At 36.0% G+C, this 70,764-nt stretch overlaps 7 protein-coding genes across 10 annotated transcripts in view; 5 read left to right on the top strand and 2 right to left on the bottom strand.

The window, feature by feature from the left end:
- LOC147559715 (uncharacterized) overlaps positions 1 to 791 on the bottom strand; it is a 1,347-nt gene extending 556 nt beyond the window's left edge. The window contains exons 1-2 of the mRNA XM_086661613.1: positions 270 to 791; positions 1 to 229 (exon numbers count right to left, since the gene is read on the bottom strand). The exon at positions 1 to 229 is cut by the window's left edge and continues 556 nt beyond it. Of these exons, the coding sequence (XP_086517739.1) occupies positions 1 to 229; positions 270 to 674 (634 nt within the window). The 5' untranslated portion in view covers positions 675 to 791. The remainder of the gene's footprint in view (positions 230 to 269) is intronic.
- Position 792: 1 nt separating this feature from the next.
- LOC147559714 (transcription factor MYB61-like) lies at positions 793 to 2,921 on the bottom strand. The gene is made up of 3 exons (XM_086661612.1): positions 2,602 to 2,921; positions 2,347 to 2,476; positions 793 to 2,158 (listed from the first exon to the last, which is right to left on the bottom strand). The coding sequence occupies exons 1-3, from the start codon at positions 2,732 to 2,734 to the stop codon at positions 1,159 to 1,161; spliced, it is 1,263 nt and encodes a 420-aa protein (XP_086517738.1). The 5' UTR covers positions 2,735 to 2,921; the 3' UTR covers positions 793 to 1,158.
- A 30,161-nt stretch (positions 2,922 to 33,082) lies between these two features.
- LOC147559713 (uncharacterized) lies at positions 33,083 to 36,678 on the top strand. The gene is made up of 2 exons (XM_086661605.1): positions 33,083 to 34,037; positions 34,816 to 36,678. Exons 1-2 carry the CDS (start codon positions 33,978 to 33,980, stop codon positions 36,361 to 36,363), a joined length of 1,608 nt encoding a protein of 535 aa, XP_086517731.1. The 5' UTR covers positions 33,083 to 33,977; the 3' UTR covers positions 36,364 to 36,678.
- Positions 36,679 to 36,930: 252 nt separating this feature from the next.
- LOC147559712 (SNF7 family protein) lies at positions 36,931 to 42,034 on the top strand. 3 transcript variants are annotated; one of them, XM_086661608.1, is made up of 9 exons: positions 36,931 to 36,980; positions 38,707 to 38,876; positions 39,104 to 39,163; positions 39,418 to 39,585; positions 40,067 to 40,249; positions 40,433 to 40,563; positions 40,885 to 41,053; positions 41,245 to 41,374; positions 41,576 to 42,034. In XM_086661608.1, the coding sequence occupies exons 4-9, from the start codon at positions 39,424 to 39,426 to the stop codon at positions 41,830 to 41,832; spliced, it is 1,032 nt and encodes a 343-aa protein (XP_086517734.1). In that variant the 5' UTR covers positions 36,931 to 36,980; positions 38,707 to 38,876; positions 39,104 to 39,163; positions 39,418 to 39,423; the 3' UTR covers positions 41,833 to 42,034. The 3 variants fall into 3 exon arrangements, with proteins under 3 accessions (XP_086517734.1, XP_086517733.1, XP_086517735.1); XM_086661607.1 differs by lacking the exon at positions 36,931 to 36,980 and having other exon boundaries at positions 38,325 to 38,876; XM_086661609.1 differs by lacking the exon at positions 36,931 to 36,980 and having other exon boundaries at positions 38,412 to 39,010; positions 39,061 to 39,163.
- A 21-nt stretch (positions 42,035 to 42,055) lies between these two features.
- On the top strand, positions 42,056 to 45,144 carry LOC147559711 (putative pentatricopeptide repeat-containing protein At3g01580). The gene has a single exon (XM_086661604.1). The coding sequence runs from the start codon at positions 42,219 to 42,221 to the stop codon at positions 44,508 to 44,510; it is 2,292 nt and encodes a 763-aa protein (XP_086517730.1). The 5' UTR covers positions 42,056 to 42,218; the 3' UTR covers positions 44,511 to 45,144.
- Positions 45,145 to 47,191: 2,047 nt separating this feature from the next.
- LOC147559710 (auxin-responsive protein IAA31-like) lies at positions 47,192 to 48,544 on the top strand. The gene is made up of 4 exons (XM_086661610.1): positions 47,192 to 47,419; positions 47,569 to 47,777; positions 47,869 to 47,962; positions 48,041 to 48,544. The coding sequence occupies exons 1-4, from the start codon at positions 47,262 to 47,264 to the stop codon at positions 48,093 to 48,095; spliced, it is 516 nt and encodes a 171-aa protein (XP_086517736.1). The 5' UTR covers positions 47,192 to 47,261; the 3' UTR covers positions 48,096 to 48,544.
- A 5,396-nt stretch (positions 48,545 to 53,940) lies between these two features.
- On the top strand, positions 53,941 to 57,692 carry BSH (transcription regulatory protein SNF5, putative (BSH)). 2 transcript variants are annotated; one of them, XM_086661602.1, is made up of 11 exons: positions 53,941 to 54,400; positions 54,557 to 54,645; positions 55,643 to 55,737; positions 55,987 to 56,058; positions 56,157 to 56,204; positions 56,288 to 56,371; positions 56,707 to 56,745; positions 56,846 to 56,928; positions 57,112 to 57,174; positions 57,264 to 57,359; positions 57,454 to 57,692. In XM_086661602.1, the coding sequence occupies exons 1-11, from the start codon at positions 54,348 to 54,350 to the stop codon at positions 57,512 to 57,514; spliced, it is 783 nt and encodes a 260-aa protein (XP_086517728.1). In that variant the 5' UTR covers positions 53,941 to 54,347; the 3' UTR covers positions 57,515 to 57,692. The 2 variants fall into 2 exon arrangements, with proteins under 2 accessions (XP_086517728.1, XP_086517729.1); XM_086661603.1 differs by lacking the exon at positions 57,454 to 57,692 and having other exon boundaries at positions 54,048 to 54,400; positions 57,264 to 57,363.
- The last annotated feature ends 13,072 nt before the right edge of the window (positions 57,693 to 70,764 follow it).

Below are 70,764 nucleotides of genomic sequence, written 5' to 3'. Positions count from 1 at the left end.
ATTGAACTGTTTGTGGTAAACTGTTCCTGTTTACCTCAGTTGTCTTCTTCGCCACTAATTCCTTGTTGGACGTACCCTCGTCGGAATTGATGCAACCAACATTATTCACTTGACAATTACCGATGATCCCTTTCCTTCTATAGGTAAAAACTTCAGTTGTAACCTTAAGTCCTTCGCGAATTACATCTAAATTAAGTAGAAGAGGAATTTTATGTAAAGGGCCTTTCACCTTTTTTTTTTTTTTTTTTTTTTGTTGAAAGGCCTTTCACCTTGATAATCACATAATTCAAAATCCCAAAAGAACTAGAAGCCTGATCTATTGCGATGAAACCCCCGCATAAGTCTCCAATTTTCTCGAAGATCTCTGGAGTCCACAAGTCGAAAGATAAGCCCCGAATTTTAATCCATTGTGCCTCGTCGTGATTAAAGTCCTCAATCGCATTACAAGCAGGATGCCATTTGGTAAAAGATATATTGTAGCCTTTTAGATGGATAATTGGGGATGAGATAAACACCTCTGTTTCGGCTTCCGTAGGGAAAAGCAACGCCTTCAAAGGAGAAAAAGATCGTATCCCGAGCTGACGAGAAATGTTGAAATGACGTTTGATCTCGATAGTAACTTTTTGCCACCCTGGGTTCCTAGGGGAAACTGTAACCAAAATTGCCTCTTTCATAATAATTCTCCTGTAATTATCAGACCTTGACACAAAATTGCCTCTTTCATAATAATTCTTAACGTGAATAGGTCAGAGAGATGAGAAGAGCATAAGAAACAAGTATAATGCTAGCAAATTAAGCACAAACCAAGATAAAGATTTGTAATTGTTTACAGATAGATTTACACCCTTCTAATAATCCCAAAACAAATGAAATAAAGAAAGAAAATTAAAAAAGATAATATGGAATAAGTCCTTGTTCTTGAAACTCAATCTCACCCTCTAAAGAAGAAATAGCTTTGTATGAAAATGGGGGTGTTGATCTCTTTTTCTGTATCAGGCCTATTTACATAATCACAAATACAAAACTATCTCACACAAACAAACCTCTAATCTCAAGAACCCTTTTTTCTTTTTTCTCTTTCCAAACTGAAATCAAATTCTGTTGTATTTTTTTTTGTTTGATGATGAATGATGATCTTCTCCACCACTTTTTTTAAACCTAAATCTGTCCCAACGCGGCGAGTCTCTGAAAATCTTTACCATATACATCTGAAGCTTGTAATTGTTGTTGATTTTGATGCCAATTAGAATTCGACCCATCATTCATAAACTGATTTTCTGATTTAATATCATTATTACTATTATTGTATAATTGTTGAGGATGATTTTGATTTTGTGTCATCAAGAAAGGGCTATGGAGAAATTCAGACCATTTGATTTCTTCAGTGTCACCTTCAATTGATTGAATTCTTGTTTCTTTTTCTGATGTACTACAATCTGTTCCTCCCAAACCCCATGAGAAAACACTATTCTCAAAGAAAGAACTGTTACTATTTAATTGATCAATACTGCTATTTCCACTGCTTATACTACTTCCATTAGTACTTGAGCTTCCAGCTTCCCAATATTGAACTCCATTTAGGTTAAAAGAGTCAACTTGAAGATTATCAGTTGATGGAAGATTATTGATTGATGGTTTTAAACCTAATTGGGTAGGAAGAATTGAAGAAGTAGAAACAGATGGAATAAGAGTTGATATTGAACTTGAATTGTATTGATCAGAGTTCATTTCATAAGGTCTAGTTTCATGGGTATTAAACCAGAGAGATGGGTTTGGGTTATTGGAACTTGAATAATTCAATTGGTGAAGGGGGAAATTATAACCCATGGTATCAGAAGGCCTATCCAAGAAGAAGTCTTTGGTGGGTATACCTCTAATGGAGTTTGTGTTCATACTTGTTTCTGATAAACCTAACCCACAACCACCATGTAGCTTTAAATTCTCAACTTTGAGGAATAATTCATTTGATTCACCAAGAGCTTTCGGAGTAACGTTGTTAAGAACATTATTTTCTTCTCCATTCTCGACTTCGGAAAGAAGCTTGTGGGTGGTTGGGTCAATGCCTCTCTGCCTTAGTTTTTTCTTAATGCAAGAGTTCCATAGATTTTTGATCTCGTTGTCTGTTCTTCCTGGTAATTGTACTGCAATTTGGGACCACCTAAAATGAAATTCATGATAAAAAGTTTTAACTTTAGAAATAAGCACGAAAAAGGAGTCTTCTTGATTATATATCTACATCATCGTATCGTCACAGTCACAAATGGTATCAGAGCCCTAGGTTTGAATGACATTAGGTCTATATGGATATCGGATATCGAGAGTAAGTTATGTAGATAGAAAATAGACCTGTTGCCAAGAACAGCATGAAGTTCAATAATGAGGTTTTCTTCTTGCTCAGAAAATGTGCCTCTTTTCAAATCAGGTCTCAAGTAATTTATCCATCTCAATCTGCAACTCTTCCCACACCTTTGTAAACCTGTCAAATTAAACACCCAATTTAGTCTATCAAGAGAAGAGAGAGATATAGAGGGAGGTCCTAGATAAAGAGGTTTAATGGTTCAATGATAGTATAATGGTGCATTATAGGAAGAGGAAGATTACCAGCTTGTTTAGGGACAGAGCTCCAACAGCCATGACCATACTTGGTGATATGCCTCAAAAGTTTCTCATCTTCTTCAGGAGACCAGAGGCCTTTCCTCAACTTCTGTTTGTAACAACATGAATGTCTGCCCATTTGGAGTTAAACCCAATTCACAACCTGCCTATCTATGCCCTTTGAAAATACTTTCACAAGTGAGAGACAGAGAGAGAGAGAGAGAGGAAATGAAGTAGAAGCAGAGAAAGTGAATGGGAATTAATAGAAGAGGAGGCTGAAAAGAGAAAAGTCACATTCAAGAGGGTGATTGGAGTTTGAGGTTATTATAATTTTTATTTCATTTTTTTTTGTTTACAATTTCCAGTAGGATCTATTGAGCATTAAAAGGTGTGTGAGATAAAGAGAGAGAGAGAGAGAGGTGTTGGGGGTTAATAATCATATGTCTCATCAGGGCCTCAGAATTTATTTATTTTTTTGCAGGATACAATTGGTGGGCCTTTCTTCCTCTTATTCATTTTTCTTGTTTCTTTTATTTACAGGAAGACAAATTAAATTAAATTTAAATAAAGAGAACAAGTTGACATTTTATGACTAAACAACACTACCCCTCCTCTCAACAAAAAAAAAAAAACAACACTACCCCATTCCATGCTTAAAACCCAAGTAAATAATAATAATTAATAATAAATAATACTAATAGTTATTAATAATAAGGGCTAGTTTCCAAAAGAACTCCTAGTTTATATGACCAACTTCACTTGGCTGATAAAAGGCTCATATTTTTCCCAAACTCAAATTATGGACCCATCCTTCGCTTTGTTTATCTCTTTTTTCTCCCATTACTATATTATCTTCTCTCTTATCTTCATCTTCTTTTTCTCTCCATTTCGATTCGGAACGACTGAAGAAGGGTTTTGCATTATTTGTCAAAAGGAATCTGGCAAATGGACCTTTTGACTAATATCCTGACAAGGGGATCCAGAAACCTTAAAATAGAGGGAGGAGAAAGAGCGGGAAAAAAACCTCCCCTCATCTTAATCAGATAAAAAAGGACCTCTATTTGTGGAAATCCACCGATTATCAGGATGAAAATAAAGACGAAGATAAGTGAAGTAACAAGATTGAAGCAGAAAGTAGATTGGAAAATGTAAGAAGGCAGTTTCTAAATTTAGAAAGAAGATGGCTGTGGCGGTTTTGTGTACAAAGGCGGTTTCAATTGGTTTCAATTTAGATGGGCAGTTTCCAAAAAATGGTATAGGCGGTTTAGATGACAATTTTGGTTCAATGGGATCGAGAAGTGGTACGGTCAAAGCAGGGAAATATGAGATAGAGAAGTTCAATGGGAAAAACGATTTTTCTTATTGGCGGATGCAGATGAAGAATCTGTTAATCTCGCAGAAATTACACAAGACGTTGACGGGAAAGAAACCAGGAGATATGTCAGATGAGGATTGGGAAGAGTTAGATCTCGAAGCACGGGCTACCATTATGTTGTGTCTTGAGAGGAACGTGGCGTTCCTAGTAGACGGAGAAACAACGGCGGTGGGTGTGTGGTTAAAGCTAGAAAGCAGTTTCATGACGAAAACTTTAACAAATCGGGTCTACTTAAAATCCAAATTATTCACATGTAGAATGGAAGAGGGTTCTTCTATTCAGGAATATGTGAATAGGTTTGACAGGATTATCTCAGATTTGAAGGATATCGATGTTAAGGTTGAGGATGAGGACCAAGCCCTCATATTGTTACTTTCATTGCCTAAATCCTATGAGAACCTTGTCCAAACTTTGATGCTTGTTGGTGATAGTCTAAGCATGGAAGAGACGAGAAATTCGCTATTAGCGGATGACCTTCGTAAGGTTGCTACTAGCAGTATGGCGTCGGGTGGAGTAGACAAGGATCAAGCACAAGGGTTGTTTGTAACGAGGGGGAGGAGTAATGAAAGGGGAAAGGGAAAGGGCGGGAAATCTAGATCCAAATCTAGAGGCTCTTTCAAGAAAACGTGCTTTAGTTGTGGTGAGCTTGGCCACTTTGAAGCGGCTTGTCCAAAGAGAAAGTTGAAGCAAAAGAACGAAGGCTACAAGGAGAAACAAGAGATGCAAGAGGCGGGATATGTGTCAGAAGAGGCGGATGAATGTTTCTCGGTGACAGAGGTTTCTGAGAAAATCTTCGATAAGTGGATGCTTGATTCAGGGGCGTCACACCATATGTGTCCAAATAGGGAGTTGTTTACTACCTATAGGAGTATAGATGGTGGTACAGTTATACTGGGTGATGATAGTATATGTAAAACTGTGGGACTCGGAACAATACGGATCAAGATGCACGATGGAGTGGTGAGAACATTGACAGACGTAAGACACATACCCGATTTGCGGAAAAATCTAATTTCCCTTGGTGTGTTGGAGCGGAACGGCTGTAAGATAATTATAGAGAATGGCTCCATAAAAGTCGTTAAGGGTTCTTTGGTGGTAATGAGAGGTACTCGTTACGGAAATTTATACAAACTTTTGGGGACAACAATTACTGGAGATGTAGCAGTAGGAATCAGTGGAAGGGATCCAACGGCTAGTACGAGGCTTTGGCATATGCGCCTTGGGCATATGTCAGAAAAAGGTCTATCTTTGATGTGCGGGAAAGGCTTGTTGAAGGACATGAAGAAGCCTTGCATGGAGTTTTGTGAGCATTGTGTGTTCGGGAAGGCACACAGGGTGACGTTCTCTACAAGCAAGCACAGGAGCAAAGAGGTGTTAGACTACGTACACACCGATGTCTGGGGACCGGCAAAGTTACCTTCCAAGGGTGGTTCCAGGTATTTTGTTACATTCGTTGATGATCATTCGAGATTTGTCTGGCTTTATTTTCTGAAGCATAAGAATGAGGTATTCAACACATTCCTGGTGTGGAAAGCAATGGTTGAGAACAAAACTGGTCGAAAGCTGAAGACGTTAAGATCGGATAATGGGACCGAGTACACGGATGGGGCATTCAAGGAGTTTTGTAATCAGGAAGGCATTGTGAGGCACTGGACAGTAGTAAACACACCTCAACAGAATGGAGTCGCAGAGAGACTGAACCGTACACTACTTGAGAAGGCTAGATGTATGCGCTCCAATTCGGGATTAGGCGTAGAATGGTGGGCAGAATCTGTTGCTACAGCTTGTTATATTGTGAACAGGTCTCCACATTCTTCTTTAGATGGCGGCATACCTTACGAGGTGTGGTCAGGTGAACATGCAGATTACGGGAGACTTAAGGTTTTCGGTTGTACGGCCTATTACCATGTTAAAGGTAACAAACTTGACAATAGAGCAAAGAAGGCAATTTTCTTAGGATATGCTACAGGAGTCAAGGGTTATCGGCTATGGTGTACGGAAGACAAGAAGTTTGTAATCAGCAGAGATGTGGTGTTTGATGAGTCATCTATTGTAGCTATGGCGAAAGCTACGGTGCCTAGTTGTGGTGATGTTGGGTCTACTAAAGCTCAAGTAGTGGAAGTAGAAATCGAAGACCAACGGGTTTCTAGGAATCATGATCAGGTGGAGCATCAGGATAATACTCAGGATGAGGAAATTGATGAACCCGATCATGAGGAGGTTCAAGGGGAAGGTACACAAGTTTTACAACAACAACAGCAGGATGTTTCGGTACACACTAGGCCGAAACGGTTATATAAGCCGGTACAGAGGTTAGGGTCAGACAAACCTCTTAGGCATTACGGGCAGGCAAATCTGGTTGAATATGCACTCTCGGTGGAAGACGACGAGCCGGTCACCTTCAAACAAGCTATTACCGCGGCGGAAAGAGAGAGTTGGTTGGTTGCTATGCAAGAAGAGATGGAGTCTCTTCACAAGAATCAGACATGGGAGGTTGTCCCATTTCCCGAAGGTAAGTCTGTTATTGGTTGTAAATGGGTGTACAAGAAGAAAGAGGATTCTTCCGAAATCAAAGGTACAAGGTATAAGGCAAGACTAGTGGCCAAGGGTTATGCACAGAAAGAAGGGGTCGACTACAATGAGATTTTCTCACCGGTCGTGAAACATACTTCTATTCGGGTGCTATTGAGTATTGTTGCTCACAGGGATCTTGAGCTGGAACAACTCGATGTTAAAACCGCCTTCTTGCACGGTGATTTGGAAGAAGAAATTTATATGGCTCAACCTGAGGGATACAAGGTTGAGGGCAAAGAAAATCAAGTATGTCGTTTGAGGAAATCTCTTTACGGATTGAAACAATCCCCTCGCCAATGGTACAAACGATTTGATTTTTTCATGCTAAAGCATGGTTTTCGCAGAAGTGACTATGATTGTTGTGTATACATCAAAAAGCTTCGCGAAGGTGACTTTATTTATCTCCTTTTGTATGTGGATGACATGCTTATTGCTTCTCGGAGCATGGTGGAGATAAATAAGTTGAAATCTCAACTCAGTCAAGAGTTTGAGATGAAAGACATGGGCGCTGCAAAGAAAATACTGGGAATGGAGATTAAAAGAGAGCGGTCAAGTAAGAAACTGTACTTGAATCAGAAAGGTTACATCGAACGAGTAGTTTCTCGGTTCGGGATGCAGAATGCGAAGGCGGTGTCAACACCTTTGGCACCACACTTCAGGCTCTCGGGAAAACAATCTCCCACTACTACGGTGGAGAAGGATCATATGGATCGTGTACCGTATGCTAGTGCAGTTGGCAGTTTGATGTACGCTATGGTGTGTACTCGTCCAGATATTTCACAGGCGGTCAGTGTGGTTAGCAGGTTTATGGCAAACCCTGGGAAGACACATTGGGAAGCTGTGAAGTGGGTCTTGAGGTACTTGAAGGGTACTGTTGATACGAGTTTGTGCTTTGGTGGAGACACCTGTCAGGTAAGCGGTTATGTTGACTCAGATTATGCTGGCGATCTAGATAGAAGACGATCTACTACTGGTTATGTATTTAGGGTACATGGTGCTCCAGTTAGTTGGCGATCGATGTTACAATCTACAGTTGCGTTATCTACTACGGAGGCCGAGTATATGGCTATGGCCGAGGGTGTGAAGGAAGCATTGTGGTTGTGGGGTCTTCTGGATGATCTAGGGATTAAGCAGGAGTGCGTGGATGTATGGTGTGATAGTCAAAGTGCGATCCACTTGGCGAAGAATCAGGTCCATCATGCTCGTACTAAGCATATCGATGTCAGGTATCACTTTGTACGAGATGTCATAGAGGAAGGTGATGTTTCTCTCATGAAGGTACACACAGATGAGAATCCCGCAGACATGTTGACTAAAGTGGTGACATGTAGCAAGTTTCAGCATTGCCTGGAATTGCTACAAATCGGCTCGTGTTAAGTTGCCCGAAAGGGCGTAATGGCGACAAGGTAATCTTTATATGAAGGGTTGGTAGAACTACGGTAGGCTTGATCCTGTAAAAGGGTACGTAGGCAGCCATGGTCATATGGTGCAGTCGGATGAAGTTACAAGAAGCAGATATATCTTACAAGGAGTATCCTGGTGTTCGTCCAAAATTTGAAGAGTATCAAATTGTGTACGAGGTGGAGAATTGTAAGAAGGCAGTTTCTAAATTTAGAAAGAAGATGGCTGTGGCGGTTTTGTGTACAAAGGCGGTTTCAATTGGTTTCAATTTAGATGGGCAGTTTCCAAAAAATGGTATAGGCGGTTTAGATGACAATTTTGGTTCAAATTGGTTACTAAATTCTCGGCTTATATTATTATATAAATAGGGGGTCTTAGAGTGCTTCAAAAAAAACCAACACAAGCAACAACAACTCTTCTTTAGAGAGCTAGAGAGAGAGCAAGAGTGAGAGAAATTTTTCATAGTTTTTGAGCGGTGTTAAATTTCTCGGTCGTCGAAGATCTAGTATAGAAGGTTAATTTCTATGCGGTACCATCTTGGGACGAACTTGCGGGTTGTGTTAGTCGTCTTCATCTATCCTTCAATAAAGATTTCTTGTTCGCCCGAGGACGTAGGCTTTAAAGCCGAACCTCGTTAAATTCTGTTCGTATATTTGATTTTGGCTTAGCTTTTCGATTAATCTTCATAATCGGATCAATTTCTGGATAGGTTCGATAGCTTCCGCGACTTTTAGTTATAACAGAAAACAAATTCAAAGTAAGGGTAAAAGTGCAAGAGAAAGATCTCAACTATAGTAATGAAATCTCTCAAAGGGAGCTAAATTTGGTTACGGTGGAATGTAAGGGCTAAACAGTAAAGTGGTCATAAATGAGTAGGCCATTTGATAATTTGTCCTTTATACTAATAATAATTTTTGCCTTTCGAGGCTAAATTGTAATAGGATAGAATTGCATGAAAAAAAAGTAAGAAATTCCAAAACAAGTAAAGCTTATAGCTAGAAATTTATTATTGGGTTGCAAGCAAAACTCCTTTTCCAACTAAGTTCTATGGCTTTCTTAAAAAAAACTAAGTTCTATGGCAAGATTCCATTATACATCCGGCCACAAGATTTGAGAAAAAAAAATAGAGAAAGGGGTAGGGGGACAAGAAATACCCATGCTTAGTTAGGTTTTACTCTCTTTATGGGAAATACCACTCTACACAAACACATTTTTTTCCAATAAACCTTTTATTTACTTATAAACAATAGTATAATACGACAAAACTATTATTTTTTATTTTAAATTTAGTTAATCATCGATTGGAGGCGACGTAACTCACTCCATATTTCTTTGTAAGCTGTACAAAAAGTTGGTGAAAGTATAACTAGAATAATTTATTTGAGCAATAAAAAACTTTGTATCTCTCATCTTAAAAGTTCAAGACCAAATAGGAAAGATAGAGAAGGAGAGACACAAATTGCCCTACCTTTCATCTTTTAGCTTTTGGGGAAATTTTTCAAAATGATGATCACTTTGAAAAGTTTTCATCATTAATTTGGAGATAATGAAAAAGTTTAGACCTCCTCTGAAAATAAAAAATAAAAGCAATAGTCTTTTTTCTTGAAAAAAAAAACTACATTAGAAAGGTAACTCTTTCACAATAGTCTTTTTTCTTGAGAAAAACCTACTAAAATATTTATTAGAAAGGTAACTTTTTCACAAGGAAGACTACTTTCTTTTTTGTTGAAATACAAGGAAGACTACTAAGTATAGATAATTGTTGGAAATATTCACCCGAAGACTTTCTTGAGAAAGATTCTAACTTCTAGCCCTTAACGCGACTAGGAATCTCCTGCTTCAGTACTGGTTCCTAAGAAAACAAAATATATTTTTTCAAGAGACTTCCATTAACCGATAGCACATCACAAAGAGATAAAAGGGGAGAAATAAAATCCTTTTTTTGTTCCTAAGACAATAAGATTCAATCAACCCGTGTCTGATGAAAAAACACACATGCTACAATTCACCAAAAAATAGACTTCATAAAACCACAACAAAATTCTTTTAAATTCCGGGAGGGTGTTTGGAAACTTCTCTGCATGGCAAAAGTTGTTTTCGTATTTTCTAAACTGCTTTTTCGTAAAATTAATGACTACGCAAAACTAATCAGAGAAATTACTTTCACATCTTTATAAATAAAATAGTAAGTAAATAAACATAGTCAGGTCAGGCTAGAGCCCAACATGTTCAAGCCACGTCATGGCTTATTGGCCAAGCTTGGACATTTGTTTAGAGATATAACAATATTCTTGTAATCCCATTGTCATTAAAGTATAATCGTGGATATGACTGAAATTAACAAGACCATAGCGGCTATGTCGTGGTTTTAAATTTTGTTTCCTCCACTCAATTATTAGAAGTGAACAGGTCATAATCATAAGAGATTTAATATTCATCAAAAATCAAAATTATATACTTTTAGACGAAAGAGTTTATGATAATTTCAACAAAAAAAAAAAAAAAAAGAGTTTTATGACAAATTTTAATTGTTTTATGGCTAAGTTCGCACAAAAGAAATAATAAATAGGTTTTAGGGCAGCCTTGGCCTTGTGAAAGATGCTCTATTTCCAGCTTCATTGGAGGCCCCACAATCTTAAACCCAACCAAGTAACAAATTTAAACAAAGCCAAAGAAAATCAAAACACCTTCTGTGACATGCATTAAAATAAGGAAAAATCCAGTTCGAGAATCGTTCCTTATAATTGAACCAAAAATCAATAAATATTATATTATTTGTTATTCAACCCCTTATCTCAATTAATTTATGATAATAATTATTAATGTGTGTATATTTATAGTATAGTAAATATTAGTTGTCGTGTCTGTCGGCGCGCTTTAAACTGCGAGAACCTCTATTCTTCTCGAATGTCGTTTCTAAATTCTTTACCACAAAATAAACAAGTTTTAAGTGAGAATCATTTGTTTATTTAAATGAGAACAACTTACTTTCTTATTTTATAAACACACATAAATATCAAGTGAATGATTTTGGTTAAGATATTGTATTGTCATTTCGGTATGCATGTGTCATCTTGTTGACGTATAATATGGTTATGCTCATACAGACACCACACAATTAAACGGTTGAAGTTAAAAAGGAAGAATATTAATTCAACACTCTTCATTATTTCTTTAGTTTAGGATTTCTAAATTTTGTTTACGATATGTAAATTGGAAAATTTGATTAGAACTCCTTATATACAAATTTTTGCTTTGGTGAAAAACAACCACTCATCTTTTTATAGTCTTCAACTCCTTATATATTTTCGTAATTTACAACCATTTGCAAGTTTACAAATGCTTGCAATTGGGTTGCAAATGTTTGCAAAAGGGTTGCAAATGGTTGTGAAAGTGTTGAAAAGAAATATTGAGTTTTTAACTGAACAAGATACAAATTAATGAATTTTTGAATAAACAAAATAAAAATATTGAAATTTCTAATCGAACCAAATACAAATTGTTTTTTTTTTCTTCAAATTGGATCTTTTTTTTTGTTGACAAAAAATTGGGTCTTTATACCAACTTCTTGTTTTATACTTGTCAATATTTCTTTCTGTAAAATTTAAATTACATGCTTAAGAATTATAATAATGGATCAACCCACAACCTAAAAGGTCCGAGACTAATCAACATCTCATATCCATATCTGTCACCTACCAAAATTGTGACAGTCCTCCTCTCCGACACTTACTAGCTAGTGATGACCATGCGGTGTGGGCGTGTGACAGGATCACGAAGTTAAGAAAAAACTACGGTTTATTAATGAAGCACTTCCTCAACTGAGGATCCCATTGCAGTTCATGCTTGACCCGTCGTGACGTCATGATTCTAAGTTGGATCTTCAACTCAGACTAGTCAAGCCCTACACATTCGTGTTCGACCTTTGAGATTTGAAAAAAATATGAAGGATCGTTGTGCACAGTTTAATTTTCCCCGTATGTGTATATTTATTTTCGGTAATGAAGGTCTGTTTGGGACAAATTGGACACTATTATCACTCCTTAGGTTTATGTGTGTGCATGGTGCCAGACATTAGTTCATACGAGCTATGAACCTTTTGTTGGGTCTTATTGATGGTGGAGTCCACCATCTCTTTTGTGCACATGGTGGGGACCAATACTTGTGAGGGAGATAGTTCTCAAAATCAATATTCACTTGTCACCCAATAGTCCCACATTACCGAAGAAGTAATTATAATAAGTTGTTGTAGACACCTAAAAGTAGAGAATGCTTCTCGCACGTGCGCACACACACACCTGTGCGGGGACAGGCTTTGGACTTGAGGACATATTCTAGTTTTCTGGTTTATAGTTTTTCGTTGATCCAACTCTTATATTTTCAACGCCCTTTACAATGATTCCAAGATCACTTTTCTCCAATTGGGGATCATATCTTGCACATACACGTATTTGTAATCAAACACGGGTTTAGAATACATACTTGTCCGCAGCTGCTAATGGTATATAGGTTAACTTGCTAGCTTTATGCAATGTTATTACTCTTGTGTGTCTCTAATGATTATTGTACGTACGTAATTTTCTTGGACTTATATTTCGGACGATCAACTCTGATGAATGATAAATGTATAATTTACCAACCCAAATTATTAGTTCTTCCAAACAAAGTTTGCTTTCTTTGATCGCGGATAATTAGTGATATTTAGTTTACGAAAGTAATCCATAATGTTCAATGCAAGTAATGAGGAGGTAAGTCTAAACAGACCAGGCCCCTACTTTATGATTAAAGTGGAGAGGGTAAGTAAACTTAGTAATTTCTTTAATCTTTTCAGTAATCAAGTATAGGGTCCTGGTTTGATTTGATGGTTTAGCTTGTCTTTAAATAGTAATTGTCGGCAACAAACCCTAAAAGGTATAGAAATTAAATATCGTATGTCATTAATAAAGGGGAGATTTGCTGTTTGGACCCCCTTTCTTATAATTGACTTGCTGTTTGGACTCCCTTTTTCCAGTGTTGCACTTTGGACTCCCTTTTGGCGGAATCATTCGAGAATATTCCGTTTCTAAAGTTATACTTAAAAAAATTCCTACTTTACCCTTACATAGTCAATATTGCAGTTTGGACCCCCTAATTTATTTAACAAAAGTAGTTTGGATTCATCTTCTTCTTCTATTTAACTCATGTTCTTCCTCCATTTGAGCAAAATCAAGATAAATTTGCATCCCATGAAAAAACAGGATGAAGAAACATGAATCCCTAAAATCAAAGGGTTACCACCCAAAATCCCATTATATCTTCCTAACCCTAGTTGAAGTAATGAAAGTAAACTAGTTCAAACTTCTAATGGATCAACAAAACCTGAAAATAACTCATGAATTCATGGAAGAAGACTGGTTTTTATAATCAATAGTTTACTTGTTGACTTAATAAACCACCTATTAATTCATGAGTTTGAATTTTAATTTGTGGATCAGTCCAATTCTTACTAATAACCCTCTTTCATATTCTCTGCAAATTCCATTTTCAAATCTTTCTGGTAACCATTCTGATTTAAATTCATCATTTACATCAAACCTAGTTGGATTTCTAAATCCCCATATGAAAAATTTATCACTGACTTCAGATCCCTGGGTATGAATTTGCAGATTTAACCATATTATGAAAGTTGGGTATGGAAAATTTTGATTTTGGATGGAAGATACGATAAAGTAATAACATCATCATCGTTATCACCGACGGTTAGTCTGTGAGGAAGATGAGTCCAGATTGAGTTATAGATAGAAATGGTGTATATCCACACACATATATATATATATATATATATATATATATATATATATATATATAAATTCGTGAGGAAGACGAGATCCGAATGAATAACCGACGTCAACGGCGAACACAAGAACATATCGGATATGATACGATTGGTGGACGGCCATTGTTGGATTCAGTGATGATTTCCATTCTTCCTCCAACTTTTGTTCCTCTTCCTCCTAATTCATTAACAAAACCATCCATGGATTTGAAGATGATAAAGTTGTAAAGACTAAGAACAGTAACAAAGTAACCCAAAAATGATGCCATGAGTACTATTGTTAATTCTAGAGAGAGAGAAGGGTAAAATAGTCCCGTGTGTTTTGGAGCAGTTATATTTAACATTTTTTTCGAAAAAGGAAGTCCAAAGTGGAACACTGGAAAAAGAGAGTCCAAACGGCAAGTCAATTATAAGAAAGGGGGTCCAAACAGCAAATCACCCTTAATAAAGCAATACTGTTACTTTGCTCCACTGACCGTCGTAAGGTTAAGTTGATTGACCAGAATGGGTCTGGTAACTTTCTATCTTTGGATACTCAATCCATCCTAGTCGACCAACTCAGTCTGTCATCGACCAAGTGTTTCGACATCGTATCATCGTTTGGTGTTAAGTTGATCTTTCTGAATATTTATTTAATCCTTCCAAATAGAAATGAGGGCCAAGGAAAATGAGAAACTGACTTTCACCTATTCAAATTTCTCCAAGAAAGAAGATTCTTGCTGGGTTGGGCCCGGCCCACCATTCCTTTCAAATCTTTGTCTATATTTTGTCAGTGCACATGTGTCTTATTTTGGTTGATCCTTCTTTGTGCCGAGCATCTTATATTGACCATAAGCTGCCAATTGCACACGTGACAACAGAAAAAGCAGATAATGTTTATGGGCCTAAATCCAACCAATCAGACTGGGCCGGACCAACTAAGCTTGTTGAGAGGTCAAAATGTTTAACCAAAAATAGATTAGTGTTGTAAGATCACAAATACCATTAGGAAATAGCATTGGGGAGGGGCAATTAATTATACTCAAATAGCTACTTAGGACTATAGATTAGAATTGGTTTTAATTCAAATGATGAAGAGATAAAAATGGGATTAAGATTGAGAAGAGATGATTTTTGGGTGTGGGTCTCATAATAATGTCTATCTTAATTACTAGTTTGTGAAGTGCAACAATAATTTTGAGCTTGAAATATAAGCATAAACGAATGGTTAGTAATTGTGCACTTGTGTTTATTAACTATCTTTTGTTATTAAGGGAAGAAACACTAAATATAATTTGTGAACCTAAAGGAAGATTGATGAAGAAGATGGAATATGATGGGACTTGTTTCATATTATGATGAAAGATTATTGATTTTGAGAATCCTAATCAAATTCTTGTTTGAAACATTTATCATCTTATTAGTAAGAGATGCTTTAGCTCTCTCTCTCTCTCTCTCTCTCTCCTCTCTCTCTCTCTCTCTCTCTCTCTCTCTCCTCTCTCTCTCTCTCTCTCTCTCTCTCTCTCTCTCTCTCTCTCTCTCTCTCTCTCTCTCTCTCTCTCTCTCTCTCTCTCTCTCTCTCTCTCTCTCTCTCTCTCTCTCTCTCTCTCTCTCTCTCTCTCTCTCTCTCTCTCTCTCTCTCTCTCTCTCTCTCTCTCTCTCTCTCTCTCTCTCTCTCTCAAAGACATACAACTAATTGACAAGAAAGAAGATAATAATCACTTCAAGATAACATTATGGGCTTACATACTTCTATTTAACTCCTCATTACATTTATATTCACTAACACTAGTTCTTCCCCTTATTTCCTTTCTCAATCCTATACCCTTTTATTTTCTGTCAACAACAAAAAAATAAATCCTATTTGTCCATCAAAATCGGCTAGAGCTTCTATATCTAGAACCTTAATCTTTTTTATTAATGGTTACATCAATTTTTGAGCACTTGGAAGTATTCAAGACTTCGAAATTAATCGGTCATATTCAAATCTCTACACCCCTTATAGAGATTTCTAATGAAATGTGCACAACTTTAACCTCCTAACAAACAAGCAAATGATGCTACTCTTTGACCCCTCTCTCAACTCAAATACATGACAAGTTGGAGAGAAGAAAGAAAAATGATAATAATCCTTTGACGTAACAGAATTGACTTACGATTAGTTCTCATTACACATATCTTTAACTAACCCTACTTTCTCCACAACCTTCTTTTTCCATCCAAATCCTGTTACCTTTCTAAGCGCATCTCTAATGCTAGGGTTTATTCCAAAACCCTTCAAACTTTAAACCCTAAAACAGCAAGTTTAGTTGGAGATTGTATGATTTGTTACTTTTTGGTTTTTCACTTTATAAATTTCAATCAATTTGTGTGTATTTAAGAGAAAGAATTTCCTCTTGTTAATAGAAAGAAAGAATCACACAAGTTAATATACTAATGTCATGTTTGATGTCCACTACTTCTTGGTGCAGTGGTTGAACATCCACCCCGCAAGTCGGAGGTCCCACGTTTGATCTCATAAAAGTGCAAATCCAGAATTTATTGCACTTGTGTATAAACAACCTAAAAGGTAGATCCGATGGGCTTTAGGCCTCTTAAGAAGGCCATTGGGACGCAAATCAGACTGTTATAGTACTTATTCAATTCATGAATATTGATATATCTTTGTTTTATCTCTTCATGATGTAGCAATGTCTTGTAATGACGACTCTTGTAGTTAATATCCAAAAAAATGGCATGTTTATCACACATAAAATGAATCAAATTTTACATCCTGATGGAGAATACAATTCTGCATAGATTACAAGCAATCACAAAATGGGGATGACATGGTTTGTGATTTCTTTACCCTTTGATCGTCTACAAACAAGACCTATCTCTGCCAATCAAGTTTCCCACCGAAGCAAGTAATAGTATTGAGACCAAAAGTTAAAATGAATCGAATGCCGGAGGTCAACACCAAATAGTTCACGGAATGAGTGTAACAATAAAGAGCTTTAGCTAGGTTGAAATGTAATGACGCGAATGCAGGAGGCCAACACCAAATAGTTCCCGGAATGAGAGTAAAAAAAGAAAGCTTTAGCTAGGTACAGGACACGAACTTGTGACCTTTTGTGCGCTCGTCTTGTTGGCGAACCACTCTGGCTACCTTTAGTTTTGAGTAGATAAATGCTAAGGTTTGTTTGATATTCTTTTTGCCCCTGACTAGAGCCAGGGGTCGCCCCACCATGGCTCCGACCTTGACCACCAACATCTCTATTATTCTCTCTTTGTCATTTAGAAATTTCTGGGGACCCACTTGCTGATTTCAAAAATTGTCAATCTGGTATCAATCAGAAGAGTGAATCCACCACGTTGGATCCAGTCTTGATTGATGAATCTTCTTCGTTGAATCCTGCTTCCGCTCCTTTGAACATGGGGCAAAACCTGTAAGGAGTTCGGAAATCTATTTGACGCTCAAGGCAACCAGAATGTCCTTTTAGTTAAAAGAATTGAGCATTGATTGAATCGTGGAATTCGTACCTCGTTCAAGGTGATATGATGACCTTTTATGGGCTGCTTTGGCTGACTGTTGATACGCGGTGCAATTGAGGTGGTTGAGATCCGTCGTTTGGGATTGAAACTACTATTTCGTAGTTTGAAGATATTAGGGTTTCTTTTTAGGGTTATCCCGTATCTTTGATGTTTAGGAGTTCCTCTGTTTTAGGACCTTTGATAGATATCTTTGCGAGTTAATAGATCTTCTAGGAGATGTTTCCACCTTCGATGATTCTTGAAGTCCAAGTTAGTTAAATACTTAAGATCCTCACTGACTGGGATCTTTGATTAGATTGGAGATTAAGTCGGTAAGCATGAGATACGCTTCTACCTCCCCATATCTTGGGATATTAAGGTATCGATCCTACTTACGTGGACCCCCTAGCCTTCTCGTAAATTCCAGGACAGACATGGTTGTATTTCATTCAGGACATGCCTTAAGGTGCATAGGACAATCGTAAATCGTAGTGACCCCCCCCTCCATTTCTGGGCTTGAGTGGTAAAAGTCCATCAGATTCGATCTCCCTGTTGTCTTGACGCGGGTTAACGCACGAGCTTTCAGTCTTTTCTTGACTCATTGACTTAGATCATCACAACTGTTGAGAAAGAAAGAAAAATAGTAAAAAAGAGAAGAGATGCCATGGTGAAAGAGCGTAGTGGTAGACTAGTCTTTGTTCTTCATTTCTGATGGAAGATTTTTGCCAGGTGATCGGTAGACGGTCTACAAAAGACCCCTTCTACAAGGAAGATTGGGAGTACATGATGTGAAGGGAATTACTTCTAAAAAAAATAGAAAAATCTTACGTTGGCTAATTATAACCATTGGAATTGATGCTTTTAAGGGTCACTATTGTTTTCTTTTGGGTTGTTTGACTTTACCCCCGTAATACTAATTAAAAATTGAGTTTACCCCCTTCAGTAATTGGTAATTGAGTTTACCCACTTGGACTTACCACTTTATTTAAGAACACTAAGATAATGTTTGACGTGTGGAAAAATAATATGATTAAGAAGAGTAACATGTAATTTTAGTATTTATAATACATTATTTTAGTATGGGGTTTAATCAAGAATATAATTCATAGAAACTTATTGAGGAGAAAGGTTATTTAGAATATGACCCCCAGTTATTTAGCGATATTAGGACTACTCCTCCAAAATGAAAATACGATGGTGTTGACCCCCATTCTCGTTTTTTTTGTTAAATACCAGGTACGTGGTTCAGGTGCCAACCACATGCGTGACTTATGACAAAATATCCTTCACTGGATATTTAGGTTTACTTAGACATTAACTCTCAGTTATTTAACAATTTTAGGACTACACCCCCAAAACGAAAATATGTCTACAGTTCACTCCCATTCTCAATTTTCCGTCAAACATTGATAAAGTGGGTCACGTCCCAACCACATGCATGAGTTTTTTTATATTATAAGCAACAAATCTAAAACTGACTAGGCTCTGTATCTAACGATTATATATATACTAGGTATGACCCGTGCCTCCGGCACGGACGTTGATGTTAAACGAAAATATAAAACTAAAAAATTATAATTTATAACAGGTTTGTTCTTAAAAATTTGAATTAGAAAAATGAAATTGAAACAAAAAAAATAATTATTACAAAGTGTTGAAAAGAGTATCCAGATCATGCTCGGTTTTTTTGCTCATATATCATGGACATCATCTCTTCTTTATCCTTTGCACTAAAATACATCCCACGAAGACATCAATAAAATCCCCCATAATGCATACATACTAACCACACGTTCACGCAGTTCGAGTGCTTATTATTGAAGTGAAGTCTTCGATGTTGTCGAGAACATTCACTTCCTAAACATATTGAAGGAAACCATGCTTATATTTCTTAGAAATATGAAGCAACGATAACGTTCACTTCCTAAACATATTGAAGAAAACCATGCTTATATTTCTTAGAAATATTACAATGCACTACATATATTGTATTTAACAGGCCCTTAATTTTGGTAAAACTACATAATATTCACTAACTAACAAACTGGATTTAGATGGATAGATGTCGTTTTACGAGAATACATAGATAGATAAATCTATGCACTTCAATTTCACTTCGAAAAGCTTATTACAACAGTGAGCATCTTCACAAAAAGCCGGGTAGAATATAGAATCTAACGTGGGCTGCCGGATTTGTTAGACCTTATTCGATCTTCATTAAATGTGAACAAATCAATTTGGATTCTTAATATTCCCAGAGACATTTTCCATTCTATGGATTTTTTAACTCCACATACCAAAATAGAAAAAGATTAAAACAAACAACCCAAACCAAGTGTATGTAACAGACACTCAAGAAAAAGATTAAAACAAACAACCCAAACCAAGTGTATGTAACAGACACTCAAGATACAAATCAGCATATAATATGAAGATCGAATAAGTACATATACTGCAATATATATATATACCATAATTATAAATTTTTTAGTTTATTATAATACATCCTTGGCGTGGGATGTTATCGAGCCATCCTTGAAGTGGGATGTATTTCAGTGCAATGTCCATGAGCACATATCATGTATCTTTTCTGACTGGATAACTTATGGTTGGCATGAACATTTCAACATCAACAAACAGAAGGAAATTGATGGGTTAAAAATGATTTATTCACAAATAAATCTAACTAAAATCTATCAATCCAAAAAGGAGAAAGAAACACCATAAAATTGTTATTGAGAAGAACAATTGAGTTCTAACCTTGGCTTAATGATGGAGCTGGGAATCAAAACAATTGTTAGAAAGAAAGGGAAAATTGAAATCTCCACTACCCACTTCCGAATTAAAAAGCCAAAAGAATATTGAAAATCAAAACAATTAAATTGAATGAATATTAGGATTTTGAATTTACCAAATTAGGGTTGTTAAATTGGATGAGTCTGTAGCATACTGAAGGTGATAATCAACCAAAGTCGTGGGACGGAGAACATATAACATCAAAAGAAGAACAATAAACCACTATCAAATCTTTTACAAAAAGTTCAAAACAACATGAACCTTGATTCAGGGATTTATTAGAAGGGTGCAAAATCATGGTGAACAGCTCTGGTTTTGTACAGAGGTAAAGTAACTGAAGTTACTCCATTGATGAAGATTAATGGATGAATGATGACAGGTAGGAGAGAGATACAGGGAATATTGAAGTGGTGAAGAAAAAAGTAACGGAAGACATGGAGGAGACCGTTGGAATATTGAAGTGGTGAAGGGAAAGGTAACGGAAGAGAAAGCAGATTGTTTAATGGGAGAGAAAGACTAAAGGTTTGTTATAAAAGCAACTGCTACAGGCGCCATCCCACATTTAAAAAAGTCTGGGGCACCTAGAGCTTAATTGCTATAATTTGAGGCGCCTAGAAAATTTCCTAGGTTTGATTCCAGGGCACCCAAAGTAAGAGCCAATTCTTTCAACAAAAAAAAAAAAAAAAGTAAGAGCCAATTAAATTAGAGCAATTAATGAATCCCCAACTCTTATCATAACGGAAATGATCAAACGGTTCAAATTAGTGATGATCTTGGATGGACGGCTTGATTTATCTTTTTGTTTGTCCTAGTCATCACTTTTCAACCTATTTTATTATATAGATATGAAACCTTCTCTAATCTATTTCATTAATCAAATTTATTGGACGACTAGATAGTATAGAGGTAAGCCTTTTTATATGTTTCCAATCGGTAGCCTATCTAAAATATTTACCCAGATGGGTTGAACCCGTCTCGGACTTCAAGTAGCTTATCTTCCTTAATAGTTCTTGCTTATTTGGATCGGGTTCTCGGACTAACTTCGAGTTCATGGACTGATCACTTTTTGTAGATAATGCAATTTGAGATCTTAGATTCTTATGCTGTTAGATTACGATGAATTTTTTATCATATCTGAAAACCAAAAAAATAAGAAAAATACGAAACCGCACGCGAACTACTTAATTGGTATTTGACGGAAAAACCGAGAATGATAGTCAACCCTAAACATACTTTGTTTTGGAGTTTAATCCTAATATTAGTAAATAGTTGGTGGTCAATATCTAAATAACCTAATTTATGAGAGATATTTTTGTTATAAGTCACGCATGCGGGTGACACGTGAACCACTTAACTGATATTGAACGAAAAAATCGAGAATGGGGGCAAACGCCATACATATTTTCATTTTGGAAATATAGTCCACCTAATATCGCTAACTAACTGGAGGTTAGTATCTAAATAGCCCGCGATGAAAACTCAATTACTAATTAAGGTTGAGGGGGTAATTGTTACCTTTCTCAAATTTACTTTATATGAGTCTGATTAGACAGTTAGACGTCCCTAATCTTACAACCATTATTAAGAATGTATGAATCAAACAATTACCAGTGGGCTCACAAGACCAAAAAATCTAGTGGTAAAACATCTCTATCGTGCCAATACGACTCTGCTCATGTACTATTATAGCACCCATTGTGGAATAATATGTCCTTGGGATCTACATATATTTATCAAGGCAAGAATCTAGAAGAAGAATTAAGTTTCAAAGTACACTACAAAAATGTGGTATCAAATAATAACACTTAGAGTCTTAGAGAGATACACAACACTCACAACAACAAAAAAGAAGAGAGATACACAACAAATTGGTTATCTACCAATCAACCCGAAGAATGAAGAGTTCTGTTTTTGAGTGTGAATATAATAACTTTAGAACATTTGTGAAACTATATATTAAACAGAACTTGATATAATTAACTTAATTGAAGTTAATTTTGTTTGAAAATGTCTTCATCATTTCAGTTTCTTTAATTTGTATTTCTCAGTAAAAGGTGGTGGGAGATGATGATGGATTGATGTGTGTGCTGAGGTGTCAACCTAAGACTCTTAAGAGAAATGTTGTGTGCTATACTAATCCTCCCTTTTTCGATTAAAAAAATAAATTGAGAACACAAAGTCAAATGATAAATTAAAGCATATTAACTAATTACTAAATTGTTCATCAAAAAAAAAAAAAAAAAAAAAAACTAATTACTAAATCCCATTGAAAGATCTCTCTAATAATTTCAAAGTAGGAGGAGACAAAAGGAGTAATTTCAAGCAGACAACTTTTGAGATGTGATGGGGTAACTTAACTGGCTAGCTCCTTTAACAAAAAAAAAAAAAAAAAAAAAAAACTTAACTGGCTAGCTCCTAAACATTCTTTTTACCAATATCACTTCCTTTTCTAATTGGGTCCACCCATCTTTCATCTTTCATATATTACAATGAAAATAATGCAACTTTATTTTTTTCTGTATCATCTTAAATGAAAACACCATTGTATTCACATAGTATCATTAGCATCTTTGAAGGTTGGACGGCACAAATTTGCTATTATTTTAGTTATTTTTCGACCAAGATTCTAATACAGGAGATTTTACGTCTTAAGTTGACAAGACAAAAGTAAACCAAAGAAAAGTATGGATGTGAGGGGGTTTAGTCATTGTTTTAAGGAACATTGTTAAGAGAGGTTCATGTGCTTTGTTTGTTGTACGTTTCAATTTTATTGGCTAATGATTATAGTTGGGCACACTAATTTTATGTCATTTCTTCTGGCCCAACCCCTTTCCTCCCTCTTACATTTCTACTTTTTTCTCTAAATTTTCTGACCGGCATAAATGAAGAATTTTTAGACTTATAGCCCAAAAAACGGGTCCTAATAGTAGATATAATCTTCTCTAATCCTACAAAGGGTTTTAAAACCAAAAAAATAATACAAATGAATATCTAGTCCATTTGGTCTCATCTAGAGAGAAAACACAAATCTCTAGAATAAATATTATTTCATAATCCCTAATCTAACATTTCCATATTTTATAACTAATTTACCTTCGAAATCTATGCATATCTTTTTCCATATTTATCTCTCATGTTTCTCTCCAATCATGTTCTATTCAAAGTAAGGATATCTTCATTATTTTCAGTAACGGAAACTCTTTATTTGATCTCTTTAAAACCGATTCTATGCATATCTTTTTTCATATTTATCTCTCATATTTCTCTTCAATCATGTTTCTATTCAAAGTAAGGATATCTTCATTATTTTCAGTAACGGAAACTCTTTATTTGATCTCTCTAAAACCGATTCAGTTTGACAATCCTCCATTAAACTCAGAAAATCTTCTTCTTCTACATTATATTGTTGTCCAAATTCATCATTTATCAGGTTTAATACTTTCGAAATCTTTATAAACACCATTGTTAATATCTAATATTTCTTCTTATAACTAAAATCCTAATTATTTCGCTCTATTATAAAACGTATCAGATTTATGATACATATCTATAAGATCTGTTTACTAATTCATTAACTTCGAATGTATGATGTTTATTTTCTCTCTCTAAAATTTTCATAACTGTTTAAGATCTTTATGTTTATTCCTTATTCAATGATTCATAACTAAAACCCTAAAATTTTCATAACTGTTTAAGATCTTTATGTTTATTCCTTATTTAATGATTCCTTCAAAGTTAGTATGTTATGTTTGAATCCAGTGATAATTTCATATTTCTTTAGATCTATGATTAATCTTCTGTTGTTTCTGATATTTCGTGAGATCAGATTATCAATCATCAATCGAATGTTTGATGTTTATGTTCTTTCTCTCTCTTAAAATTTCATTTATGTTTTTGATCTTGATGTTTAATCCTGCAACTCGAGTTTGACATTATTGCAATCAATCATCATAGCAGATATCTTTAGATTTGTAGTTTAAACTTAATGATATCCTCATTTTTTTTCTTCAGATCTGGTCTTCAATCCGTACGGATTTATGAAACATTTATTCTTTCGTACGGTTACTCATAACAGAATTTACAGTACATGTACTTTATCGTTAATTACCAACATTTATAGTAAATTATGGATATTTTATAGAACATTACCCGTGCTTTAACACCAAAACAGTACTTATTTCATTAGTAGAAATACTTCGCTTTACTATCAAATCTCCTGTACTTTGCAATAAAGTATATATAATTTACGTATATCTTCATGTTCTTACCATTATGTATATAATTTACATATAAGTGCACATAAATTATGTATTATTTATTTACCATTACGTGTACTTTTCACCCAAAACAGTAGCCTTCATAAGTTTACCAAACTACTCAAAACCTTCAAATGTTGTCAAAATTTTACAAACATTATATATAATTTACGAAACTGTACATGTAGTTTATAATACAATATATGATTTTTTTTTTTTCTTTAATGTATGTGTATTTATGTGTATAGATTTGATATACCAGATGAAATTTCAAAGAGAATCATCAAATCAAAGTGAGTCAACGAAACTAATGGAGAGTACATGGATGGGCACAATTTTTGAACCAAAGAAGATTTTGTATTTTTTTTGTAACAGAATGTAAAGGATGTGTAATGTAAAAGAATTTATGTGTAATTTATTGAACAAGACCCACATACATTTGATAAATTATGTTGTATACTTGACAAATGATGGTTTCCTCGTCATAAATAATACATAATTTACGTATTTGTTTCATAATTTGTATTCTATGTGTATTTATGTATGAGTAAAAACGAAAACATATGTTGCTTTAATGTTCCCAGAAAAATATACTATTTCCAAATCTGAAAGTTAAAGGAGAGAAAGTGATATATATGTTTTGTATATTAATCCCCAAATCACGCTAAATCGATCCTAGAAAATATACTATTTCCAAATCTGAAAGTTAAGTAAGAGAAAATTGATTTGAATCGAAAAAAATTTACATAGTAAGAGAGAGAAAATTGATTTGGTTTTCCAAATCTGTAAAGAGAGAGAAAATTGATTTGGTTTCCAAATCTGTAAAGAGAGAGAAAATTGATTTGATTACGATTTTTGTTTTGAATTGATTTGGAAATAGATTTGCTTTCCAAAACGGTTAGAAGATAGAGAAAAATCAATTTCGGATTTCTACGTTAGCTGCTTTAAATCCCCTAAATCACGCCCACATTAGAAACATTCCAAATTCACCCTGAAAAATTAAAAATCCCGTGATTTTTGTAGGAGGGACATGGACGGTAGTTATCTCAAAAAGAATGGGTTATTATGTCCATAATGTAAAAGGACTAAATATCCATGTCTTGGGAAGATTGGATCATAAACCTTTTTTGAATATTATTTTGGTCTAAATATCCATGTCTTGGGAAGATTTGATAAAAGGACTAAATATCCATTTCACTATTGTTGTCACAGCTTTCTCTCAGAAATCCTGATAAGGGTGGTTGGTGAAGACGGTGGTGGTGTTGATAAATAATAAGTCTTAGAACCATAGAATGCGATAATCAAAGGTATTTCACTGATTAAATTTATAAATACTTGTGGAAGAATTTATATAAGAAAAATTTACGCAATGGGAAAAACGAATTAGAAATTATAATTGCAAAAGTAGAAATAATAAGTTTAATTAGGGAAACTAATCTAATTAATAATTGGAAGATAACATATCCACAATCTTCCATTATTCTTGCCGTTTTGGTGAATGCCATTTTGGTGAAGGGGAGATGCCCATTGCTATAGGCACCTCCAATGTTACTTCATCTGATTCGAAATCTGCAAATTCCAATGGGGATTTATCTTTAACATCTCCTGTGGATATACCTATCGCTTCTTCTGGTCGTGTATCTCTCCTGACTTTCATTCTTCCGCAACTCTGTTAGGCAAACGAGGATTCGATTGAAGGTAAGGATGGAGACTCGACCAAAAGTGAAGGTTAAAAAAAATATTTGGTCGCGGTTGAGACCGGACAGGGTCATCGAAAATACTCCATGGAGTGAAAGTTTGCGAATCAGACGAAATGTCACTAACCCACTCATAAGGAAATTTATGTTCAAAAAATGTGACATTTCGAGAGTCATAAAGGGTTTTAGTCTATAGGTTATAAATGGTGTTACTTTTTTTTCCATAAGGTTGACCGACAAAGATCCTAGTTTAGCTCACAAGTGGAAGAAATAAAGGGAGATAAGGTGGTCTTGAAGTGTTTCAAAAAAAATTCAGAATCAATTTTATTTTAGCTTCCCAGGGTTTGTTCGAAAAAACTGATTTTTTTTTTGGAGCAAAACCGTACTGCTAGACACTTACAAGGCCGAAACTGTGAGTTGTCACAAATTGAGGGTCAAAACAAAAATAACCCTTTCCTGAGAAGGTGATTCTTTCTAAAAGCACTTTGACAAAAATTGCTAGAGATGTCCCTGACGAAAGAATTCAAAGTAAAGATAGATTGGATAGAGGAAGTTAAGAGGAGAGATAAAAGATAAGAAGATCTCTAACGAAAGTTTAGAGAGTAGAAGACAAAAATTGAAAAAAAAATCCGAAAAATGCAATCTTTTGTGCATATTTCCCACACATGAATCCGAAATTAAATAGCTCAATTTCACTTGGACTTAGCGTGGGCTTCGTCAAGTCTGAGGATCTTGGAGCCCAATATGAAAACTTGGGTCGAAACAAACATATAGTATCAGATATGAGTTTCTCTTTTTTTTCATTTTCCTATAATTTTCTATATAAATCGGTCTCATTTTTTTCATTTTCATCTTCAAATTTTTGTCCAAACAAACAACAAACAAAAGTAGGCCTATAATCTTTTATAGTCAACCCACTACCCGAGGTCATGGATCCTAGGATAGAGCAGACATAAGGGAGGGCCCATAGAACTTCCCTTCTCTTAAAGGCGAACAAGTTAGGGGCAGGCACTCATAAAGTTGTTAACTACATTCTCTAATGAGACTTAATAAAGCTTGTGAGCCGGGCTTCTCATTTTTGGGTGCCTATACGTGACCAGAGAGTTGGAATATCCTAATATTAGTGTTGTAGTTCTACTTCCATCTTGCTAAAGATATATATGAAGAAGAGTTTATATTAGCCGTCCGATTTGATTTTTATCTAACTCTCAATGAAAATGGACTCCCAGACCTATCTCTCATAACTGACTGAGATGTTTTATAATACTAGATATATAAAAAAAATTAACGGACATTGAGTGTTGAAAGAGGAGGAAGAGGAAGAAGATGGGTGCCCTTCTATTTTAATTAGAATTTAAGAGAGATAAGTCCTAATCACTGCATCAACTCATTCATAAAAAATGAAAGTCGAAAACCCAAAAATTCCATTACTAAAGAATTAAGAAACTGGTTTTTTTGGTTAAAAAGACATTCTAACAAGTTAAGCCTCAAGTAAGTTTTCAAAATGTTCTTTTTAGGACAATTTTATAGACACTCACATTTTCAAGGGCCAAAATACCTTTGGCTAACTAAAAATACCAGAAAACTCAATTTCTACTAATTCTTTGGCCAAATTCTCGAAGAATTACTAGTACACCAATTACCATTCTGAAACTCATTTATGATGTTTAAATCTGGAATGTTTTGATATAGTGGTGATGCACTTGGAATAAAGTGATGAAAATCTCGAGGATTATGAAGTGCCTACGACTTACGAGTTCACTCCATGAGTCTAGAGCTAACCTTTTAAGAGTCGACGTAGAAGTTTTGATCCATCACATGTACAATCAATTTATAATGAGGTGACCTAACAAATATGTCTAGATGCATGAGAGGAAGGACAAGGGAGGAGCCCATGAAAGTGAAGATGGAGAAGGGGATAAAAGTGTGGCTAGCAATGTGAGTAACGTGTTTACTTGCTAATCCACTCAAAAACCCATCTTACTTCTCTTCTATGGAGTCTAGGGCTTTTTGGTTGAGAGTGTTTGGGCTTTCTTGCACAACTTCTTCACCTATCCGCCACAAAGCAATCCCACATGCATGAATCATAAATGAAATGTGGGGTTGTCAGGTAAAACTAACACACCTTCACCCTGATCTAGAAAGTTACCAACCGGCTATGTTGGCATCCCTTTCCTTTAGCCCTAATTGGACCTCATTTAAAAGTTGCCTTCAATTTGACCTCTATCTCTCTCTGTTTTCCACATGTATTTGCTTGAACTTGCAAATTGTGGACTTCTCATCCCATTTTTTATTCTCCTTTGTTTCTAAATATGAAAGAATTTATATACCAATTGAATTGTGCTAATATCAAAAATAAAATTTTGGCGCTTAGATAGTCTATCTTGGCAACTCAGTCATTCCTTCGTCTCCATTATACTATTATCAGTCTAGCACGCACATTATTGTTGTAAAATTTCAAAGTGTGTTTATTCACTTTCTGATTTGTTAGATGTCCATTGAGAATGGTATTGGACTTCCAACGATAAGATACTAAAGTTTAGAGCATCTCCAATGAGATGTTATCAAAATAGTAACAAAAAAACAAGATAAAAGACAATATCAAATTGAGTAATGAATTGAAAATAAAGTGAAGAATTTTTCATTCTTAGGACTTTATTATGAACCAACAAGACAACCACTAGAGATAATGAACCCGAAATAGACGAAGATACAAAGATGGTGGAACAGAGGCACAAATATTTCTCGTTGTCATGAAGACTTAAAACCCCCTGCTACCAGTGAATTAGGTATTATTTTGCAGTATCCGAGCGAAGTCTCCTAGAAATCAACTGATTTTGACTGAGTGATAGAGAAGGTGGAGAAGAGACGTAGAGAGAAAAAGTTTTTTCTGTTTTTTTCTTCTGAGAATAAGAATCACATTTAAAGGCTCAAAATCTAAACGCCCAAAGATCCGACGATTGTCGATCGTTGGAAACTAATGATCTAAGGATTAGCATTGAAAGTAATAAATTAAACTCTGAATTTATTCCAGTCAAACTAGTCAGTATAACGTATGTTCATATTTTTTTTATCTCTTATTTTATAAGTTCTTCACCCCATTAACTTCTTTACAACTATTTGTCATGCATTCTTTTGATTGTACACCCATATGGCCATATATATAAAATACATATATATATATATATATATTGTACACCCATATGGCCATATATATGTATTTTATACATATGGCCATATATATAGAATACATATATATATATATATATTTTATATCTGTTTACTGTTTTTTCTAAAAGTAATCACGTCTCCCTCTTTCTCTTTTCCTAACTTTTAAAACAAAGTAAATTGATCATTTTCAAGATATAAATGGATCAAATTTATCTTCAATTGCGAAGATTACACTTCTCAAATTTATCTTTACGAGTTGAAATTATGGAACTGTTTATGTCCGTCGAGCACGGGTTGTGCCCTCGTTTTCATATGATTCAAATGTGTACAAGACTAATTATTTTTTATTGATAATACAGTCAGTACAACTCACAAGTTAGTAAAAGTCGAGTTGGTTGAGAATGTAACTATGATATATAAATCACCGCTTGAACGTCATATCAAGATTTTCAGATAATTTACAACTGTTTATTATAACTATGATATATAAATCACCACAAAAGAATTTTTCTGGGTCCGCCACTATTTCCATGGCTTTTAATTTCATGGAGAATCTACTTTGCATGAATTACTCCAATTTTAGTTCTTTGCCCCTCCTTAAGAATTAGCTTCTCAAGAAAGTCATAAAATAAAGAAAGAATATTTTAATACATTTGGATATTTGAAACTTAACATTTATCTTCATATGTGTCAAAATGACATTTTTACTCGTCAATATTAAGAAAGAATATTTTTACTTATATGTTGGCAAAAGACAAATTTGTCATTTTATAGTACTAAAATGATGTGGTTAGCCTTATATATTCAAAATGACATTTTTAGTCTAATATTTTCAAAATTACATTTTCACCTTTCTATAATACCAAAATGACATTTTACTTTTATGTTTTTAAAACAACATTTTTACCATTTTCTAACAAAAATGACATTTTTACCCTTATGGTCCGAATGACATTCTTATCCTTATGTATCAAAACGATGTTATTTTTTATGACATTTTGTGGTAAAAATGTTATTCTGAAAACATGGTTAAAAATGTCATTTTGCATGAGGGTAAATGTGTCATTTTGGCAACATAAGGTAACAATGTCATTTGCTATCATAAGAGTGAAAATATCATTTTGATAACACAAGGGTAAAAAAGAATCAATTTTGCAGCATAAGAGTAAAAATGTCATTTTGACAACATAAGTGGCAAATAAAAGTACTTTTTTTTTTTGTTGAACTAAAATAAAAGTACTTGATTACATTCAATATGACAGCATAAGAGTAAAATTCTTAAACAATTATCATATTCGTGGAATTATGTAAGAGTTAATTTCTATTTGGCCCCCTACTTTGTGACCAGCTTCAAATATGACCTCCAAATTTCTGTAAATTCAAATATATCCCCTTATTTTCATACAAATACCATAACTACCCTTCCTATTAATGTCTTTTCAAAATAAAAGAAAAAAGAAAACCTAAATTCCATCTCACTTCCCTCTCCACCACTCATCTCTCTCCACGTCACCTCTCTCTCCACCTCACTAGTCTCTTCTCTCCACCTCACCAGTATCTTCTCCGATGAAGCTCGTCGGCCGGAAAATTTTCCGGCCGGCGACCTTCAAACTAAAAAAAAAGTTCTCTCATCTCTCTCTCTAAAAACTTCGACGAAGGGGGTTTCCCTTCGCCGGAGTTCCGGTATGTTCTTCATAGGAGGGGTAGTTATGGCATTTGTATGAAAATAAAGGGTCATATTGGAATTTACAGAAATTTGAGGGCCATATTTGAAGCTGGTCACAAAGTAGGGGGCCAAATATGAATTAACTCATTCTGTAATTCCAAGAAATAACAAATGACAACCAAATGAAAGAACTTTTAATTTTACTATCTCTAATGAATATCTCTAAAATAACTCTATTTCAGAAGGTCTGGTTATCAAAGAAGAAGCAAGAAGAATCATTGCTTAGTCAGCACTGGAGAGTGAGGTTGAGGCGATGAATTTGGCTTTACAGCTAGGGTTTGAAGAAAGAGATTCCAAACTTATATTTGAAGGAGATTGTAAGTATCTGATAGAAGCAGTGTTAAATGGTCAAGATTCGACCCCCTAACGCATGAGACTGCAAGTTCTAGACATTAGGGCTTATCTGTCCAACTCTAATGAAGTTAAATGTCAATATTGCCCCAGAAGTGAGAATGTTCTAGCCCATAATGATGTTGCGGCTTTAGTCCCTCCATTTAACGGGATTGTTGATCAGACCCCTCGTCTTAATGAGGATTGAGTCGTTAATTGTTTGGGGTACTTTATGTATGATCCTATTGCCTTTGGCTTTCAATGAAGTATCTACTTTTCAAGAAAAAAAAAAGTAGTTAACAAGTAAAGTATTCTATTGATTTAAATCTTGATCGTGGCACTAAGAGACGCTCAAAAAGATGCTCTAACTGTATAGTGTCTCTATAATAAATTGTATAGAGTGTTCCATTCGAGAAGATTCTTGAACATAAATTCTAAAAATTCTAAGCGATACTCTGAGTTTTAGAATTTGAGTATCCGATTGGATATACTCTTAATAAGTAAATAGTTAATTCGGTGGGCCACCATGCACATTTGGGAGTGATGGGTGTGTGAGCGCTCTTGTGGCGCACTTTGCAGGCAGTGGGACAACCTTATATGGCCCCATTGGAGACCTCATCCATTTTTTAGTTCATGTAATGGTACTCTTACATAGACAATTATATGTGAAGAGTTAGTAATGATTTGATCATTCTTTTCGAAGACAGTAAGATTTGAATCATAGTCTCTAGTAGAGTAATGTCATTTGGATTGATATATTTTATACTTTCATATTATATGAGGTGTGACTTGGTGCTTCTGTGTAAAACGAGGATCTATTTAATTGAATACTCCTTCAAATTTCATTAACAAACAAAACAAAGTAACAAAAGAGTTATAAAAATTTCTTAATAGCATATGAAGGAAATAGTTTTCTTGAATGTGGTTGGCCAATGCCCATTTACAATCTACATGTGGTATATGAATTATGAGTAGGCTTCATTGCATTCTAAAGCCTTGTGGTAGAAACACCTTACAACCATATACTTGCCTCAAAATACATATATTTTAATGAAACTTTCTTAGTTGTCTATATAGAGGGAGTTGTGGACCCTCTCACATGGGTGTAGGGTCAGACACATAACATGGCATCCTATAGACCCTTTTAACAAACCTCATTCTTTTACCAGCTTTTCTTCCCCAACAAGACTCACACTTTACACCCCCCTCACTTTCCAACTCTCTAATATCTCTTTCCTCACTACTGTTCCACAAGTGGGATTCAGGCCCATATATCTTTCTTTCTTTTTCTATCGGGAGATGCTAGAGTGCTCAGTTTTTAGCCCATTAAAATGCCCAGCTGATGTGGAATCATTAAAAGATAAGGTTTTTTCAAAGTTTGACTACGGTAGGGATCGCTTTTAATGGGCAAAATTGTTGGGCACTCTATCATTTCCCTTTCTATCATTCATAAATTTATTTTAGAATGTAGTTACTATTTGTTTCCTATAATATTAATTTGAAAATCATATAGTATGATGTTTATCTAATGATCTAGCTACCTGTTCTTATCGACCTGTTCCTTTTTTTTTTAATGAGATTATCTACCTGTTCCTTGGTTGGCAAAAATCAATTATCATCTAGTTAACTTCCCTTCTACTTATAAACACAACGATTTGTTTATTCGAATTTATGGTATTAAAATAACAACTTTTAAAAAAAAAATAATATCTAATGAACAATAGATTACCTCACAGAGAGAAAAAGAAAAATTAATTAGTCAATTCATTACTTCAAGACAAGACATGAGTCATTACGGAATTGGACTCTGGTCACTACTAATAATTTATGTTAATCAATAAGTACTATTTTTTCGGCCGTTCTAGTCTAAATGCTAATGAAATTATGTTGTTGTTTTGTTGAGGCAGGTCTTAGTGACCTAACTACACAGACAATCTCTTGTTTTCGCTACGTATTGATCTGTATTGCTTTATTCTCTGATTTTCTTCTCATAAGTAATGAAAACAAACCAATAAATAAAGGGTAATAAATCGGGTAAACATAGAAAATCAACATTTCCCTGTCTGTGATTCATGATTCCTCTAATGACACGTGTATCTATCTACTCCACACCCAAGCAAAGTTGCATTTTTATGAGGAAAATGAGCCGTCTACCGAGATTCAAAGTCGATTCGGAGTGTAACGAAAATCAACGATTGTGATTTGAGGGCCAACTCTCTAGATTTGAGTTTTAAAATGCGAGAAAAAATTAGACCTCTCGTTTGGTTGTTTATTTAATATCGGTCTAGATTTTCGGTGGTTGTACAGTATGGGTTTTGTTTTTTTGAAGCATTTGAGTGAATATCTAATCCCAAAAGCCAAACCAGGCCAAATTTGTGTTCAAGAATCCTAGATAAAAGAAGAAACAGAGAAAAAAAGATGTGTTTTTTTCTTGCTGAGTTGGTTTAAGGGGGGGAGGGATTAAAATGGGTTTCCACTCATTACAGCTCATATCAGCACACCACATTAGTGTTTTCTCTTTCTTGTCTTCTTTCCTTTTGTGTTTTGTAGTTATCAGTTGCCACCCCATCTGAGTTCTTCTTCACTTCTCCTTTTTCTTCTCTCATTCACTCTTCCTTTCTCTCTCTCTCTCTCTCTCTCTCTCTCTCTCTCTCTCTCTCTCTCTCTCTCTTTATCAATCTATCTACCAGTCTTGAAATAATCTCAACTCCCTGTCTTGGGATACCTCTGTTTTTTAACCCAATTACCCATGGCTACTGAGACTACTATTGTCACTCCTGATCAAACTACTATTACTACTACTGAGGAGGTATCTGTCTACTCTATTTATTTCTATTTCCTTTGTTTACTTCAACACTAAACCTAGCTTTGATACTCATGTTTCATGTCAATAAAGAATTTATTGTTTCATGGTTATTGATAATAAAAGATACTACAAGTTTATGTTTCTTATATAGATATCTTTTGTATTTTTTTGAATCAAACTTGGGTTTTGATTTAGATTCACATATACAAATATAGAGAGCTTGAGTTTTGATTTAGGTTCATGGGTTCATGATGATTAGAATTTTAGGTCTATTAACAAAAAAGCAAGTGAGAAAGAAAACATTATGTTTAATGATTATCAATCATGTAGCTATTACTACTATATCAATAGAACTATCATCTAGATTAAGGGTTTGTTATGCTGTGAGACTCTAAGAGACTAACATCTTTTATGGAGTTGCCTTGAAAGACCCTAATATGAGATGTATGTACAATTAGATTTTGTTTCTCTTCTTGAGGCTTGTTTGTTTGTTTCTATCTTTTTTCGTCTTCTCTCGACACCTTCATTAATATACCGCTTTTCGAAAAGAAAGAAAAGCAAAAAAGTAGCCATGTTTGAGGGTTGTGAGCAAGACCAACAAAGTTGATTGCTTCATGTTGAGTTCATCAACTTTCGCGATAACAGTACATGGGTTCAACCTTACATATAGCATTAGTTTCCGATTAAATATTTGTGTAATTCTAATGAATTTTATAATTTTGCTTGGTGGCTTTCTTGATCACTCCTTAAGGTTAGCTTGTTTATTTTCGAACTTTTGCAGCATGTCGAAAAGAAAGTAAATGATGTTGTAAAAGTTGTTGAAGAAGATGTTGCTAGTCCACCCGGGGAAAATGGAAAAACAGATGTTGAAGGAGAGCCCCAAATTGAAGACTTGTCAAGTTCACAAGCTCCCATAACTGAATCGGAAGAAAAGAAAGAAGATCAGCAGCTGGTTGATCCACCGGTAGCTGAACTGGTTGAAAAGGATGGAGACATTCCTGTTTCCGTTGTAAAAGAAGTAGATGCCGAAAAGGTCACCGAAGATGGAACCTTGGAACAAGATGTCCTTACTGCCTTGGTGCCAGCAGTTGAAGCGGTTGGAAAAGAACCAGAGGTTGTGGAACCAGTTGACGCAGATGATAAAGTGGAGGTGATACTTCCTACTCTAGAACCGGAAGTTCTTAAACCAGACTCTCAAACAATAGAACAAGCAGAATCCGGTGCAGACGTGGAGGAGAAAACATGTGAACAACCTGAAGTTACTGAAGTAGTTGAGGTAAAATCTAAAGTAGTTGAACCTAAAGAAAGCACAGAGCTTGACATTTCAAAAGATGAAGGTAAGACTCTGGAGGATACGGTGTCCTCAAACGAGGAACCAATTGGTAAAGATCAAGTGCTCGTTGCATCTGAGAATTCCGATAAAACTAATGCTACCGAACCGGAAGCTCAATCTGAGGTTGGAAGTGGAGAAGTATCCGATCTTCCTGAAGTTATTATAAGCACACCCGATAGTGATTTGGGAAAGGTTGAGGAAGTGGAACAACCAGCAAGTACCAAAGCTGAGGATGTGATTGACGTGGGGGAGAAATTGACCGAGGCGGGTACTGTTGACGTGGAAGAGGTTAAGCAAGATATCGAAGAGAATAATGCGAAACTTGAGAATTTGAGTGATTTGGTGAAGGAGGAGGTTGAAGAACAGGAAGAAAAAAATGTGAAACTTCAAGAAGGTATTGAGCAAGAGGATGTGAAAGTTGAGGAAGTGAAACAATCTGAAACTGCTATCAAGACTGAGGAAGCAAGTGATTCCATTGGTGCAACAGAAGTTACTCAAGAGTCTTTTGAGGGGGAGAAAACGTCGAGAGATGTTGAATTGGTGCCGGAAGAGAATAAAGAGGAGTGTATTAAAGATGATATAAAGACTTCAGTTGAGACCATCGATGATAAAGATGTTGATGAAAACACGAACGGTGTCAAGAGTACTACGACTACCGCGAGCGAACCTATTGGAGAACCCAAGGAGTTAGTATCAGAGGAGAACGCAAAAAACACCCATGAAACTCTGGCAGATAAGTTAGAGAAAACAGCAGAGGTACTTGAGGAAAATGCGAACTCCGACGTTCCAAATCTTGAGTCCGTCAAGGATCTTACTGACACAAAGACAGAAGGGGACGGGCCTAAAGAAGAAATTCAAGCTAAACCAACTCAAAAGCAATCAAGCAACATCATGTCAAAAGTGAAACAATCTATAGTGAAGGTGAAGAAAGCAATCATAGGTAAATCTCCAAGCTCAAAAACCATATCTTCTGATGTTAAGACGATTCAAAAGTAAAAAAAAGAACAACTTCAAAAATCTTGTTTTCAACTTAAGTTTACTTAATAGGTTTCTTTGTCGTGTATTTGTTATATTATATGTTGGTAATGTTGTTTCTGCCTCGATGTCTCTTGGGACAACAAATGTGTGTATATAGAAGAAGATAAGAACTTGGAATGTTGTTTCATTTCTATTCATTATTTTTGTTTTTAGGTATTGTTTGTGTTGTTTGGTGCTTTAATCAGGTCAGTGTTTATTAATTTGTTTGATGGTTTTCGGTTGATACGAGGATTGTATATTGTGTTAAAATTATGGAATTATGATTGTCATTAATTTTTTTTTTAATCTATTAAGGTAATTTTCATGCCAATGCAGTAAGTTATTTGGAGCTTATCAACTATTCTTGTTGAAACCCCTCACTATTTTCGGCATTTAGAAGTTCAAATGTAATATAGTTTCGTCTGAACTGAAATGTAGTCGTCTAAAGGAAAATTTCATATCTTAAGGAAGATAATAACCGAGTATATTTATGCATAAGATTGAAAAACATTTAAGCATATTTATGTTTCTATCTTATGCTTTATAAGAGGTGGAGGGCGACGACGGGCAGAAGAATCCGCCTTAGACATTCAAAGGTCTGAGTACTATTGGAAGGCCGAATTCTGGTTGCAAAACGAGGTAATTGGCGGATTTCAGATCTGACTCGTGCAAAAAAAACGAACAATAGCATAGATATGATTGTCTTACCAATTTCAGTTTGTTCAACATTTCCCCATCAGGAGTTTCCATCCCAATTTCATTTAAGACCTCTTTCCTGAGTCTTTCTTGTCAATCCTGGTTTAAGCTCAACAAGTAAACAGTCCATGTTAGCAAATTGGATGTGGTTTCATGCCCAGCAAAGTAAAAAGTCTTCCACTCATCTATGATCTCATCCATGTTCAATTTCGGACCTCCGTGCTTCTTTTCATTTCTAGAAAAACCCCATCAACATCCCGAGTAAATCTTCTCCGTCAACATTTTCCGTTCCATTACTGTAATAGTCCCACATTGCTCACAAGAGTGTCCAGAGACTGGGCTATATGTGTAAGCTCAAGCTTAGTAAGTACCGAGGCCTTTTGGGTAGGCTTGTGGTGCCTTCGCCAAGGACAATACCCCGTACCTATTCTCGATAATACTCCTTACTATTTTTTTTTAATTCTCCTTTCAAGCTTCCACAGTTGAAGATTTGACCCTGTCGGAAGATATCTACATTAAAGAAAAAGGAAGTTCACGGGATATACAAGTGATGGGTGTTCAAAATTTTGGAACTGGATTGGAATTTGAACTAGTACTGTTTTCCAGGAAAGAAAACCAATTTCTTAGAGGCAATGGATTGTTGGAAATAAGCCAAATAATAAATAGAGCCAAACCATTTTTTTTTCATTGTGTAGTTGGGCATAGTTGAAAGTTGTATCTAGTTTTATGTTGTGTTTAATCGAAGGATGAAGATTTATGGGCTTGATTTATTAGCTCCTGCAATTTAGTTTTAGTTTTGTAACTGGATCTACAATAGTGCAAGGACCATCATCATAACTAGGAGCAGCTCCAACTAAATCACCACCAACCACGGTTATTCTACAATCATCAACCAAACTAAATTTTATTTTCAAATTGGACAAAATTCTAACGCTCAAAATTAAAAAAAGAAAAATCAAATCATCGTATCAGACAAATTCATCAGAAGAATTTCATATCTAATTGAATCTTAATAGTTTCAAATTAGGAAACCATTTGGACGATAAGACTATGACCTTCCATTATCACTAAGAAATGATAAAAAATCCTCCCTTGGTAATGGTTAGTTATCTCTCCATACGAAAATGATGCTCTTCTCGGAACCCGACCGAAACCCGGCGGGGTGACGTGTCGGGACGTGATTTAGAGAGAGAAATTTTCTAACTTTCTCTCTCTAAATCACGTCCCGACACGTCACCCCGCCAGGTTTCGGTCGGGTTCCGTGGAATCCGTGCCGGGATGTCTATCACGGTTGGTATCCATAAATCCGGTTGCACAATAATTCGGTTGACACTTCTAAATTATGTGACCTCAAATTACACTATTACCCTCATCATTTAGTTCAATCTTCATTAGGCCTTATTTAGCCTTAGGGTTTTCGTTTGGCCTTAGGGCTGGTAATTGACCGTTAATTAGCGGGAAATTTGACTTCACAAACCTCAGAAATCTCTACTACTACTACTGCTTGTCATCCATTTCTGGAGAATTCTATACCCAATATTCCGCGGGAAAATTATCCCCATTTTTAAATCTTTCAATTAGTTTAATTAATAGGGGTTTACTTACTCATGAATTCCTCGGTTTCAGAATTCATAAGGCAGGAAGTACCCGATTGGGACGATGAAATTGTTGCCACTGCTCGATTTAAGGCGTTTAGTGGACAACGATCCGATTGGGAACCCAAATTCTTGTTCTGGAAAGATTTGATTTTAAAAGTAGCCCGACATCTTGGCGTGTTCATCGTTAGGGCATCAGAGGTTTGGAATTTCATGTATTTTTTAAGTTTATTTGTTAGTGAATTAGGTTACCCATTTCTGATTTTGATCAATTTGTTGAAAAAGCTAAGATTTTTGTGGAAACATTGAACTCTGTGACTTTCTTTGTTGTTTGGGCATTTGGGGTTTGATACTTCTTTCTGTATAATATTGGATCAAAATGAAGATTGACCTTTTGTTGTTACGCTTTTTGTTTATACTCTTTGTAGGTAAAGAACAACTGGTTCAGTAGAGGGGGCTTGACGCCTTTATGTATTGATCATGTACTGGTGAGCTACTCCGAACCTTTTCGATACAGTTTCTTGCTAATGTGCTATTCTTATGATTTTGTTGTCTTGTTCTGCCTTGTTTGATTGTGCCCGATGTCGTTTCTGTACTCGTTATATGTTATATGTGTACTTCAGCCCAAGTCACCTACTCTTCTCAAACTAGTCCTGCTGTAGGATAGTTGTCGCGTTTATTCCTCTGATGGTAAAATCATTTACCGATGTTTACTTCTCATTTCTTCCCTATTTTTTGTCAGATTGAAATGTATAATACAGGTGAAATCTTACGAGATAGGGATCTCGCGGATCCAACTACTGGACGCCTATCCCAATTGTTTAAAAGGGTTGTAGGTTTGATTGGTGTTTCCAGATCATCTCCAGAAGAAGTAATTGAAGATTGGCTTATCCTAAGTACACCGCTTCAGGTACTCTTTTGACTCCCATGCTTCTTCTTCCCAAACCGATCTTCTAGTTTTAGTTTATTTGTTATTGCATACTTGCTATATTTAAAAGGTTAATCTGGACTGCCAAGAGGGTGTTAAATCGCTCTACCAATTATGTGGTTGAGGCATCTGCTTGAATGTTGGACTCACTACCCGTTGTATCTTAATGAGGAGTTTGAAATAAAAATGAAAAGTACCTATAAACATATTGTGTCTGCATTTTATGGTGTTTAAAATCTTTTTGGTAGGATTAGTCAAATGGTGGGTAGGGGCCCCTAGCCCGTGCTTGACGAATATATGGCTTCCGATCAAATTATTCTCATGTTTAACGGTCGGACTCCATTTTCTTAATCATGGATAATGAAAAGGCAAGGAATTGTTCTTTTTCCGGTATAACTCAGTCAAGCTGATACATTTATTGGCATATTATTACAGATTCATTAGAGTTTGTTTAAATTGATAGGAAAAAGCTGCTGAAGTTGTCAAACTTTTATCGGAAAGCCATTGGACATCCTTTTGCATTATTACAATGAAAGAGCTCCAGAGAATGTGTGGTGGAAACCGTGAAGCCTCTGCAATTTTGGGTCACTTATCAAGAACTGGAGAAGCCCGATACCTCTCAACCAGTAAAACAGATTTTATCGAGGTAGTGCTTATTCAAAAGCTGATTGTTCAAAGCTTAAAAGAGTTCTGTTTTCCCTATCTGATTTACAAGTACTTGCTTATCTACTAAAGATGGTTTCATTTCAAAATTTTCATTCAGTATTCACTATTTTATTCTTCCTTTTCGGCATTATTAGTAAGATGTGTTAAAATTAGTTGTTTATAGGGTGTCAAGATTTCTCTTGCCAAAGGAGTTGTTCCTGCTATCTCAAGTCTTGACTATGATGTTCTACACTTGATTTGGACGAAGGAGAAGCTTCATGAACAACTTGAAGTGATTGATCAGCGTTATGAGATGTATAACTTTTACCCTTGATCACTTGATGTTTTCTTATCTATGCTATTTTCCGCTTCGTGAGTAATGAACTTGTGTTTGTCTCAAAGCTTGGGTGAAGGATGTTAAATCCCATGAAATGGCCTAACCATAACTTTTGGGATCCAATTACCATTCGTAATGCAAAAATTGCACTGAATATAGTAATTATATGGTGTGTCTCATAAATCGTGTCCTTTCGTAGCAAAAGATGGAAATCAAAATAAAATAATCGTATTCGTGTATTTGTATGTTGCAGGAGGATTGGAAATGTATCAATTTATCTTTGTATTTTCTTTCTACAGGTCAAGAAAATCTGCATTAAATTTCATCAAGTGTGGCAACAAACAGGTAGCTCTCAGGCATGTAAGACAATTAAAAGTCACATCTGATAGCAGAGAAAAGTGCACATCATTATTGAACCGAGTTGAAGAAGTTCTCAACATCATTTCAAATGCTGAGTCCACAAAGAAGGTAAGTTAACTAGAAGCTTATAGTATCTGCTTAACCTCAACAAGGCAAGTCCTGACATTCGTGAACCCCGAACTCACTTCACTTATTAGGCAGTAGGCTTTGCAGATGTATCTTATTTTCAGGGGTCTCAGTGTCTCATCAACTTCATCTTTCTTGGATTTTTGCTTATTCAGTTATGTTGCTTAAACCAGGTTTTTGAAGCAATCAAAATTGGTTCTCGGGCAATTCAAGATAATGGAATTAGTGCAGAAGAAGTACATACTTGCTTACAGGAGCTTGACGAGACTGTTGCTTCACAGAAGCAAGTGGAGGAAGTTTTAGGTAAATTTTGTTATTTTGCAGCAGTCCTTGTTCATCAAACTATCATACTCCCATGATTCAGTTACCTATTGTTAATTCAATTGTCAAGTTTAAATCCTTGGGAGGAGTTCTATAGTCGAATTAACTTGCTTATTTATGTTATCCCCGAAAAACATGACCAGTTCTAACTTTAGCTTTCTCTGTTTGTCGAAATTTTTGCAGTATCATCTCCAATTCAATGCACAGATATAGAAGAAGATTTTGAAGAAGAGTTCTTGAAGTTGGAACTGGAACTTGAAGAAGCAGCAGCTACAGAGACTCAGATATCTAGTCCTCCTGCGGCCAATGTTGCATCGACAGTAGAAATCAAAGAGACATCGCTACATCAAAAGGTAGAAGCTGGTGCAAAGATAGCTGAAGAATCTGCTGAATCGTTGAGCAATAAGTTGTCGAATCTCAAGCTGCTTGAGACAGCTTAGTTTTTATAAATCTCTCTCTCTTCTGTATCTTGTAAGAAAAAACCTTATTAGCTGAGGTCTCTCGTTGTAATACCTAACTGTATTGTTTGGTTTGGTCGAAATATGATCGATCGGAAGCCATTTTGTATAAACAAACATTTCCTTTTTGCTTGTAATGAACGATTTTTCTCAGTTTAGAATCCCATACTCATTCTTTCACAAAGCTTTGGATTCTTGGAATAGTTTCAAGCTTCAGGTTTCAGCTAACTTACTTGCCCCACCTCAATGTATTACACTCTGTTTACACCTCTCTCTCTCAAGTCTCATACGGCACTCTATTTGTTCCTTCTGGTTGCTTACACCAAACTAACATTTTCTCAACTGTTCTTGAAGCTCTAATCTCGGCTATGAAACCAGTCATAGCCAGACAAGTACAAATTGCTTTCCTCACACCAATTTCTTCAACAATCTTCCCCAATCAACTTTTCAAATTTAAAAATTGTAACTTTCAAACTTCCCATGTCAATTTTACCCACCAAGATTCTAAACAGAGTTTTTCGAAGCAAACAGATCTCTTCCCTCACCTGTTTAGTCTTTTAAAATCACCCCCAAGTGTTCTTCAAATTAGAAAAATCCATGGGTTTTTGCTTGTTAATGGTTTCTTCTACACCAATGTAGTCCTTGGTTCTCAGTTGGTGAATCTTTATGTTAACTTTGATTGTTTTCAAGAAGCTTTATTAGTGTTCAATCACTTAACCCAGAAAAATAATTTCGCTTATAACGCAATTCTTAGAGGTTTAATTCATGTTAGTGAGTACTCAGAAGCAATTAAATTCTATGACTCAATGATCAGAGCTAACATAAAACCTGATAATTTTACTTACCCACTTGTTCTAAAGGCTTGTTCTGGATTATCTGATCTTGAAGAAGGGAGAAGGATCAGAGATTCGATTCAATTCGATGAGAAAATAGAACCTAATGTTTTTGTTAAGTGTGCATTGATTGATATGTTTGCTAAGTGTGGCAGCTTAGACGAAGCCCGGGAAGTGTTTGAAAGAATGCCTAGTAGAGATTTGGTTTCATGGAGTGCCATGATATCTGGGTCTGTACAAAATGGGGATTGGTACGAAGCGTTGTGTCTTTTTAGAAGAATGAGATTGGAAGGATTAAGGCCGGACTCAGTGATTGTGGCAACGGTTCTCCCGGCCTGTGGTAGATTAGGAGCTCAACTACAAGGGATGGGTTTCCATGCTTGTGCTGTGGGGAGTGGTTTCGAGGGAGATTTATTTGTCTCAAATGCTCTAATAGATATGTACTCGAAATGTGGGGATACTCACGAAGCTCGCCGTGTATTTTACAGGATGGTATGCAAAGATGTCGTTTCGTGGAGTACTTTAATTGCCGGTCACTCACAGAATTGTGAATACTCTGAGGGGTTAGAAGTGTTTATTGAGATGAAGAACTCAGGTATAAGAACCAATGCAGTCACAGTAGCCAGCATTCTTCCCGGACTTTCCAACCTCAAACTGTTAAAACAGGGTAAAGAGTTGCACAATTATGTTATAAGAAATGGGTTTGAATCTGATATATTTGTTGGGAGTGCATTGATCGATATGTACGCTCACTGTGGATCTATGTCAGAAGCAGGATTTATCTTCGAGATCATGTCAAGTGAGGATATAACTATATGGAACTCAATGATTGTTGGGTATAGTCTGAATGGAGAAATTGATTCAGCATTTAGAGTCCTACGAAGAATTGGAGAATCTAAACTAAAACCGAATTCGATAACCATACTGAGTATTCTTCCATTATGCACCAGATGGGGGATACCGAGACTAGGAAAGGAGATTCATGGCTTTGCAACTAGAGCTGATCTTATATCTATGGTTTCGGTAGGTAATGCCCTCATTGACATGTACTGTAAATGTGGATACCTTGAATTCGGAACTAAAGTTTTCAATCATATGGTAGACAGAGATATTGTAACATATAACACAGTTATTGCTGCAAATGGGATCCATGGACATTGGGAACAAGCGTTTTCGTTTTTCAGACGAATGAAAGAAACTAGAACAAGACCCGATAAGGTAACTTTTATAGCGCTTTTATCGGCTTGTACTCATGGAGGTCTAATTGATAGAGGTTGGTTCTATTACAATTCCATGATGAATGATTATGGAATTTTGCCAGACATGGAACACTACTCATGCATGGTGGACCTTCTTGGTAGATCAGGGAAGCTTGATGATGCATGGGAATTTGTTAAAAAGATGCCTGTGGAACCAGAGATTGATGTTTTAGGTAGCTTACTAGGAGCATGTAGAGTTCATAACAAGGTTGAGTTAGCTGAGCTTGTAGGGATGCAAATATTCGCGAAAAATCCAGAAGATCCAGGTTATCATGTTCTTTTATCTAATATCTATGCTTCTATTGGGAGATGGAGAGATTCATCAAGAATTAGAGCAATGATAAAAGAGAAGGGATTGACGAAGAAACCAGGAAATAGCTGGATTCAGGTGGGTTCTTGTGTTCGAGTTTTTCATGCGAGAGATCGGGCAGGTATAGATGCTGATGAGATCCAAGAGATTCTTGATTGCTTGGTTTTGGATATGAAAGATGAAGGGTATCTGCCAGATGTAAGCTTTTCCTTGAATGATGATCTTATTGGAGATGAACTAGCAATGTTCAAAATGTAGTCGATTCTCATGAACTTACCATCTGATGGATTTCGCAACAATGGAGTTATCTAGTTCAGGTTCGCCAAGATAGGTGGGAACCCAAAAAAGTTTATCTGAACGTGGCGGACCTGAATCCGGGCTCCTTCGGTAGCTTAGACTCAGCTTCTGATCTTTTGGCCAATAGGAAACTGTGAACTGTAAAATGACAGGTTTGAGATGAAAAACATAGGCTAAAGGGAACTGTTAAAGGCGCCTCCCTCGAGGCAAATTTTAGGGGGAGAGTATGAAGAAAGTGGCCGATTTAACAAAAAAGGTCTGTAATACAATTGCCTCTATCAGTTTCACTAGGGCGGGAAATCGGGCAGGTATGGGCGCCCACGAGTAGACTTGCATCAGGCTCGGGCGAGTTGGGTAGATTAGGTGCTTGGCTGTTAGGGTAGCCGGGCGAATCAGGCGGGTACCCGCTCAGCCCAATGACGAATTGTCGAGAGAGGTGTACGAAAAGATTTGTTCGAAAACTATAATTAGTCTAAATCTAGGGGAGTTTTTTTTTAATGCATATCAAGTGGTTATGTAATGACAATGTTAATTGTTCGGAAAAGAAATAGAAAGAACAATAAGAAAAAGGAGAAAGAGTAGAAAGAAAGAAAAAGAGAGTTGTTTGGTCTTGTATGAGGAAGATATGAGAACTTAAATGCTTTTGGTTAAAGTTGAGTGTCTCCACTTCAAAAGACACACTGGCCCTACAACCCAATCTCTGTGTTTAGTTAGAACTGATTTCAACCCTTCTACATCTTTGTCTGGTCCTTTACAAGTAGGGAAACCTTAGCAGGACCAAATCACAACTTGATCCCACAAGGAGAGGATCGGCTAAAATTTGGTCCCAACACCGCGTCTAGGGCACGCATGTACCAATGGGTCACTGTGACCACCGACAGCTCGCTCTACTATATCCATAATAGGAATACTATCACCTCCAACTGGACGATGAAACAACAGAAAAGATAAAGTATAGTATTGATTGTTGTTTATAGTTATAGCAATAGAAACGACAAACGACAAATTGTACAACTATGGTTGAAAGCGGGTGAAAAGAATAATACTCTGATAGCAACATATATGGTTTGAGTGATAAGTATGTCAAATGGGTGAGGGGTGACTGAGGGTGTGAGTGTTAGTCAATTTGAAACATTTGTGAATGGAGAAGTGGTCCTATTAGTTTAGATTTATTGTTTGCATTTCCATAGGGTGTGTGTTAAAGATCTCAAGGCCTATATTATCCTATCATTCAATGTTTTCCTAGCCCATAGAAAACGATTGCACATCGTAAATATCTTAACGGAATTCATTAGAGGCTATCTATTATCTAAAAGCTAAAAGAATGCGGATGATATAATGTCACTAGTTAAGGTAGGACAAGATGAAGCGTGGCGTGGGTAGGGGTGGGAAACGGACCGAACGGGTAGTCCACGGTCACTTACTCTTCCGGTCCGGGCAGAATGGACAAATTCTCGATTTGTCCGTTCGGACATCCGGACAAATCGGGCGGTTACTTGACAAAATTTCGTTGTCCATTACCCGTCCATGTCCGCCTAAATTGCCGGGCAATCCGGGTACCGGACCGGTCGGACTCGGGCACAATGTTTCATTTTTTACTTGAATGCCTATAAAAGATATTTATTAAGATTTCACCCAAGCAATGTCGATAAAACATAATCCCACATTGTAAACTTAGTATTTCCATGCATATATGTGTAAGTATGTAATCTAAATGTTAACTATATCAATTGATTCGCATACACGTGTAAGTGCGTAGTCTAAATGTTAACTATATTAATTGATTATAACTACCTATATATGATTAAAATGTCTAAGTAAGTCGAAAATATCAACCGGTCGGGCTTATCGGTCGGACTCGGGCGGAATGCCGGTTAGAGCCTCTTGTCCGTGTCCGTCCGACTAAATTTGCCGGTCCGGTCGGGTAGTGTCCGTCTCGGACACCGGGCTCCCACGGTCACATCGGACTCGGGCGGTTCGCGGGCGGATCCGGACTCACGGGCCTTTTTCCCACCCCTAAGCGTGGGTGTGAATGTGACTATAGTAAGGACATGTTTGAGGGGGTGTGAATGGTTCTGTCGCACCGTGTCCCATCAAACCACACAATTTTCTCAAAGAGGAAGGGACCTCTAAATACTAAATTAAATATTATGAATTGTCAGTCTATAATAACTAAAGAAATGTAACGTAGTTAGTAAGCATCTTATACAACAATCATGATAGAATAACCAGTTTAATGCTCTCTGATGTTTAAGAGTAAAAATTACACAATTTAGATCCATCTGAGATAGCTATCTTAGTTTTTTCACTAAATGAATTACGTGTAAAAAAGAATCATAATTTGAAGTTATCCGAGAAAAAGTCCTAAATTATATTTCCCTCTTGCCTCCCAAATTCTAGGCCAAAAGATGTCCAAAAGAGAGAATGTGTGTTTAATTTAGTAGATAGAGTAGGTTTGGTAGAAATAATAAATGAAATCAAAAGTCCCTTAGGTAATAGATTCCAATCCGTGGGGGGACGTTTAGGGTGGCGCCAATGCCGTCCACAGCTACGTGACAATGTCGGCCACCCACACGACAATCCAAACCCAACTAGTCTTTTGAAGATCATCCCCCCACTTCTTTCTCTTTCTCTCTCTTGATCTCTATTTAAACACAAATTTGGCGGCCTTCTTTTCTCTCTAACTCTTACAGGTAATCAAAGCAGCACACAATGGGCTCAGACTCATCTTCTTCCTCCTCTTCAATTGATAGTACTAGCTGCTATCCTTATGTCTCTTCATCATCTTCCAACAGAGACTTCATGAACACTGATCTTAGCTTAGGATTGAGCATCTCATCTTCTTCTTCCTCCCCACATTACAACTCAAGGTAAATTTTAATCTATGTTTCTTTTTGTGCATTGTCAGCATGTCTCGAACCCTTGACTTCTAGGGTGGAAGACTAAACATCTTACTGTTCCAACTAAGGGTTGTTGGCGATACTAATCTATGTTTTCTTTGTATTTGTATTTAAAATAGGGGTTCTGTTTGGCCGCCGATTAAACCCCTAATGAGAAATACATTTACAAACAAAAGAAACAACAAGAGGAATGAGAATCCACCAACCTTGTTTGTGAAGGTTTACATGAAAGGATTTCCAATTGGGAGGAAACTTGATCTCTTTACTATCCACAGTTATGATGATCTCATTCAAACTCTCTCTCATATGTTCAAAACTACCCTTCTCTGTAAGCTATTATACTTTTTCTTTGAACATACCAACAATAATGAATAATGTGTAACAAAATGTTGTTAATCTTATGAATTATATGATTATAGATCCGGACGCTGATAATCAAGTACAATATGATAATGTCTTGACCTATGAAGACAAAGAAGGAGACTGGATGATGGTTGGAGATGTTCCTTGGAAGTAAGTTCTTCACAATCGATTCTTTCCCCGTAAACTACTTATTACTAATTTGCTTGATTGTGGATTTTTTTTTTTCAGTTTGTTCTTGACTAGTGTGAAGAGATTGAAGATCACAAGCTCACACCTTTGTTAATTCGGTTGCAATGAATCAATCTCTCTTTCTTGTGGTGCAGAAAGAAATCAGTTCGGAGAAGATTAATTTTTTTGACACAGTAAGATTCGAATTAGTCTTCGTCTACAGTGCAGAGACATATGGTACCACCCAACTCTAATGGAGTATACTATGACTAGAAACTAAACTCGTTAAATAATACAATGTACAAATAAATACACTCACATTTTAATATCCAGTATTGAAATATGAGACAGATCACGAAGAAGAGATGAGTCCCAGATAGAGAATCAGGATTTATAACATACCCTTTTCTTTATGGGACCGTTTAGAGTTGGGTTGTGCACAAACTTTTTCATACGCTGGAAACAAGATGTGACATATAAGCTTCATATTTTATTAATTTTGTGAAGTTAATCCTGGATTCCGTGTAATAACCATAAATCAAAATTTGATTTCAAGTAATCCAAGTAATGCGGAATCAAACTAATTTTGTGACATTTCTATTTAAATAATTATGTTGCCAAACGACACTAAGTAAAGAATTCGCACAATGAGTTTTTGGTCTAGTGTTTGCACCTCTCTTAAATTTTTGAGGTCTTATATTTAAGTCCCAGTAGAAGTAGTTTATCTACAAAATTTTATACACAATGTGTATAAAATTATGGTTGTATGCGTACGACTATTGGACAAACATTTATACCATCTCAATGTAACTTGTATCCATGTATATTCTTGGTTGATCAAAAGTTATGTAGTCATTTCGACAAGAAAAAAAGTGATCTCGAGTTAGAGTTACAGGGTGATAGATAAATGTGACTTTACAGATTCATAGATAAGATGGCAAAAGAATTCCAAAATGTAGATTATAAATACCCCAAAAGCCCAATGAAACAATTAAATGAGAAAAAAATCCAATCTTATGATGGCCTTTTTTCCATTATGGGAGTGTCTTACTGTTACAAGTAGTGCAGCTTACTAAGTCATACTAATATGGCCTTATTGATCAAGTCTTCCACGAATCTAGGATTTGAATTAGTCAATAAGTTTGTTATGAGTCCTAGCTTTTCAGAATTTTTAGGAGATAGTTATGGCACTAATAAAAGTAGTATAAATATGTTGCTACAAGTCAGTCGTAAGCAAAGAAGTGTGTGAAGTCAGTTGTTTGTTTCTTCCATTGTTATTAATAAAATTAACTCTTCTCCATATCTTGTTTGTTCTATTGACTGTACTTTGCTATAGTCATTTTTGTGTTATGGTACCAGAGCAAGGTTGCTGATAAGGTGTTTGAGTTTATTACTCAGTGAATATAGTTCTTATTATTAGTTGGTGAAAGAGTCATTTAGCCTCTCAAGATGAATGGTGGGAATGGTTCTTCTCAAGCTGCTGTTGACAAATTGGTCGGGAACAACTACAACTATTGGAGGTTATGTATGGAAGCTTATTTACAAGGGCAAGACTTGTGGGAGCTTATCTCTGGTGCTGATTCGGTAATTCCAGAAGACACCCCACAAAATGCGGATCTACGACGAAAATGGAAGATTAAATGTGGCAAAGCTTTATTTGCTTTGCGAACTTCGATTAGTAAGGAATGCATTGAACATGTTCGTGATTTGAATTCACCAAAACAAATGTGGGAGACACTTGAACGGTTGTTCACTCAAAAGAACACGATGCGACTACAATTTTTAGAGAATGAACTTGCTGCAATGGTTCAAGGTAACCTTTCGATTTCAGAGTATTTTTTAAAAATGAAAAATTTGTGTTATGAAATTTCAGAACTGGATATGGAGGAACCCATCAGCGATGCACGTCAGCGTCGATATCTAATTCGTGGTCTACGGAAAGAGTTTATGCCATTTATTTCTTCAGTGCAAGGGTGGGTAAACCAACCTTCAATCGTTGAGCTAGAAAATTTACTCACCAATCAGGAAGCCTTGATGAAGCAGATGACCAACAAACCCCAGCCACAGGTGGATGATCTTCTCTACACAAGAGATCAAAAAAAAATTGATCATTCTTCAAAGCGTTACACAAATGATGGCAAGCTATTTAGAGGTGAAGATGATGGTAGCAGCAAAACCTGTTATAGATGTGGAAAGTTGGGACATTTCAGGCGTGACTGTCGAGTAAAAGTGACATGCTCCAGATGTGGCAAATCAGGTCACATAAAGAAGAATTGTCAGATTCAACTTGATAATGAGGAAGCAAATTTAATAAATGATCCTAAAGTATCCGACGAACCAGAATGGGAACAATGTTTCTCCATTGAGACTATTGATGTTGACAATGTAGCGTCTATTGTGCAATCGACCGACACAAATAAAGATGTGGCTGACTTTATAGATTACAAAAGTGAATGGATATGTGATTCAGGTTGCTCACATCATTCAACTGGAGATGTTAGCTTACTCTCAGATGTGCGTCCACATACAGGAAAACGAGTTATTGTGACAGCCGATAATTCATTACATCCTGTAATGAAAGAAGGAAACGTTAATCTCAATGTTGAAGGGAGTCATGTCAGTGATGAAGGTATTGCTCTCAAGGATGTTTATCATGTCCCTGGTTTAAAGAAGAATCTTGCCTCAGTTTCTCAGATAACTGATACAGGTAAATATGTTTTGTTTGGTCCTGGTGATGTAAAGATTCTTGCGAATTGTTCATATGCTACTGCAGATGTTCTTTTTACAGGAAAAAGAAAGAATTCTTTATATGTTTTAGCTGCAAGTGAAGAATATATTCGAAAGACAAGTCAGGGTACTAGTCCTTCAATTTGGCATGCTCGGTTAGGCCACATTGGCTATCAGTTGCTACAACAGATCTCTACAAAGAATCTACTTGATGGTGTTCCTCTCTTTAAAGATATGAATATAAATGCAATATGTGCTGGCTGCCAATACGGGAAATCCCATCGACTCCCTTTTCCGAAATCGGCGAATCGTGCTTCTTCCTTATTTCAGTTAGTTCATTCAGATTTGATGGGTCCTACAAAAACACCAAGCTATAGAGGTTTTCAATATGTGATGGTTATAGTAGATGATTTTTCACACTTTACGTGGGTCTATTTTCTAAAACAGAAAAGTGAAGCTCTTCCTCAATTCATCCAGTTCAAGATGCAAGTGGAGAGAGATTTTGGCTATAACATCAAGTGTTTGCGAACTGATAATGGAGGTGAATACATGGCTAATGATTTCTTTTCATACTGTGAGTCACATGGAATTCAACGGCAAATGACATGCCCGGATACGCCACAACAAAATGGTGTGGCGGAACGAAAATTAGCCCATCTCACTGCTGTTTGTCTCTCTTGGCTACACGACAAGAACCTCCCAAGGGAATTATGGGCAGAAGCTACTCAATGTGCATGTTATGTTATCAACAGATTGCCCTCATGGCCAGGTAAGGAATTATCTCCCTTTGAAATACTTTATGATATTAAACCAAATGTAAGTAACTTTCGAGTGTTCGGATCAATATGTTATGTTCATATACACAAATGTGACCGAACTAAACTTGATCCAAAGGCTCGAAAGTGCATTTTTGTTGGATATGATCTTCGTCGAAAAGGTTGGAGGTGTATGGATCCTGAAACAAAACAGTCAATTACTTCTCGTAATGTGATCTTTGATGAGGTATCAACGTATTATCCTGCTGTCCATATGAGAAGCAATTCGACCAATCTTGAGCCTTTTTCGAGCAACACAAATTGTGAAGAGTTAAGGAGGACGAGTTCTTTATTTGAAGCACCAATTCAGCAAGAAGCACCCCCTAATCAAAGACCAACAAGGGAAAGAAGACAACCTGATTATCTAAATGATTATGAGGTTCAACTGAACTATTCTTCGGTAACATCATGTTTCTTGATGGGATTAACATGTGAAGATGAACCGAGATGTTACAAAGAAGCTCAAGGGATAGTTGAATGGGAAGCTGCTATGATTGAAGTAATCGAAGCTCTTCATAAGAATGATACATGGGAATTAGTATCAAGGCCAAAAGATGTTGAGTTAGTATCTTGTAAGTGGGTTTACAAGTTAAAGAAGAAGGCAGATGGGACAATCGACAAACACAAAGCTCGTTTGGTTGCACGCGGTTTTTCACAACAACATGGGTTGGACTATGAAGAAACATTCAGCCCCGTTGCAAAGATGGTGACAGTTCGGACTGTTATTTCAATGGCAGCATCTAACAGTTGGAATATGTGGCAACTTGATGTAAAGAACGCATTCCTATACGGTGAGTTGGATCGTGAAATTTTTATGGAGCAGCCCCAAGGTTTTGTTTCGCATAAGCATCCTGATCATGTGTGCAGACTTAAGAAAGCTTTGTACGGTCTTAAGCAAGCTCCACGCGCCTGGTATGGTAAAATTGCACAATATTTATCGTTTTGTGGTTTTCGTTCCTCAAGTTCAGATCCGAGTTTATTTGTGAAGAGTAATTCATCCATGTGTATTATACTTCTTCTTTATGTCGACGATATGATTATCACCGGTGACAACAAGGATGAAATTTCACGTCTCCAAGACGATTTATCTATTCGATTTGAAATGAAGAACCTAGGAGAGGTCCATTCCTTTCTTGGTTTGGAAATTGTTAAAACAGATGGATATTTTATTTCTCAGGAATCTTATGCTACAAGGTTGTTGAGTCGCGTTGGCATGGCAGATTCAACACCAATCACCACACCAATGGAACCGCAACTCAAGTTACATAAAAATGAAGGAAAACTACTAGACGATGCAACAAAATATCGTCAACTTGTAGGTAGTCTGTTTTATTTGACTATTACAAGACCTGACTTAGCATACTCTGTTGGAATTGTATCTCAATTCATGGAAAACCCATGTGTTGGTCATCTAATAGCAGCAAAGCGGATTCTTCGTTACGTAAAGAGTACATTGCAGTTTGGTCTTTTATATAAATCAAAGATATGTTTCTCTTTACATGGTTACACAGATGCTGATTGGGCTGGTGATGTTATAGATCGACGTTCAACCACAGGATATTGCTTTAATATTGGTTCTGCTGCAGTTTCTTGGTGCAGTAAGAAGCAACAAACCATCTCTCTTTCAAGTACAGAAGCCGAATATGTTGCAGCCACCATGACAACACAAGAATGTATTTGGCTTAAGCGTTTACTTCAAGATATTGGGGTTATTATTAATTATCCAGTTCCTATAAGTTGTGATAATGAAAGTGCAATCAAGCTAGCTGGTAACCCCGTGTTTCATGCTCGGACAAAACACATTGAGGTTCATCATCACTTTGTTCGTGAAAAGGTGTTAAATCAAGAAATTGTATTACAGAAAATTGATACAAATGACCAAGTTGCTGACATATTTACTAAAGCTCTTCCACGAACTAAGTTTGAAGTCTTCCGGGATGCTCTTGGCGTTAGTCATCGTAAGTTTGCACTAAGGGGGGGTGTTACAAGTAGTGCAGCTTACTAAGTCATACTAATATGGCCTTATTGATCAAGTCTTCCACGAATCTAGGATTTGAATTAGTCAATAAGTTTGTTATGAGTCCTAGCTTTTCAGAATTTTTAGGAGATAGTTATGGCACTAATAAAAGTAGTATAAATATGTTGCTACAAGTCAGTCGTAAGCAAAGAAGTGTGTGAAGTCAGTTGTTTGTTTCTTCCATTGTTATTAATAAAATTAACTCTTCTCCATATCTTGTTTGTTCTATTGACTGTACTTTGCTATAGTCATTTTTGTGTTACTTACGACTTTATTCCATATATTTCTGGACTAAATGGTCATTTTAGTAATGGAGTAGAGTTTTTAGTCATGATCCTTAATGTTTGTGGACCATTGAGCCATTATCCTTTTGTGGTCTTGGTAAAATCTTCGTGTGCTTCAAGACACCCAAGTAAGATGGATGCCGCGCACGGGTGCATCATGATCATGTACCCGATTTGGTGTACTGTGTACATATAGAATTCTCTTACCAAAATTGTAGGTTCAACTAACAAAACCATCTTATTAGAACCGAAAAAGACACTATCCAATACGAATTCTGGTCGAATCCTAACGGGCTGGCGTGTCGGATGTAGAGAGTTCTAAATGTTTCACTTTCTCTCTCTAGATCCCGACACGACACATCAGGCTGCCGAAATTCAATCGGGACTGGTGGGGGGCATAGCATCTGGGTTGAGAACTACTTCTTGGCTCGTTTTTTTGTTTCTCACACATAAAGTAAGTATAAAACCCTAGCGGATGGGAAGAAAATCCTGAAAGGGGGAAAAGAAAAACAGAAAATCAAATCATGAAATATGTGGCGGGAACTCCTTCTAAACCACTACCCATTAAGTTCAGACTGTAAGTTCTTTCTTCCCTACTCCTCCTTAATCTATTTAGGGTTTCAAGAAATTCTTTCGCGCTTAAAGGCTTATTGATTTCTATTTTCCACCCTAAAACCATTATAATTTCCGTTTGAATGACAATTTAACTGTTTTTATATGTTTTAATTTACAGCCCAACTTCTGAAAATTTAGTTCCAATTCGTTTGGATATTGAGATCGATGGGAACCGTTTCAGAGATGCTTTCACATGGAACCCTACTGGTATATGCACTTCTCGTTCTCTCACTAAAGGCTTTATTTTTTTGTTACTTATTTAGGTAAATTGATCCATTCAAGTTTTAGGGATGAACTTTGGTTGGTTAGATTTATTTATGTAGTTTTTTTGAGAAAAGGGGATGAATTAATCAAGGATGAAGCTATAATGGGATGACCCAAATCTTGTTTAATCATTCATATTTTCATCTTGGAATGAAGAATGTATTTGCTTCGGATCTTCGGAACTGTGATCCTGTTTGGTGTTTGATGTTATACCCAGTGTAGTAGCTTCAATTATACGAGAAAGAGTAACCAAGTATCCTACTATAACACGGAAATACACTGAAAAGTAGTGTACACGTTACAAAGATATTCTGTTTTCAGCTCCTAAGCAGTTTGACTCGGCCAACTCAGCCGAATAACTCCGGACTCGGTCGGGCTCGGGGACAAGGGATTAAATTTTGAAATATTCGGTCGACCGAAAATATTTCCATTTCCATGCCTTCCGGAATTTAACTAAGTTTCTCTTATCGATGCATTGTTAAGGAAATAAATTTCGAACTATTTCGGTCGAAATGACCAAATTATTTCCATTTCCATGCCTACTGAAATTCCCACCGGAACCGAAACCAAAACTTCATTCTTGCCAGGGGATAGCCCGAAGTGATCCTGACCAAGTCTCGAAGTCGATTCCGAGCCGAGTCTTAGTTTAACAACTTAGTTCAGCTTGAAGGATATAGTTCGAACAATCTTAATTTTAGATGCATCAATTCCATTATATACTAACTGATAGAAACCTTTGTGAACTTCTCACAGTACCTAATCTTTACGTGGAAATATCAGTTTATTGGGTTGTCAATGTTCAATTTGCCTGATATACTATAGTTTATACTCCTGTTAGGCATCGATAAAATGTTTCTATGTCTTGAAATATGTTTTATTTGTCTGAGTTATAGTTGTCCGTCGTTTTTGGCACTAAACAAATGTTTATGTGTTTTAAAAGATCCCGATTCTGAGGTGGTTGTGTTTGCAAAAAGGACAGTGAAGGATCTGAAACTCCCGCCAGCGTTCATTACACAGATTGCGCAGTCAATCCAAGTAAGTTTGTTCATGGCTCTGGAGCTTCATACTTGGGGTAGCTTATTATAGACACACTTTGTTATATGTCCAAAAGGTTGTGAACGCTTCCATATTAAATCACAAAGATTGCATTTGAATGCGAACTCTATCATTCCAGTATATATTTGTTTTAGTCAATCTGGGAAATTGCCAAGTCCATTTCCTTTAGTGCTGGCAGTTCCACCTCCATTTAGAAATTTTATTCGTTGCTTTTTGATATGTCACCAGTCACAGCTCACAGAGTTCCGATCCTTTGAAGGTCAAGACATGTATACTGGTGAGAAGATTGTGACTATCAAGGTCTGCCTCGTTTATGAACTTCTCATTCTACTTTTTTCGCTGTGTACATGCCTTTAACTTGACTTAGCAGAAATTTAGCAATTGTTTGCTTGTTTCAGCTCGATCTTCGTGTAAATAATACGATCATAAGGGATCAGTTTTTGTGGGTAAGTCTTCTTCAATATCCTTCTTACGGGTAGCGTTTAACAATTATTGAACGTTGAAAAATTAATCTTTCCATATTTTCCAGGATTTGAACAACTTTGACAGTGATCCAGAAGAATTTGCAAGAACTTTCTGCAACGACCTGGATATTAAAGATCCTGAAGTTGGGGTAAGCATTACTTGTTCATTCCTTTTTTCGTTTATCTCAAAGTAAACTATGGACAAGAGTTCTTGGAAGAGCTTGATTGATGTAATAATTGTTTTCTTTTTTGCAAAAAGAATGCTTTTCTCTAAGATATCAAAGCCTTGACATTTGGTAATCTCTTTTTTAAGTTAGTAATCTATCCATTTGACATTCCAAATGCAGATTATATTCAACTGAAGCCGGATATTCCCTATATGGCTATATCTGTTATGTTCTTCTAACATCTCATATATGGATTTTTGGTGAATGATATCTAATTACTTTAATGTGACTTACTTCGGTAACTTGGTAATGTGCAGCCAGTAGTTGCAGTTGCAATTAGGGAACAGCTTTATGAGGTAAAAGCTCGTCAATTACCTGCTCAGTTAACTGCTCACACCTTGCAATATTTGTAAGATATATCTTTCTCTTTTCTCCTCTGATGAATTGATGTTGCAGATTGCAATCCAAAGTGTGGCCTCTGCACGAGAAACCAGAATAAGCAAGAAAGGTCGCCGAGGGTCTGACTATGCCTCCGCCAGGTTTGTTTTTATTGGCTCTGGGATTCATTGAAATTGCTTCCGAGTATAACCGGGTATAAATGTGATTATACTACACGATTATAAGCTTAAAACTTGAAAGCCTAAAAAACCTTAAAAAAAGACAAAAAAGACAAAAGGTTGGATCTTTTGTAGTAACTCAGATGCTATTTTGTCCTGCTGCAGCAAAGCAGGTGGTGCTGCCTTGGACTTGGTAAAGTTATTCGGTGGAAAATCAAGCGTTGTCCGGTAAGAAGGCGTCTTAAAACCCATTAGATTTTGCTTAATCATCAATTAGTTTCTATCTGTGACTGCAACTTGCAATTCCTCGAAATCAGGAGAAGGAAGGAGTGGGATTTATACGAACCCATAGTTGACCTTCTATCAGCTGAAGAGGCAGAAGCTCTTGATGCAAGAGAAGAGCGAAATGCTCGGTAAGTAAATATGCATATATGATCAAAACAAAACCATCTAAGCTATTATGATTTATGAAGTAATTATATATGCATCTTATTGTGCGTTTTGTAGAATGAAGAAGAGGTTTAACGACAAGGATGATGTTTATCTAACAAACTATACAAGCAGCTAATTAACTCTCAGGCTCATGTTTCTTATAGCCAGGTAAGATAGTTAGTTCCAAAAGGTTATCAAACTGTATGTTGTCTTATATTCGATTCACTTAGAGTAACTTGCAGAATTCACAAATGTAAATCGTAAAAATGCTGCTCTCTTGTCTTTATTGTTACCCTATTTTTGTTCATATTTCATTTTTGTGTCATCATCTAAGCATAAACTTTAAATGGGAAGGGAGACAGAATGTGAATCATGTAGAATACAATAGTGCGATTGGGAAACCTTTGGGGTGTCCAGACAAAACTAGTCGTTTGGGGGTTAAATTGTCAAAACCCAAAAATACTAGCCGTCTGGGGTGTTTTCGGGGTCTGACAGGCTGGGGCGGCACATCCATCATGCCTGGCCTGGGATAGCCTGTGTTGACACCCAACATGTTGGGCCGTTAATCCAGTCCGAAGACTGCTCGGCTGGGCCCTAACTGGGCCAACATGCTGGGCAGAGCGGCGGGTGGGTTTGCTTTATGGAGGCTGGATGCGGGCCCCCAAATGGCAGCTGTAGGGGGTGGATAGTGTGAGAGCACTACAGTAACATCCCAATGAAGAAAAGCTCCTTGTTAGGGCCTGCTGAGAGTAGCTTCCTTAATGTTCATTCCCACCAACTAGCAGAGTAGTATAGTCTTTATTTGTTTCTTTTTTGTTAAATTTATTTGTTTCTTTCCTTTCTCTATTTGAGGTCTAAAATGGCTCCTTGTCTTGGAGTGATTGCTTGGTAATATATGGCTCACCAAATTTGATTCTCACAAATACTTGTCAAAGTGATCTTTTACATATTTCAGTCGATTCAGTGAGTTGATTTTAAATAGCGAAATTGGATAAGCCGTAAGTAGTTGTATAAAAATTTCCGAGTGTCCTAAGGTCAATGTGTGGCACGTTGGAAAGAAATGTGATTACTAGAAATCACATTCCAAAGTGATGCTTGGTACGCGGGTAAAACCCAGTGTGTCTGTGTGTATCTTTCCTTTGTGATCGTCAATTAGATAATCTATGTTAACAATCATATCGCTAACAAAACAATATAGTATGGAAATAAATGAAAATAAGGTGGGATATGAAATTTAAGGTCACCATATATACCAAAAATTTGTTTTAGGTTTCTTACCAAAAAAAATGGACCAAGATATTGATATCTTATCGGAATACTCATTTGTCTTCCATTTTCTCCATCTTCTCATCTCTTTCTTATTGTAAACTTTATTGTTGAGTTAATAAATTTATGAAGATTCCTTTAGAATTGAAAATTGTCAATAATAGACTAATGACCTAATAAGTCCATTCTGCCTAACAATGTGTCCATTCTATGACTAAAATAAGAAGGTAGGTGCGCATCAATTTCACGTGCACCTGTATAATATTACCTCATACATAATTATGGATGAATTGTCCCAATTCTCCCAATAGGCAATCTCTATATTTTTTGCTATAAATGGGGATAAATCATAAATGTCCTAAATCCCCCAAGTAATATCTTTACTATATAACTTAACAAAGAAGAAAAGAAAAAAAAAGAAAGAAAGAGAACAATATATACTTCTCTGTCAAAGAAAACAAATCAGTGAAAAAATGGCATCCCAAGGAACATTGAACTGCCTAGACATCTTGATTGCTGCCTTCATACCTCCTCTTGGAGTTTTCTTCAAGTTTGGCTGCAAGGTTGGTTTTATCTGCCATCCCTCTCCTTTTATCTTATATTATTTTCGGCTTTGCAAGTATGTAACTAAATCTTTTCTTCTTATTTGATACTATTTGTACTAGAATTTAACAAATGATCCCCCTCGATCTAGTCGAACTTTACTTTGGTTGAATAATCACGTAGATATTTTTCTACTAGAGAGATTAAGTTTCGAATAGTTGTAAAAAACTCCTCTCGGTATAATAGAAGTAGATTTTCGTTTAGGCTTAACGTATGTATGTGATTTGTGCAGGCGGAGTTCTGGATCTGTCTACTTTTGACAATTTTGGGTTACGTCCCGGGGATCATTTACGCCATCTATGTTATAACTAAACAACCATGAACCATAATCCTCTCTGAAAACTAATAATTAGAAGAATGTTAAATTTGTGTCAATTTTAATGGATTTATGATGTGTATCACAAAGTGAAAATATGGGGCGAGTCATGTGATTTTTCTTCTTTGTTATGATGTGCTTCAGAGTTCAGACTTTCTCTCTTCATTTTTTTTTCCTTAATAAATTGTTAATGGTGTGTGAATTGATTGCTTTTTTGAGTGATGATGTTTTTAATCTTTGAATTATTCTTACTTTGGACGAATAGGACTGGGAACGCGTGTTTCATATTTGAAAGAAAAATGCTAGGGAATAAGAAAATCCAGTCAAACTCTAGGCGGAAATCCTATGTGGGTATTCGTGCTTTCGATAATTCTGATCCACTGGATAGTGAATCGCAGCAAGTCACATATGATTTCCGTTTAGAGTCCGTCTAGATTTTCTTAGCATTACTCATAGTTTGGTAGTCCTTTCAGATATCCACGTCGAGGATTGATGTCATTTCGAGTTTGTTTGGTGAAATATAGAATTCATCTCTTGAATATTCTTACTGTTACTAAAAAAAATTGGAAACACCAAACTTTGGCTAGTTGAAAATCTTTGAGCAATAAAGATTTGAAGTTTCTCATATATGTTTGTTAAAATGGTTGAGTAGTGAGTGTATGTGTGGGAAAATGTAGCATACGTAATAGAAAAAGCAATATGTTTATCCGAACCCAATATCGGTCAAATACCAGCCAAGTATTCCACCCTCTCTCCACCTGAATCGGCAGTTTAAATATCTTAGTAGATGTATCGGTTTAGCCAGCTAGCTGCACGTCATAATGAGAAGCGCTGATTCATTCCCCCAATTGTGGAATTTGGACATGTTTGTGGGTAACGAGGGGCGGACCTACGCCTAAAAGAGAATACGCTAGAGTGTAAGCACTTTTATACTATATGAAAATAACAGGCATACCAACTTGATCGTTACTGCTCATCAATTCAACCTCTCATACACCAATCCCATCTTGATGATCAAAAGAAAACTACAAGCAACTACATCCACAACCTCACTCCTAACGCAAACAGCCGCTTTCTTGGAACTCATTGTATAGGGGGTTCAACAGCTACATACGCAACTTCAAAGGGTGACTTTCCCGTTGGTTGTCCTGCTCACCTGCTGCAGCAACAAGGGATTCCGCCCCCGAAGACGCAGCAACAAACAATCTAAACAGTCACCACTCCTTGACTATTTCATAAGATAGCTCTAAACCCTCAAGACATAAGATCATAAGCCCCGTCTCAGCGTGCTTGCCACTTTCACGATTTAATATATGCATTAACTAACCTAAAACTCTATTTGCTTATCCATAACTAAGAGTTGTTGTTGGTAATGATGGTTCGGTATAATAATGAGTGTGAAAAATGAACAAAGAACTGAAGAAAAAGAAGAGTAGTATTAAACTTGTCACCTCATACTTATTTTTTTTTTTTGATGAAAAGTGTCACCTCATACTTATTGTGCATCATGATTGTCAACTAAGCTACACCTGATTTTCAAAAAACAATTTAGACTATCAAAATGTTAGTCCTAACTCAGTATTTAGGAGCTCCTCGGGCTCTCGTTCTTTGAGGAAGTCTTGTGGTTTGAAGGAATCTCGTGCAACCACATAAATATGCTCTTTTATTGGAGATGCCCCAGAGACTGACGCGTCTTGGTGACACATTGGGATGCTAATGTGAGTCTGTGATCAATTTTTATATATTTTGTCCTTGTGGTCCTATGTATTTGTTGCTGCTACATTGGCAATATGGCTGTTTCATTGTAGAACCCTATGGGCAGCACTTCAATTCAGAGCCCACAACTTATGTGGGATTCATCAAAATATAAGGGCACAAGATATTTTCAAAGTCCAATCTACAAAAGATATTGCTAAAAACTTGCCAAAGTGCCCTAATATTATATCACACACATGATGCAGGCTCCCCATCTAGGGAGCATTCAATTGGCTAGTGGGTCCATGTCCATGTTTATATGAGGAAAACACTTTTGAATATCTTATCACCAATTCACATGTTGTACTGAATCTAGTAACATGCATGTTTAATTATGAAGTTCCTTATAAAATAAAATTGCATCAAAGTACATCTTTGTTTACTTTTTGATTGATTCATTATTTCATTCATTCTAATTATTGTACACTTAGGTTTGGTATGATCTAGAAAGGACAGTACTACATTACTCTCTAAGGTTGGTCCTTGGATCTTATGGGTGACCTGTAATGTTGGAGGTACTATATGTGCTCACTATATTCGCGAACCGAACAAATTAATTATGATTCTAATGTATTTATACTAAATATTTTCTAATCACCGGTGTCACATGGCTGGAGCCCGGAGTGATGATGTGGTATGTCTATTTTCCATACCCAAATATGACATATCATTACTAAGGCCATGTTCGCACGATATTTCTTGGGTCATTCAAATTTATTTATGTTTAAATTTTATAGAAAGTCTTAGTCAGATGTTGATCGATGCAGTGACATATACTATTCTTACCTATTTTTCTTTTGAATCAAGTTGAAAATTATTGACAGAGATTGTTCTACCAAAATGCTTCAAATAGCTAGGTGTTTTACTAAACTAATACTCTAAATGATTGTATCACTTCTCATGATCCACTCCTTTATTTGTCGATAACTCTTGGCTAGACTGGTTATCAAATAGGTTTTCACCATCTAGATCTCGATTTTGACACAAGGATACACAAAAAGACTTCTAAGGTTACCATTTTATTTGGAGAATGCATAATCAATGGAGTTTTTTTTTTTTTTTTTTGTTGAAAGGCATAATCAATAGAGCTGATCATTTAATGATATAGGATATTTCATTACCATGAAAAATAACTCATCCAAATTCTTTTTTCCATTAATCAAATCTCACCATGATTAACCATGGGGATTATGTATGTAACAACATAAATCTTACAATAGGATAGGTATGTATGTAGCTAACATCCATCACCATTGAGCTAATGATATTACTTATAAGATATTTCATTACTCATGAAAAAATAACTCATCCAATTTCTCTTTTCCATTAATCAAATCTCACCATGATTAACCATGGGGATTATGTATGTAATAACATAAATCTTACAATAGGATGGGTATGTATATAGCAATCATAGAAGCTAACATCCATCACCATTGAAGTAATGAGAGGGCTACATAACTTTTACCTCTTCTCATCCATCTACTTGAATTTAATTCTCCCTTTAGTACCTAAAAACTATACAAATTTTGAAACATCCCCATTACAAAAACCATTCAAATTGGATCAAATCATCATGGGAATCATCGACGAAAAGCTAATTAACAATGCAAACATTTTGTCTTGATTTGTCGAGTATCGACCACATAACTTGAACATCCTCGTAAGCACACGCCATTACTTCTCCATGCAAATCCATAACACGACGGTTATGATCATGACCTGCAACATATATGTATTTTAGTTAACATCCATAATATATACATGACTAAATAAAATCCACATTAACATGATAAAGGATGAATGTGTAGCATACCTTGTTGTTGATGGGACTTCTTGTCCCTTGGGTTATTTGGATTGAACAATTTTCTGAATGGTGAAGTGATTGATCTTACCCATGAAGCCATTTTTTCTTTTTTTCTATCTTTGTCTAACACACTCTCTTTCTCTCTTGCTAGGTTGGGAATCTTGATTTTGTAAGTTGTAAGTAGTTGAGTTCTTGCAAGTATTCAAGTTGTGTTTTCCTAAGGTGGAAATGAATGAACTAGGGTATATATAAGATTTAAAGATAGAGAGAAATAGTGGGTGTAGGTTAGAGGTTAGGCAAGATCCGGGAACTGAGGTTGTGGGTCAATCAACCCTCTTTTTATTTATTATTTATTTACTATAACTTCATATTTTATAAATTTATAACTTTATATTATAAGTTGATAAATGTATGGACGGTCACATGAATATGGTGCACGCTTCCTAGCTCATAACCGACCCTTTACAAGAACATGCATAAAGTCAAAGGTTCACTTCTTTTCAAGTACTATAAAACATTTACTAACAAAGAAGTTAGAGCTCCTCTTTTATAGTTAACATCAAAACTTTTTTTTTTTGTTGGAAGAGTTAACATCAAAACTTAGGTACCTTACTTCACCTTCACTACAAAACTATGGGTACATTTTGTTTTCTTGCGAAATCGGCGCCTAAGTTTTGATATATGACAAAACACTTTGGAAGAATATCTTAACGCGTTTTTCTTATCATTCTCATCACCGCCTAACATTTCATTATTCTGATAAAATCGATCGATATTATTAATTTGCTTTCTGGATCTTTAGAATGTGACGTATTACGTTGTACTCTAACATCATAAAAAATATTCTTTTAATTCTTTTTTATTTTGGTAATATATTGTTTTTCAAGTTCATAGTTTTTTATTCAGAAAAAAAAGTCTGCTCAAAACACTGCAACATTTATTAGTTAAATCTGAACAAATCCGTTGAGATACTATGTCCCTAACAATAAATAAAATTTAATCACCACTTAATTATCCAGGAGAGTTTGTTCCTTACTATTTCTTACAATGTCTCATGAAATAATCAAAACACACTTAGACCTAGCTAAGACAGGATCCATATTCTATGTTAATTAAGGTGAAAACCAAACACATGCCTACATGTGTGACATATTCATTTGGTTTTTCTAATCTACTTAAATTAAGTAGGGTTATTTCTCTAATACCCCCCAACTTTGTGACCGGTTTCCTGCATAGACCCCTACTTTATCAAAAATACCCAGATGACCTCTTTTCTCAGATTCCGTTATAACACCGTTAACTAGTCATCATATCTCTCTCCTCCATCTCACCTCCTCTCTCTGCCACCTCATCATCTTCACCGGCGAAGGTCGCCGGCCGACGACCTTCAAACATTAAAAAAATAAATTTATTTTTTCTCTCCTCCCTCTCTAAATTTTTTTAAAAAAAAGACCTAGATCTATTCTTCAAGAACAGACCAGAGGAAATAATTTTTTTTTAGAGAGAGAGGAAATAATTTTTTTAGAGAGAGAGAATTTTTTTTTTTTTAAATGTTTAAAGGTATCCGGTCGGAAAATTGGTCGGCCGGCTACCTTCGCCGGTGAAGATGATGAGGTGTCAGAGAGAGGAGATGAGATGGAGGAGAGAGAGATGATGACTAGTTAACGGTGTTATAACGGAATCTGAAAAGGGGGTCATCCGAATATTTTTGATAAAGTAGGAGTCTAGGCAGGAAACCGGCTACAAAGTTGGGAGCTATTAGGGAAATAACTCAATTAAGTAATAAATGTCATATACTAGTAGAATATTAATAACCAAGTTCTTCCGTAGAAGTTTGTAAATTTAAGCCATTAGATGATTATGCTTTTTAATGAGATATGTGAAAAATATTATATAGGAGATCTAACGATCAAGAAGAATTCAAGATATTTGAAGATATTCTTAGATAGTTGAAGATCCAAAAGATTGAGCTTTATGTGTTTAGAATATTTCTTTTAATTATCTAATAATATTATTAGATAGATATTATATTGTTCCCAGATTAGTTAGGAAATTAAGAAACTCTGATTTACTCTATAAATATGAATTGATCCTAGTCAGTTATGGTTGATCAATTTAATAATTGAACTCACGGTTGTGGTGAATATTAATAAATTCATCATTGATTTCTTCATTGATGTAGGTCGCGATTATCTGATTGGACCACATTAAATTATCCTGTCGACTATTTAAATTTATCTTTCCGACTATCACATAACCGTGAATTTGATTAACCTTTTTGATACCTCTCAGCACAAAATTAAGCAACTATGAGTACACTAAAAAATTAACAATGAGGACCACATAATTAAATTGGTTTTTAGTTACCCTATTTACTTAATTTAAAGTGTCTGTCTGACTTATTAAAAAACCTAATCCAACCCAGTCCCTTGGACACATAAAAAAACCTAATCCTCTCTTTTCCCATTGTGTTTTCTGATAACTCACAATTTAATAACAACTTAAATGTGACATGAGCATTAAAAATCTCTACATTTTCGAAATGTGATTGGTCTGTATCTTATTATTTTTTATTTGTTTTTTGTCCTATTTCTGCAAACTCGTTCTTGGTCAATAACGCAGTGTTGTCTTCAAGAAATTTGTGTTTTTAGCTTCGAATTCGTATTTGTTTAATTTGATGAACATAGAGAATTGGGATGAACTGACTAAGTTCAGCCGGAACAGTGAAGATAATAGTTATTCCTGTGTTGTTAGCATGTGCACCGACCAAGAACTTAGAATGGTTTTCGCTGCCCATAGTTAGTAGATGATTAGTCTTTTGCTATTCAAAATTCAAGAGAGGATGATTAGGTTTTGGGGGTCATATTTTGCTCTGTTGGGCTAAATTGTTTTAATAAACGAAATATTTCCCATGATATGTTGTATCAGAATAATAGAACTTCGAAAAAAAAATTGCAACGTCTCAAGTCTTTGCAGTTATCGATATTGTCCTCGTTTTAGACACCTAAGTCTAAATTCACAGGTACGGGATTTTGTTCTTGGCGAATGTTTCACGAGCCGACCCGAAAGATCTTGAGACTCACTAAGCTCCTGTACATGATGCAAGATGGATGCCAAAAAACAAGTCTCCTCTACATGTAGATTATGCTTAGGAAGATTGAAGTCGAGATGTGGTTTTGTCTTTGCATATTCTATTGACATCTCGTAGAGACTACAATTTTCTTGAGATTTTACATTTTTTGTTTTAGCAAAACCATACTTTCATTCATTAGTGACAACAATCACAAAGTTACATGGTAGAATTCATTATAGAGAGCCACAGTATCAAATATATTGAATTTGCAAAATAAATTGAATATAAATAATGAAAGTGTGAAGAGAATGAGAGAGCCACCTATAACTGTAAATAGATTGATAGAAACATCTTCTATTTTTAGAGTCAGTACTACAATTTTTTATATTTGACTTTGAGAGGTTTGCCTTGTTGATACATTTACGTTTGACAAAATTATAGACAAAAATAAACAAATAGCTTATCTTTTAGGCCAACAAGTGGTCAAACAAAGAAAATACCCAAGTGATTAACCAACAAGCTCACAAATTAATGCCCAAGCAGCTTGTATGTTGTTTGAGTTTGACCTACGAGGCGTGGGAAACGGTTTGGAGCTTGCCTTCTCAAGAATGCAAGAAAAATGGAGACTGTGTGAGATTAAAAAACTATTGTCCCTTATTTCAACACGGGTGGGGCAAAACCACCGCGACAATGTTGAAGATTTGGCAAACCATTTTTTAATTGCATAGCTACTTCGATTCGACGATTACTTTAAGTTAATACGTCTGTAGAGAAATAAATAGAGCAGTTGATTACTTGACAAATTGGCAAAGAAATGGAATTTACATGGCTATCCTGCAGTTGATTTCATTGTAGACTTGATATATATTTTTGAAGAAGATAAACAACGTAAATAGTATGTCAGGACTTCATTTTCTTTTCCTTTTGGATATGGCCATATGGGCCTACTGCCAGTGTACCTTTTCGAAAAAGACCTTTTATGTTGTTTGCCGATAGAGCCATGAAAGAAAGAAAATGGCGTATCTGCGTGCCCAATTGTTACATTTTGTTGTCATTTGTTCTCGTGTGGTCGATGTTACTGATATACCTGTGTTGTGAAAGTCTTTTAGTGGCTAAAGCTACACCCAACCCTATGTATGCATATGAAGTATGGAAAGGTTTGGGTATCTATTGTAAGGATTCACCATTTTGGCGTCCCAGGGGCGCACAACCTAAACCCAAAAGCCTTGTATCCCAAGTACCCGAAGTTTGAGGTGAGCTCGGAGCGGTCAAAGTGCCATAATGTTCTAATCCCACCCGAGTCTACCTGATTGCATATTGAGCAGAGCACTTAACCGAATTTTTCCGATACAAGGACTAATGTATCAGTGGGTTGTATGTCCGACCCGTTTCTCACCCCTAACTTACACGAAGTAAATTATTCAAGTTGGTGATATTCTACCTAATAACACCTACTCCATTGATGTGTTAACCCAGTGCAAAATTCGCTAGGGGGAAATTGAACAATATTATGTTTGATGATTCGATAGGTATAGTTCGATTACTTAAAAAGTGTTTAATTTGTTACGGATAAGTTATTTCTTTTTCCTACTATTTTAATTATCATTGATTTATTAGTTTTTATGAGCAAAAAATCTACAAAATATATTCGTATCAATAAGAACAACGGACACTTTATTACGAGTTATTACACATACTGACATACATATATATATACATATTTTTTTCAGTTCTTGGGTATGAACAAATATATAAAAGGAACTCCTAAATAATTTACATAATATGACATGGGTACTTCTTGCCTGTGGAATTAGCAGACAACTCCCAAAGCTGGTAAAACTGAGCAAGGAAGAAGTTCAAGAAATGTTGGTGGGGGTAATCCTCCAATCCAATGTTATGCCCATACCCAAGGGCAGACATCTCATGAGACACACACACACTAAATGGTGGGTTACTTTCTAGGGCAGGTAAAGGTTTACACAGACTTTACCCTGACTGATCCCTTTCCAATTTCATTCCTGTTTTTGGTACTTGGATTATGACATCTACAAGTTGAATGTGGGGCCTGGATTTGGTCAATCTATGTTAGCCGACCAGCTTCCTCAGCCCTTCCAGTGGGCAGGTTGGGACTTGTGTCGGTGACCAAAGAATCACAACCTATTGGCCTTTAGTGGACCAAACCAAAGTCCCCTTCTTCCCATCAATCCTGATCTTGGTGCACTTTGAGGATATGTTGTAGTGCATCCATTCCCAAGGACGGCTCTGAGCCCAAAGCGAGGCTTTTACCCATCGATCCTGATCTTGGTGCACTTCGAGCATATGTTTTAGGGCATCTGTTGTAGTGCATCCCTTCATTTCTAAAGGTTTATTTCTCTGTCTTTTTGTATGTTTCGTCCTCTTGAAAGATAATCACACACAAAAACTCAAGAAGAAGGAGAGAGCCGGGCGGAGCGATCTTCCTCCCTGGTTGCGCCGCCTCCTGGTGGCGGTTACCGGCGAAGGAAATGACAGTTCCTGAAAAAGTAGCTTCGATCTCTTCCTCCTCGTAACGTCACAAAAACCTATCTTCCTGTTTCCGCCTATCTCTCTCTCTTCTAGTACTCTTTTTCTTCCTTTGCTTCCATTTCTGCTTCATCTTTTAGGGTTCTTCCATTTGTAACAGAAATGTTGTAGAAAGATCGATTGGAGTTCATTAAATCAAGTTTGGGTTTTTATATTTTGTTGATAGTGATCTATTTCAGATAAGAAAATGATGTAGATAGATCGATTGGAGTTCCATTTCTGCTTCAACAATTCTCTATCAAATTTCTTTTCACTTTTTCCCCAATTTTGATAAAGTTATCATCTTTATGATGATAAAATTGTTTCTATTGAGGGTTTCCTTCCTTGTTTGAAAGTCACAATCAAACCTCATGTGTTTTTCGGTTGTATTTTCATCAACCTTCTAAGTTGAAGTCTTTCAAGCAATTCGGATTTGGTATCATGATTCAGGGGTTCATATCTTTATGCTTCAATTCTGAAAATTCTTTGTTTAGGTTTTGCACTTTTGGTGGGTTGGGATGGGATTACCAAGACTTACCCATGGAATTGGAAGCAAGTGAACAGACCAACAGAGGAAAAGGAACATAAAGTAATATCACAACAGTGGATATTCCATTAATTTGTGGTTCCGAACATCGACAATGGTGAACGACAATGGAGATATTCGTCCCTTACTAGACTTCAGAAAGAAGAAAGAAAAAAGGGGGTGGTGCGGTGGCGGTGGTAGTGGTGGTATGGTGTGGCGACAGCGGCGGTTTTCCGGCGACGCGACGGTTATCCGGTGACGGCGACGGTTCTCCGGCAACAAGGCGGTGGTTTTTTCAGATTTACTGTAATCTTTTGTCGACCTTTAGGGTCTTTTCATTCACGATCTTTAGGATCTTTTGTCGGCCTTTAGGGTCTTTTGTTTGAGTCGGTGTCAAGTCAATTTCTGTCCCTTCATGAGGCACTTTATATTCGAAAGTTCTATGAACTTTACTTATATAACTCTCGTGAAGTTGAGGAGAGAAATAATTGTCAATCATCCTTGTATCATTGTGATGTTTATCACTTATTAATGGATATGTTTCCCTTGGATTCAAAAAAAAAGAAAGATAATCACCGACCCAACATCCACTGCCCTTGGTTAGGGGTCCGCGGCTAAAACTGGTGGTGCCCATATAACTTCTCTTTTTAGAAAACAATATGTAGTCGAACTGATTGTAAAGAAGCCTCTATCCTCGTGCATTCTCTAACGCCTTTAAAAACTTCTGAGACACGCCTTTAACAATTTTCGAAGCTCATTACTACAACCTTTTGGTCGTTTGAGTGACTCAGGCCCAAATCTATAGCTTTCATGGGAAAATGAAGTTGTGGTGCTCAGGTTCCATCTAAGGCTGGAAGATATAAAAATAGATTAGGTTACTAAATAAACTACTCCCTCCGTCCCAAATTAAGAGTCCACTATTCCTTTTTTGGATGTCCCAAATTAAGAGTCTCATTCCTAATATATCATATAAAATCCCTTACTTTTCCATGAATACCCTCTCTTTGATACTTTTAATATATGATGCATTAATTAAGTTAATTAAGATATTTGACATTTTCCAACACAAAAGTTGGTTTTTCTTTGTAATCTTTCAATTACTTTAAGAAAAGTTAATTACTTCAAGAAAAGTTACATGTATTTCTAGAATGGAAATTATAGTCCTTGTATTGCTTCAAGAAAAGTTGTCAAATAAATAAAGATAAATTTGGAAGAAGAAAAAATATGAAAATAAGTTGGATTACCAATATGGGACTCTTAATTTGGGACGGAGGGAGTAATAAGTATACAGTATAAACAGTACAGGAAAATAAGAATATAAAAGAACATTGTTTAATGCTATAAAGAAAAGCAAAATACATATACGTTGAACTGGTCGTCTGGTCGATAGCAAAACATCTCTTCACGAGAAGTTCTGGTATTTAATCCATTATTATATTCAATTCATTTGTTTTATATATATTACTAGATTTTGTAGGAAATGAAAATAAAACAGATTA

This window comes from Eschscholzia californica, unplaced genomic scaffold, assembly GCF_041429995.1.
Source record: "Eschscholzia californica isolate CP2 unplaced genomic scaffold, dmEscCali1.0.p SCAF_2, whole genome shotgun sequence".
Lineage (NCBI taxonomy): Eukaryota > Viridiplantae > Streptophyta > Magnoliopsida > Ranunculales > Papaveraceae > Eschscholzia > Eschscholzia californica.
This window is presented reverse-complemented; position numbering and strand designations above follow the sequence as displayed.

Bases quoted from the DNA above. Each gene is read 5' to 3' on its own strand.
- LOC147559714 (XM_086661612.1), bottom strand. From the start codon at position 2,734: ATGGGCAGACATTCATGTTGTTACAAACAGAAGTTGAGGAAAGGCCTC. The intron at 2,477-2,601 runs GTAATCTTCCTC...TTAATTTGACAG, and splicing joins CTCTGTCCCTAAACAAGCTG to GTTTACAAAGGTGTGGGAAG. The intron at 2,159-2,346 runs GTCTATTTTCTA...ATTTCATTTTAG, and splicing joins CATGCTGTTCTTGGCAACAG to GTGGTCCCAAATTGCAGTAC.
- LOC147559713 (XM_086661605.1), top strand. From the start codon at position 33,978: ATGGCTACTGAGACTACTATTGTCACTCCTGATCAAACTACTATTACT. The intron at 34,038-34,815 runs GTATCTGTCTAC...GAACTTTTGCAG, and splicing joins CTATTACTACTACTGAGGAG to CATGTCGAAAAGAAAGTAAA.
- LOC147559712 (XM_086661607.1), top strand. From the start codon at position 38,688: ATGAATTCCTCGGTTTCAGAATTCATAAGGCAGGAAGTACCCGATTGG. The intron at 40,250-40,432 runs GTAGTGCTTATT...AGTTGTTTATAG, and splicing joins GTAAAACAGATTTTATCGAG to GGTGTCAAGATTTCTCTTGC. The intron at 40,564-40,884 runs GTATAACTTTTA...TTCTTTCTACAG, and splicing joins ATTGATCAGCGTTATGAGAT to GTCAAGAAAATCTGCATTAA.
- LOC147559711 (XM_086661604.1), top strand. From the start codon at position 42,219: ATGAAACCAGTCATAGCCAGACAAGTACAAATTGCTTTCCTCACACCA.
- LOC147559710 (XM_086661610.1), top strand. From the start codon at position 47,262: ATGGGCTCAGACTCATCTTCTTCCTCCTCTTCAATTGATAGTACTAGC. The intron at 47,778-47,868 runs GTAAGCTATTAT...ATATGATTATAG, and splicing joins GTTCAAAACTACCCTTCTCT to ATCCGGACGCTGATAATCAA. The intron at 47,963-48,040 runs GTAAGTTCTTCA...TTTTTTTTTCAG, and splicing joins GTTGGAGATGTTCCTTGGAA to TTTGTTCTTGACTAGTGTGA.
- BSH (XM_086661602.1), top strand. From the start codon at position 54,348: ATGAAATATGTGGCGGGAACTCCTTCTAAACCACTACCCATTAAGTTC. The intron at 56,746-56,845 runs GTAAAAGCTCGT...TTGATGTTGCAG, and splicing joins TTAGGGAACAGCTTTATGAG to ATTGCAATCCAAAGTGTGGC. The intron at 56,929-57,111 runs GTTTGTTTTTAT...GTCCTGCTGCAG, and splicing joins TCTGACTATGCCTCCGCCAG to CAAAGCAGGTGGTGCTGCCT.